Consider the following 72,089-nt stretch of genomic DNA (forward strand, 5'->3'; position numbering starts at 1 on the left):
ATACCAAATCCCCTGAAGAAGCTCTTAGAGGCGAAACGCGTTGGGTACAGAATGTTTAATTGTTAATTCTCTCAGGGATTCTTTTTCTAGTTGACAGGTCAAAAGGAACCCCCTCTCCATGGAGCACAGCAGGGTTGACCTTCACTATGTTAAATTGTTATAAGACAATAATATTGTTTATTTGCACTTTCATGAAATAAGGAAAAAATGTTTTTTTAATACACTGCCAATTAGCTAATACCCTGGCTTTCCTTTCTTCTTTATTGCATTTACATTAAATTTTATTAGGGTATGTGGCCTAACACTATTAGGGATCCTTTATTAGCATCCTTTTGCTTTCTTTCATACCTCATTTTTATTTAGTGGAATCATCAGGGTTGAAGGTTGTGGTGTCCTTTTTTTTGTCTGTTTTTTACGTGCTAACCTAGTTACATAAAAAATTCAATTTTTTTTTATTGTAGATGAACATTCAAATGAACATTGTCAGTCAATAAAGGATAAAACATTCTTTTAATATTTGAATGTATCTTAGGAATTTTTGCTGTGATCCAAATCATAGAAGGAAAAGTCATTCATAGTTCATTCATAGTTCAGTCCTTTTTGTGTGCACTTAGACCTCATCTTTTTCAAACTCCTTTGTCTCTACCAGATAAAAATCATTAGTCAGTGAGCTTGTTCTTTTACAAGTCTATGATATACAGTATATCATATATTCATAGAAACGCTCTGAAATGACCCAAGAGAGAAGGACACAAAACTGCAGGATGTCTTTATAGGAACCAAAGACTTCAAAGTGAATTGTTGCATATCGGATACTTTGGAATATTCTAATAGCATTAATGTTTTTGTCATGCATCGTTTTATGTGTCTGTTTCATCTTTTAATAAGGTCAAGTGTAATTTAGTCTTCGGGCAGCCGGGATCCTTCAAAATCAAAAGAGCTGTCAGGCTGAAAGGAAAGCAATCTGGAAAACAGCTTAATTAGGAAGCATGTGAGCTTTGAAACATATGTCAGTGAAATGGAATGCTATGTAAACAGCTAACGTTGCGCTAATCAGTGTCAGCTAATATCTCTCGCTACATGCAATCAGAAGGTCAGTGGATACCCCAACAAACACATTCACAGGGAAAACAGTAATATCATAAAATGTATATGGAATGTGCTCATTTTTTCGAAATTCCAGCAGGAATAGTTTCTTCCAAACATAATAGTAACTATACCTTGCAGATAAACCATGCACCCCCATTCCATAAGACATGCGGCCTAAGGCAAATCTATTTCTTCTTCTGGGATACATTTAGTAAAACATAAAAGTTCAGGAATAGTGATTAAGAAAAAAATTGTACAAGCATTCTGATAGATAAATTACTAAATTCACACCTTTGTATCATTGCATGAATGACTCCCTTATCCCATTGACCTCAACCTCTTTCTCCATACAAAGATTTCCTTGTTTGGCATGGGTCGTATTTGATGTTCATTGTGCTTGTATAGATTATAAGTGTATTTTTTGTAAGAACACGTGTGAACTACTGTATGTACTCAAATATAAATTGATCTTAATATAAACCAAGAAACCAGAGCTAAATGCAGTTTAGGGCATGCCACTAAATGACACCAGAGTATAAACCATACTTTTTCTATTGGCAATTTGAGGACAAAAAAATATTTTATACATTGAGTATGTGTGGTAAGTGGGTCTTGAATCCTTGCCTGTTTTTAACATGTTTGTTGATGTATAAATTTGGATGCGTTAACTATGCTGTGCTCACCTTTAGCACCACTAAAACAATATCCAGTGAGTTAGTCATGAGTTGCAATACTAAAGTTTATTCTGCTAATATTTAGCATTCTTCAGTTCCTCCTTTTACCCTATAAACATGCTAAGTTTTGTTTAAAAAACTTTCTATTTTCATTACATTCCTTCTTTTAGACCTAAATCCTTTTTGTGTTATTTTATGCAAAGCAGACAGACAGGGGCTATAAAAGAGGCTATTGTATGTAACTGTTGTACATAACTTCCTGTAAACTTCACAATACTCTGTACTTCTCTTGTTAGCTTTAAAATGTGGTTTAAGATGAAGGCTGACTATTGGGATGACTTTACTTTTCTCTTTTTTCTCTTTGTTGCATACTAATTTCAGCTTCCACACATAGGTACGTGGGTTCCCCTGTAATGCAGAACTGCTGGCATACGTAACTGGATATCTTCAGTTTTTTTAAGTTTGGGTTTTACCCACAGGTAACCATCCCATTGGCTGAAGAGAAGAGAGACATGCTTATTTGGTTCATAAAACAGACATTCTGTTCACCATTTTGCTTTTTAACACAGTCTTAGTGGGACTGTAACTTTGATTTAGAGAAAAACCACACTTTTAAAATTTCTCTTGGAGCATTTTTCTACAAGTCCATCATCCTCCACTCACCCCCTACTAATTTTGGTGATAATACTGTGTTCAGGGCTTCATAATTATCCTAATTTTCATAGTGTGCAATGATATCAAAGAGCCAGAACAACTGTGCCAAACGGAAGGTAGGACAAGATTTCTGCTTTAGAGAGTTTAGATTGATCCATGTGGATATTGACACACATTTATAAAAATACTAAACATCTGAAGGATAGTGATTAACAGGATCATGACAAAGTGTCAAAATGGACAATGCCCCTGATTCATCAAGCAGAATCGGATTATCGGTCGCGCATTCGTATTAGCGATACGGAATCGTACGCGGTCGCGCTATTCAGCAACGGAAAAAGCTCGCGCACGGAGCCGCGCTTATCCGACAGCTTTTTACTGGCGATCATGCATTAAAAGTCACTGTTCCCCTAAAAAATCATTCTCCGGCTGGTAGTGAGGCGAGTGTACGCGCATACTCGAGTCCGGACCGCGGTAATCCGCGATCGATGGCCGCGCGTACGTTCGCGCTTCCAGCGAGCGCGGATTTCATTGATGAATCAGGGGCAATGTAGGGACAAATTTAAATTTAATGAGCAATGTAAGGTTTAAACCCAAGCCAGGAGAATAGCATTAGCCAATAAAAAGAGTATTGTAAGGTATACCAGAAGGAGGGGCGCTTTAGAAGTCTAATTCAAGTAACTTTGTAACTCCTGTTCATGTAAAAAAATAACTTTCTAAAAAAGTAATACAATTTCCTCTCATTCCACAGATTTTTTTAGGTTGTCCAAAGAATCGTCTGAATTTTACACTTCACAGCAGTATTGGATGCATAAAATGTTGTTATGAGCCATATCTAAAGATCTGAGAACTAATCACGGGGCAAGTGAATGTTCTTAATTTTCTGAGCACTTTTTTATTTTTAGAAACAGTGACAGGTTTAGTTTAACTAAACTAAATGTTATGGGGCAGCTACTAAAGCAAACAAAATCTTGGGCTGCAAAAAATCTGATAAAATACATGATACTAATGTAGTATTGCTTTTTAATATTTGTATTGCACATATAAACTATGAGGTTCAATTTCAGGGACCTCGCCCTTAAAACGGGTTTTGGCTAGGACCAAAGGCAGTCATTTACTAAATACAAGGAATGAAAATTCTTACATATTATAGAAGATTGAAAAAAATAGGCTTAGTCAATTTGGATAAAAAAGTTTTAGACAGAATAAAATTACTGTGTTGGCATTTATGCAATATGAACTTAAGAATTTATTATGTACAAAAGACATGGGAACATGACAAAAGATATAAAGAGCAATTTTTAATTCAGTGAATTAAGAAAACTAACCTTGGGGAACTGTTTCTTGATGTTTAGCAAAGCACCTACATTTGTACATGAAGTTTTACTTTGTCTTTTTCTAAACCAAAGTTGTGGAAACTTCAAGGGCCTGAACTTAATAGAAATCAGTCAATCCATTATTACTTTGATCAATTCATTTTATCACTACAGTGCACTGGCTGGAGCAAATGAAAGCAAATAGAAACCGGTTCCTTTTTATGGGTGATTTCATCATTCAAAATATCAAATGATACATTGAATCAAAAAGTTCTACTAAAAAAAAAAATATGAATAATTACATAAATGATTCTATTATATTCTATTCTAAAACAAATATATTCTATTTTTTTGTATAATCCCTTTAAAAAAACATTCACAACAACTGCAACAACTATGTTTATAATTAATTAGAAGTTTCTTGAAGAGGTCTGCAATAGCAATATCTAATATCTAATATATGAGCTTTAGCTTTGCTATGAATTCAAGGCAGGATTTTAATTCAAGGGAATAGGCACATTCACCTGGGCAAATTAAGAACCACCCACAAACTGTTTTTATAATTTTTCAGTAAAAGCCTATTAAGCAAAATGCAGTCTTCAATAAACTCTGCTGAGGCAATGAGACAATTCTGTATGATCCAGAGTTAGACTAAAAACCTACACATTCTTCATTAAGAACCACCAACATTTACAATATTATCCACAAATACAACATATACTAAACATTTTTTTTTTGCAACTTGGCCAAGTTGTGCTATTCTTGCTTTTTCTTCAAAAGTGGGTTGCAGAATATGTGATTTTGTGGCATAAATCTACTAATGCCATTAGCTGTATTGTTGAGCCTGCATAGGCTGCAGCACTTACTCACGGATTGCTACCTACTTATACTTAAATGTATTATCTATGTAGTAATCCTATTTCCATATTGGGAATAAATGGTATTACATAGTGATTATGATGAACATGTTATAATATCAGCCCAGCAATTCACTTAAATAGGTATTGGAATTACTACTGAATTAATGTTTATTATCTCTAATTTGTAATGTTCCTTTTTTTGGCAATTGTAGACTCCCCCATGGCAGTGCCCGGGTATCAATAGGTTGTCTTTGCAATAGAAAAAAATTCATGAAGCTAAACTAATGATTTACAAAGAAATACTTCCCCTGCCTAAACCAATCACCAGCTCATAGATTGGCTACTAAAACCTTGTCACACCATGTAAAAAAATGAAAATTTTAGAATGGTGGATATTTCAGAGGATACATCACAGAAATGGGGGCACAAAAGGGTACAAAGTAGGGCAAAACACAGCCTGACTGCTAGGCAACACATTTCTACAAAAGCATTGGTAACGTTAAACTAACAGTTACTTTTTTTGCAAAAAAAAAATACTGTACTGTACAATAGGAGGTAGGGGAGAGAAAAAAAAGGACATGAATAAAACATTAAATAAAAAACAAAAAATAAAAGTAATATTGTAAATATATTGAAATTGGGCCCCGGTAAATTTTAGTCTTTATACTAAAGACCTTGAAATAATAATGTTAACATTTTTGCTGATGACCTAATTTATTTTGAATTAATAAATCCTGTTGAAAAATTAGAAAAAAAAACCACAAATAGAAAATGTAGCAAAAGGAAAATTAATAAACTGTACTGGAAGTAAATTTTTCCTGTATATAATATATTAGGTGACATATCGAATACTTAGTATAGTTTTAGGTGTATACATAGACCAATGTATCCTTTTTAGTTAGCTCTTAGACACGTCGTTAAAATACAATACTTATTCTATTGAAAATACACCAATTACTAAAACGTATTTTTTGTTAAGGACATCCGACATACAGACGCCTCCTACATACGAATGGGGCAGAGGCTGGGGGGGGGGGGCAGTTTGCATGACTTGCAGAAGAAATCTTTTGTTAACACAGCTGAAGTTGTGGGTGATCTTAAGGGGTGAGCTTTTCTGTAACCTTTTGTAACTCTTTAATGGTCAAGACAAACTCTGCAGTTGTTTCTTTTTGCATATCAAAGCACAGCTTGCTTCAGAAGTTAATGAATGTCTAGGCTCCATAAAGTTTTTTTTTTTCCTGCTTTGTTTGTGATTAGCTCATAGTGAGGACTTTATACAGTATTCGACACCACGCTGCCTATTAATTTGTTGAGACAAACATCTGTCCTAATTACATTTATTAAAATAATTTACCGGTTCCGACTTACATACAAATTCAACTTAAGAACAAACCTACAGTCCCTATCTTGTATGTAACCCGGGGACTACCTATAATGGCTTTATCTGAACTACGCTAGTCATGTATTTTATGGAGAAGACTCTGGCATTTGTTTAGACTACACAGTGCACTATCAAACTAAATATTATCAGGTAGGTTTTAAATCTACTATGTACTATATATAAGTTGTATGCTCATAACTTGGAGCGTGCAGTATTAAATCTCTCAACTATTAGTTAGGCTGCTTAAAGTGGAGGTGTATGAAAGGAATCCAGTTCAAGGGCAATATAGGATATTCTTTGTTTTTTTCTGTGATAGATGTAATAATAAGGAATCAAGGAAAGAGATAGTATATATATTATTTTTTAATGTACAAACCCTATTACAAATTTTGTTAATGTATGTTGAATACGTCGTTTGTGCCGAAAAACCCTGCCTAAATCTCTGTCTTTGTTGTTTTTTGATCTATTGAATGATAAGGGTAGGCACGTTATTGTTCTATTTACAGTCACTGTGATATACCACTACCATTACCATATCTCTATTATATATATATATATATATATATATATGTATATATATATATATATTTATTTATTTATTTTTAATCATAGTATGGTCTCTCCTTACACTTCTTTAGTGAGCAGAAAGCCCTCTGCTTCTCCAAGGGGCACACATCTGACTGTTACAGTTCTTTCAACTTAAGGAACAGTGGAGAGACAGTATCCTGCACACTGGACAGATGTAAAAGGCGATAGAGAAAGGTTCCAGCATGCTGTCTTTAAAGGCAGAACAAAGCAAAGCAAGATCAGAGAGAGCAAAGGGAACGTTGTGACACTAAGACAATTAATTACTCCTGGATGTGACGACGAGAGCTGCACTGTATGCTGGAAGAAACAGCAAGGGGTACTTGGATATAGAGCAGAGAAAAGAAGAATAGCTTATCATCTTACTGAACTTCTCAGCAGGTTTGCTATTTGAAGAACAGCCCTCTGAAAAAAAAACTAATACTAGTAATGTGTTTAAAAGGTTAAAATGATAGTTAAAACATTTCTTAGTAAGTAATTTCAAATCATGATACGCATGGACAATCCTTAGACTTCTGTTGTAGAACTGATAATTGCCACAATTTTTTTTAAAATTAGTTCTAGTAACCATTTTTGTGGAATGGTTACTAGATTTCCTAAGACCCTCCCAGGTATTCAGCTCTGTCCAATCTGTGTGGAAATATATAGTGCTGACAACTGTATGTATTACTGTATTACATACTGTACTGTACTGTGAACTGTACTGAAAAAGACAAACTGTTTCATTAGATCTGCCTTTTTTATTTTTATTTTTTGGACACCATTGGCTTAGATAGGGCAACATATTGTGATTTCTATTATTCTTGGCTGTGAACTGAGACTTCAGATGTAAATCAGGAAAATGCTTTCGGATATCTGCTGACCTTATACCCATTTCCCCTTATTTTTTCAAATTTCACTTCATGTTTTCAACATGTACCAACAGCTAAAAGGAGCACCTTCTAGTAAAACAACAAGCCACATTGTTATTATTTCACAGGCAGACATGACATTAGGTCTTGCCCACTGGGAAAAAAAAATACAGAAAATACACCTTCATCAGTGAAGACGATTTTGAAGAAATCCATTCCCAAACCAAACCCATTGAGGATCTTGGTCATTTAGTAAGACCAGAAAATATTTAGTCATTTGTCCTTATGTCCTATAATATTAATTCACAACATGGTGCATTGGTGTTTGCTAAAAAAAAGGATAGGTTGCATTTTTTTGTACAGTGAAAAGAAATGAACCAGACCTTCCATAGTATCATAGTTCCACTGCTTTGCCACTCTGCCACCTCTATTGTGCAAATTATAAAATAACATATTACTTAGGCTACGTACACACTTGCAATGGTTCTCATCTGATAATCGGCTCAGGGCCAATATCGGATGAGAATCTTGTGCGTGTACAGCACCTGTCGTCAATCGTCCGAACTATTGTACTGGCGGATCCATGGACGATGGAGGACAAATGATCCTAGTGGAATTTAAGAGGGAGAGCGCCTTCATTCTCCCCCTTCCCTCTCCATGGAGCAGAGCAGTAGTTTGTCATTGGAAAGGATCGTGAAAGATCCTTTCCAATGACAATTATTGCACTTGTGTATGCAGCCTTACATTAAGTCAGGGTGACATCATTGACTGTGACATGGGTGACATTTTTACAGGTGTTAGGATTGTTTTTTTCATGTTCAGGTACCTATTTGGTACACAGATAGGATTGCCTGTATTTGAAGAGCCTTATAGCCCACACCTTACTTTTTATTTCCACCCAACCACCCTGATGCTGTAGTAATGCAACTTAGAGAGGATAGATTACAATTAGGAGAACATTTGTCCAACAACACAGTGGTAAATGGTACTTTGACACCCTATAATATTCTTACATATACTTTATTTGTCGTTGATTTATTGAATATACAAATACTTTATTTGAAGATTTGAATGCTATACCAGTATTTTAAAAGGGCAATTGCAAATATTGTAATAATTATTCCCAGTGGTAAAATGTTAGCTTGGGAATTAACTGTGGCCATTATTTCCCCCAAGCAGTTACATTCCTCTTCCATTTTGAAATAAATTGTTATCACAAACCCCACCACTGTTTTATATTGATTTGGAGTTCTTTAATATTAAGAGTATTTGATTTTAAACCTCTCACAAGTGAATAAACATACATCCTATCCTCAAATCTTGTCATTCACTTGTGCCACCAAGATTTAATTGTTTGCTTATCCTATAGTAAAGATATAATAAAAACAGCATGTACATGTTTAAGGTAGTCAGCTGTGTCAAACTAATTTCTCTGGGGCGGCTTGGATATGTATTTCAGTCTTTAAGATTGAAAAATGTATTCTAATCTCTAACAAAAATGCTGGAAATATGCAAGGGATCATTCAGAATTTTCATGGTTATCGTCTGGTTAAGCCCCTTTATTTACAGCCTTTGGCAAATGTAATGGTGCTGCAATGGTACATATTAAATGAAACACAATTGTCACATGTATACTTGCTTGTCTGATATATGACTTATATGACTGATATGTCACTGAGTGAAGTAAAGCAATAAAGTATTGTTTATTCTACAAACATATTTTAAATGGGCTGGACACATTTTGATGCCTTAGAAAAGATCATAAATAATTGGATTCATTCTTTTAACTATTTTTTTTCTTTGATTAGTGTCTTAAATCATGCACTCAGTATTTCAGGATATTTAAATTGAGAAATATGGTCACTTTGCTGTTTGCTATAATATTTTCTCCCACAGTTTGCATGTACCATGTCTGAGACCATAAAATTATTATAGATAAGCAAGGTAAAAGAAAAGGCTATAAGACATTTCTAAAGCAACTTGATTCTCCTGTGACAACGGTTGCATATATTATTATGATGTTTTATGTCTAGTCAGCCTATCTAGATGTGACTGTAGGAAGAGAATCAGCCCAAGAATGGGAAAAAGGATAGTAAGAATGGTAGCCAAAAAGCCAAGGACTTCCAAGGGTATACACACTAACAGTATTTAATTATAATATCCATTATGTTTTTAGTGATAGCGAGCTCACTGTAGGAAGACCCAGGAAGACTCCACTGTTCACAGGAACAAAAGCATAAAAAAGGTAAAATGGAATTTAATCAATAAATATTGACAAGTGGCAATGCGTCTGGGAGACATAATTGGAGTTTACTGACAAGTCACATCTGCTGTATGTACACGGATGAAAAAAATGATCCTTGAAATGAAAACACCATACAGACTGTGAGACATGGAGAAGACTTGGTTGGGCTGCTTTGCTGCATCTGTCACAGGGTACCTTTAGTATGTGCAGTGAACAATTTTTTAGGACTATCAAGAGATTCCGGCAGAGAAATCTACTGTGCAGTGTCAGAGGACTCAGTCGCAGGTCATACATACTCCAACAAAATAATGTTCCAACACACACAAGTAAAAGCATTCAAGAATAAAAAGAACAAAACGTACTATTCTGAAGTGGCCATCCTTGGGCTCTGAAATGAATCCTTTTAAACATCTAGGGAAAGAAGTGAACCATGTAGTCTGGAGAAGACACACTTAAAAGCTGACTCAGCTGGAGTAGTTTGCCCATAAGGAGTGTGCCAAACTACTTTTTGACAGGGACATATGCCTCATGTGGAGCTACAATTCAATATCCTTGTGTTTTTAATGATAATAATTGATTGTCCAACAGGGAATGTTTCAGTGAATGTCAGATTCACTACTTTATAAATAAACCTCTGAAACCTTATTTTTGTTAAATAAAGAAAAAATTACCACGGTGCCAATTATTTTTTCTGTTTTACATTATTTCAACAACTGCAGGTTATTCTTTCTTTTCATACAGGTGTACCATTTCTCAAAGATTAAATTCCTTACACCACTTTAAAAAATATGTTTTCCTAAATATGCTCATATTTTTTTCCTGGGTACGAGTATCTATAGCTCCCCTGCCCACCAATTTCGACCATACTGTTTTCAAGAGTTTTGCTATTAACCCAAAAAACTTAAAACATAAACTTAAAATCATGTTTCCCCATCTATATTTTACTTTAAAATTTTATTATCATTTCATTTTTATTACCTTTTATTTTACCTGAAATACTACATGCTTTTTAAAAACAATTAATTTAAAACAAAACAATTTTTTTTTCACAAGCCCCCTTCACTTCCATGGCAATTTTGGTTTCACTATTGTGTTATTTGCACTTAACTAGAAAAGTTAAGCTGTATGTTTGGAGGCTCAGCATCACACATGGGCTTGCAATTCCCCAAAATAACCGCACCCAAGTTCTCCAGGAAGTAGTCCAAATATGGAGGAGTTGCAGCTTTGATGCTTACTGAACAACCGAGTCCTAATTTTGTCAACATATTTTCAGTTATGGCCTCAATGTTTGGGTTCAAATGGTTACCAAGGAATATGGTGACAACTTTCAAAATGAAAGCTAAGCCTGTCTAACTCCTAGTGCAAAGGTGTTTCCTCTGTTTGCTTTGCTGTATACCGGACCTTGTTTACTTACCCTTGGACTTTGCCTGTTTGCCGCCTGACCCTGATCTCGGATTACGTTTTTGGACTTTGTCTGATTGCCATCACCCTCTTGGCCACGCAAGCCCCTCGGTGCTTGCACCGAGTACCCTGACCCCTCTGGTCAGCTGCCACTGACCTGGTGGTTGCTCTGGAGTGGCACCTGGCAGCTACCCTGCGGCCCAAGACTATCCTCACCATCAGAGGCCCTAGTGAAGACCAGGTAGCGTCTTAGTTACGCCCATCCGGAGCATACCCAGTCATTGGCACAGTGGGTCCACACCCGCCTGCATTACAATCACTCAGCTTCACTAATAAAAGTGTATACTCTCCAGCCTTGGAGAGCTTTAATAAATCAGGGCCAATGCTGGGAACTTTTTTCCTAGATATTCGAAACACCCTCCTACTCCTGACAGAGCCTTCAGAAACTGCTTCATGATCCCAAGTTTGATGTAGAGTGGTGGCAGAAGTACTTTCTTTGGGTCCATGAGATGTGCCTGCACAATGTTTTTACTTCACGTTCCAATGGCACTCACCTTGGCAAAGTCTCTTCTTGCCCAGAGCTGGCTCCTGTCTCAACTGTCCCACTCACATAAGAAACAGAGACACTTGCTGTCTGAAATACTTAGGCAGAATAGAATAGCATTCTTGTACTGCTCTTCAAAGTGTACTGAATGGCCAAGCCTTTAGGCATCGTTTTGAGGAGTCAGTGAACATTACCTTCATTCCTTCCCATCCTAATCCAAGTTGAACATTTTTTTATCATCCCAGGAACATGGTTGCAGTACACCAATCTTTGGAAAAATATGGAAAAGGATCTTCCTCTTGGTTCCTGTACCATGAGAATGAGGTACCTAGTGCCAACAATTGTTTTTCCTTCAGCCATGAGCCTAGCAATTTTTCTGACTCTCTAGGAAGATCTAAATCTCTGACGAGATCATTTATTTCAGGCTGTGTGAACAGTAGAGGATTGTTGGTATCAGCACTGTACCTGCCAAAATCACAGTCTTTATGATCATCAGTAATGGAAACATCCTCTAAGTATCTTGGTTGGGTTGGTACAGGAATACCAGGACCTGCTGGTTGAAAAAGAAAAATATTCTGTTTTGTTATAAAAGTTCTAAATACTTTGTGTGAATAAAGTACAGAGTGTCTTGAAATATGGCAATTTGTTGTAAAGTGTTACATAATAGGAAAAAATGGATGCCATTTTCAGATTCAGTGCCCCAAAAACATGAGATGAGTTGCCATTAATGTAAGTTTTACTGTTACCCCAAAATACATAGGCTAGAACATCAAAAGAAAGTTTATTCACAATCCATAAATGATACCGTACAAAATCATTGGCCATAGTTTCAGACTGCTTGAATATGTTATCCACAAGTCTTAAGTTTTGTGGACACAGACTTCAGTGTGTATAAGTACAGTGGGCCCAGTAAACTTTTACACAGCATTTTCAAAGCTTTAGCAAACTGAGCAGCAATGTTTGAATTTTTAACTGTTGCCTAATGTGTGTTAAAAATCCTATAACTAGAGCATGATTACAATACATATATATCTGTAAAAAAAATATGCAGATTTAAATGATTTTATGTTAAATCTAAATCTCTTCAATCTGTAGCACTGGTCATGGAGCATTAGGTGATAGTTTAAAATGCTTGAAAAAAACATTGGACTGAATAGGTCAGTACAGTAGTGGCAGGAGACAGCAGCATATCCATGTGGTTTTCTGAATGCTCAATGCAGCATCCTGGTGGTTTGCCACCTTTGTCACCTGATAGACTTGAATAGGAAGTGTTTTAAAAACACCTAAAGAGAGGCCTCAATAGGCATTTGCAACTGCACACACTGGAGTTTTTAGGAGTTTTATTCATGCCCAGTGTCATTTTTTTTTACTAGGCTTTAAAAAACATCTAAAAACACGTATACAGGCAATTGCAAATGCTTAATGCATAATAGGCATCCAGTAGTGGTAAAGCCTTTGTGTTTTTCCTAAATATGTGAATGGCAAACAAATCTGCTAGCTGGTGTGAGGAAGCTTTAAACACTTAAACCCAAAAGGTTGTCACAATGTTTTTGGAGTGTAAAATAGTTAAGTTTGAAAGTTTTTTGTTAAGAACTTTTTTTTGTGTAAAAGAACCAAAACATTTTAAAACACTTACCTGCTTGTATTAAAAAGAATAAAGAGTGAATTTATTAAAACAGTAGACTAGAAGGACCTTTCCCCAGGAATGGTGCAGTAAGTTCATGTTTTTGAGGAGTGCCTGCCATAACCCCAACCCCCCCGAAAATTCTCTTCTCAGTCTTTTAATATCAGACTTCTGATGATATTAGACTATGACTAATGAGCATTGGATAGTGGGGTCGTTACAAGTAAGCTCTTGGTTATCTATACATCAGAACATGGGTGGTTGGAGAAACTTTCAGAACTGGTTTTGCCAGACATGAAATCTGTTGATTTGCTACTGATACCACTGAAGAGCTAGCTGCACTAGGGATGACTGCACCCAATGCATCAACCTGGTAGGCCACATGTGTCACGAATACCAGGGAGGGGAGGGAAACAGAAAGGTTTTACTCACTACTTGGCCTCCAGTGGCTAGGGGAAAGGGAACGGTCACCCCTTGCAGACACCCTAACCTAGCCCTAACTCCTAACAGTATGAGTATCCCCTGAGGGTGGGAATACTCATACACCAGAACCTAGGCACTACTAGCCCTGTATAGCCCTAGCAGTAGTGTCTGGCTTGAGACTACTGGTTCCTTCCCCTATGAAGGACCCAGTGTCTCCCTGAGGCCTAGTAAACAGCTAAATAACCACAAAACACCAAAAGTAAAGCAACTTATCTTATTAGCAGATATAAACAGGAACGCAGGACAGCACAACACACCAGCTCTTCACAACCCAGCAGTGAATATCAACCACACAGCATGAAGTGTGAGGCCAGACTAAATGGAGGAGCAGTAATGACCACCAGCTGCACCTGATACAAGGGGAGTGGTCATTACAAACAACAACACAGAAACAAGTAAAAACAATGAGACTGTCAGATAATCTCACATGCAGCTTGTCTGACGGATCCTCAAACTTCCGCCACGGAAGGGACCGTGACAACATGGTGCCTGCATAGCGTATGTGTGAGCTTCATGGCCGGTTAGTTCCACACATCAAGGACAAGGACAATATCTCAAGGTATTTTGCTTCTGGGCCTTCTCACTGGCTCATGTTATTAAATGTTCTAAAATGTATTTGTTTTGTCCATTAAACCAATGCACGCTTAAGTTGCAAAATTTAGTCTGGGCATCTCGGCTTAAATAACATCTGGTCATAGAAGGGTTAAATCCTTTGGATGTATGATAATAAACCTTGTAATGCAACATACCTCCCTTTTAAAGTCATGACTGCTATCTCTTCTGAGACTAGGTATGTGATATATAACCATAAATCTTAACCAAGACACAGAATGTGTTGTGTGAAGTCATGGGCTATGTATATATCAAGCTGTTTGCTGCAGATTTATGTGGCACTATCCTGTCTTTGATTTTTTTTTTCATTCCGTACCCTCTTTGTAATTTAGTCCACAAGGAATTTAAAAATATACATTACCTTGACATGTATGATATGCCTCTATGAAGAATAGATGTCCCATGTGAGGATAACTAAATGTAAATCCTCAAATTATGTTTGAACATTGCATACATCTCAAACATGTGAAAGAAAGACTTTGATATACAGGGACCTACATAGGCTGCAGGTTTATAGGAGGTATGTAATCTCATCTAAATAATCTGTAATAGATGGTGCCCCCCATCCTCCAATGGTATTATTGACATTGACATATACCAATCTTTAGGAAAACAGGTTTAAAAAGGTATTTAATAAACATTTCACCTACCTATGTGAAAAATCTGACTATGTAACCTACATGTGTAAAGTAGCTATTTAAAATTGATTTAGAGCACCTTCACACCTATTCAATCCTTTTGCACTACAATAATGAATATGGATTAAGGGTCCTTGAAATAAGTCAGCCAAGCTGTTATAGTAGGCTGCAATTCACCACTATAGTTGGAACAAATCTAACATGCACATTTTTTTGTAATACTAACTGGACATTGTAGTGTGCTGCAATGTAGCTGTGCATTTTAAGTTTGTTGGAGTTATAGTTAAAAAAAAATAGCACCCCTAATAGTGACCTTTATGAGACCTTAATTCCATTAGTAGAGTACAATATGTTAAAGCGAACCAAAAGTTTTACATTATATAAAAGGGTAGATCTTATACCTGCACAATTCAAGACTGGGTGACGAAGGCAGAAGAAGACAAAAGAAGATGGTGGAGCCCAGGGCTTCCTCCATGCCAAGATGGAGGAGGATTCACGGATGGTGCAGGACCAACTTAAGACCAAGTGTGGAGGGATCAGGAGCTCTGCAGAAGTAAAGGTAAAGTGTTTTTTTTATTTTTTTTCTGACAGTGCTGCTTTAAATTGCACTAATTGCTTCTGGGCAGTCTACTTATTGAGTAGGACAGTGCTAATACTTTATGTTTAAATTAAACCCTGGCATTCAAAAAGGTCACCAACCTTATATTGTTTGAACAATTACATTTCAAACCTGTAATAGAATTCAGTTTGTAATCAAACTGAAGTAGGAAGTTTATGCCCCTCATACAACAAATACTTAATCAATAATTCTATGTTTTGCATAACATTGTTTTTTAGAAAGCAAATCCCTGTACACAAAATTCTGCGTAGACATTTCCATTAATGTTTTGCAATAACTTATTTTATAGATACCTTTCTAAACCGATGGTAATATTCTTTCCTTGCCATAGTTTTGTTCCTGTCTGTTTGAAAACTTTTGCCTACTGTCCACCTTTGCATGGTCTAGCACAGCGGTCGCCAATCGGTGGCCCGAGACCACTGGGGTCGGCAAGAAAATTTTGGTGGGTTGTGTCTCTGGAGTTAGGAGAGTGGGTGGGTTCTTGCATCATGACATCAGTATGGGGAAAGTTTCTTCCCCTTTGAATGACACCCGGCTTCCTGTGCATGTGTGGTTCAGAGCCAGTAAAGTTAGTGGTCCGTGGATCCGAAAAGGTGGGTTACCACTGCTCTAGCACCCTTTGGTACATTTACAATAATACACTCGCTGGGATCAGCAAATCAGCCAATCACAGGGCAGTAACTTAATGCATATTGAGTATTTCAGGAACTGCTGATCTGCTGAGATGTTCATTTACAACCATTACTAGGGTTTACTAAAAATGGTAAAAAGGGAAAATATCCAATGACTGGATGTTTACTGGGTGAACATGTCTTGTTGATGCCAGAGGTCAGAGAATAGCCAGTCTGCTATGAGCTAATAGGAAACTAACATTAACTCACATATCTACTCGTTACAACAAAGGTATACAGAAAAGTATCCCTGAGGACACAACATGTTAATTCTTGATGAGCTCCAGCAGCAGGAGACCACACCAGCAGTCCCACCTGTAAACTAAGACCAGACACCTAAGGCTGTATTTCACACAGGCTCACCAAAATCTTCAATAGATTATTAGGAAAAAATTGCCTGGTCTGATGAATCCTAATATTTGCCACAACATTTGTACGGTAGGGTCAGAATCTGATGCCAAAAACATGAAATGCTACCCTGCTATCAATGCTTCCGGCTGGTAGCGGTGAATTGATGTTGAAAATAATTTATTCACATTTTGGACCCCTAAGTTCTAAAAAAATAAAATTTATGACCATAGCGTACCCATCTTCCGTTGGCTACTTCTAGCAGGATAATCAGTGGCGTTGGCTGCGGCTCTGGCTGTAGAAGGAACCCGCTTTGGGGGGTGCAGACCAGGGCTCTGGCATGCATCACAGGCTCACGGTGGTGGGTGAATTGTGTCTCTGGAGAGTGGGTGGGTTCTGGCATTATGACATCACTCTGGGGGAAGTTTCTTCCCCTTTGAGTGACACACGGCTCCTGCACATGCGCGGTCCGGAGTCTGTGCATTTAGTGGTCCACGAGCTCTAGAAGGTTGGGGACCACTGCTATATTCAATGAAAATAGAAGGCACATTTTCAATCTACAGTAGCAGAATTCTTTCTAAATATTGACATTTTAAGTAAAATAGCAAGGTTGAAGTGTAAAGCACAATAGACAGTACCAGATTTCAGTTAACCAAAGTCTGATCAAGATACTACGAACACTGATTAGGTGTGTGGGTCACGGCTCTATGCTTTTTGTCTTACTGAAAAGGCCTTCTATATCTGCAGAATATTCCACATTACTTTTACAAGCTTTAACATACCATATTCCTTTTTTTTTCCGTACCAAACCAGTCTGACTGGAGCTCCAAAATAGACGATGGATGAAAGACGATGCAACACACAGAGTAAAATGCTAGACGTGTTATTTTATCTTTTCTTATTGGGCAGATTCCCGCCGTTTGCTTTTCTGCCGTATGTTATGGCATCTTTCAATCAACCAACAAAGAGAACCTTTTGAACACAGCATGTGGTCAGATTGTAACGCTCTTCAAAGTTAGGGGAAAATCAGAAATATTGGCCTATAGGTATTGTCTTTTTCTATACCTGTGGTCTTCATTATGTTTGTAGCTCTAACTGTATAGAAAAGGAAACCAAACTTTCAAAGCATACCGAACAGTATGGTTTATTAGAAGGCAAATCTTTTTATTTTATTCCAGAGCAGATTTCTAAGGAGATGAAACTGCTTTGATGTCTGATTTTTTTTCTTCCTCACTGTTGTCCATGTTTATGAATCAAACCCTTCTTGGAAATGTCAGTTAAGAATACATTAATTTGCTTTTAGAACACATTTTGCTATTAAATCACCAGGGGTGCATATTTAGAAAAGGTCTTTCCAGTGGTGAAGCCACCATTAAAAATGAAGCCATTCCAAAGCTATCATATAGAAAAAGATATAGTTGTGTTGTGACAACCTTTTGTAAAGTTTTTATTGTACATTTTCTTTCTGTTTTTTCAGTATCCAGCTTCTAATTTTAACCAGAGCTGCCAACCCAATTTCTAAATTTCTATAGACAAGAGGCCAAAAGATCACTGACACTATATGATGTGTGATTAAAATGTGGGTACACACTTTTCATTACTCACTGGGAAGCCAGGTAGTAGGGCAGCACAAACAATACAAGGCCAACAGTCTTTGGGAGTATTCTATGCCATTATGTTTATTATTAATTATGTGTGGCCCTTTAGTGATGTCTGGAGCTACCTCTTCCTATTGAACAATAGCAGACTACCACTGCACATAGCAGACATCCTCTTAGTGGTAGTGTAGCAGTGATCAATATGCATACAATATCAGACAGAACCATCATTATTTCAATATGTAACAGTACTTGTGCATTTTGAAAATGACCAATGAAAACAGTTCCACTATTACAATAATACTGTCCATTACGATTAAAAAAAAAATGGTACCCAACATATCCACAAAGAGATACAAGTTCCCCATGTCTGCAGATTATAACAAGTTGAACAAGCATATCCCATGATCATGCATTGCTCTGACTAAGCTAAAACATATATAGGAATCAATCATATAATAAGGTCATATAATATATACACATAAATACATATGCAAACATAATTACATAGTAAGTCAGGTTGAAAAAAGACAAGTCCATCAAGTTCAACCACTAGGGAAATAAACATATATATATATATATACAATGCTGTACATACTTGCACATCACAGCAAAAGGCTCTTGGGGGTCTTCTGGTTTAGTTCCACTTTAACAAGCTTTCAGCAGCTTTCCTAAAGCCCTGAGTAGCATTAGGCCTCCTGCTAACTTAAGCTAATTTACAGCTCCCCTGCTGGTTCATCTTCAATATAATATGTAGAACAGTCAGCAAGTTACGTAACAGCATGACCATCCCACTGGCACCACACCATAGCTGTAAATGAAGGTTACTGGCCACTGCCAAAGGCTAATATTAAAACAGAGTTAACTAATCAATGGCTCCGCCCGCATTTAGAAATATTGGCAGTAACTCTTTTTCTCACAAACAATGGCTCTGATTTAAAGATGTTAAACAGTAAAGCTCCCAACACTGAACCCTGGGGTACACCACTAATACCCTTAGATCATTCAGAGAATGAATAATTAATCACTACTCTCTGGATGTGATCTTTAAGCCAGTTCTCTATCCATTTACAGATTGACTTTTCTATACCTATTGACCCTAACTTGCATACTAACCATCTGTGGGATACAGTGTCAAATGCTTTAGCAAAGTCCAAGTACACTATATCAACTGCTACTCCACTGTCTACCTGTTTACTTACTTCCTCAAAAAAAGAGAGTAAATTTGTTTGACAACTTCAGTCTTTCTTGAAGCCATACTGACTATCACTTATAATGTTTTTCTAATATTTTTTCTAGCAGAAACTCCTCTATGTGGTTCTTTATCAAACTCTCTAGGACCTTTCTAACTATGGATGTTAGACGAACAAGTCTGTAGTTACCTGGTAATGACTTTGCTCCCTTTTTGAAGATAGGAACCACATTGGCCTTACACCAATCCAATACTTGCAATGTGTTTTTTTTAGGGTTAAAGTGGGACTATACAGGGAATGACTAGGTGGCATATAAACATCTAGAGGTGTCTGCTAATGATTTAATTTTCCAATAATGCACACAGGGTCAATGAACTTTTGGGGAATTGAGCATTGGTGTTGGAGAAAAACGGCAAGATCACCAGGATTTATATAATCAGTACTTTTGTGGACAATCCCCCCCACTTCTATCCAAAAGGGCTGCATAACAGGGCAGAACCAAACCAGGGGACCAGATTTGCTATTAAAAGTCAGCAGTCCAGTTAAAGGAATTGAAAGGCTCTGCAAATATTGGGCTGATACAATTGATGAAAATGCCAGCCCTCAACACCTGGCACAAATGAGGTTTGCCAAGTACTGGGAATATTCAGGTATGGTGGTGGGATGACCCTTAAATGTGGACATGTGAGAGGAGGAAAGCCTTTGGTATTATGGGTAGCGCCAAGTGACAAAAAGTTTGCTAACGCAATACCCACTGTTTACACTCAGAATGCCAACACCAATTCACAACAGTCAGTGTAGAACAACAGTTTCCAGTTCAGTCGTGAAAAAGAAAAGAATGTACAGTTTTAAATTTGGAGCTACCAGATGAGTAAAACTGAAAAAGGCAGAGAAATGTCACTAGCACATTCATTTTCACCACCTGGATCATCCCAAACCATGAAAAGGTATCCATCGTTGTAAGTCTAAATTAAGCTTCTTGAGTAGTGGAACAAAAGTCATCTGGAACACATGTGTCAGCATAACTAGTTTTGGCAAGGCATTTCCTACTATTTCTTTCCCGGTTGCACCAGTACGTTTCTATTGACTTTCCTCTGTGTTTCACTCATTTTTCATTCCTGGCCCTTGCTATGAGCCAACTGCAATAGGTGCTCAGAGAAAAAACTAAATGTGTCTTGTAATAATTTTTAATACTATGTTTCCTGGTCATCATTACCTATTTCAAATATTCCATCAGTCTGCACGGGTATTTGTTTAGGAGATTTCTGGAAAGTTGACAAGTAGATTCTCATTCCATGTTAGTCATAAGACTGCTGGTTTAATTTTCCTTCTTGTGTTTTGATTCATATTCTAAAACCTTATGCTGCCTTGTACCTGCCTTAAACCACTGAGATATTTATATTTATTGCAATATAAACCTTATTTGAAAGATCAAAAGGCAATGGTAAATATTGTACCATTACATGGTGATCTACATTAACAATAATAAACAACTGACATTACATTTGTTCAGGCTGAATCTGGCTGCCTGTTTTCCATCTGGATCTCACTGCCTTGCTTGTTATTGGCATGTGTTTTAAATGGCCACCTGCCAAAGCTGAATTCTTCAATCAACTCAGCCATACAATGATTTGTTGTTAGTTATATTCTTTTTAATGATAAGTTGTTTGTTTTTTCCTTTTGATGTTAATCATAGGCGAAAATATGCATTACAACATACAGTTTTATTTATGCATTGCGTATTCACTTGTTAATATTTGTATTTTCCAAATGTAAATTATGAATTGTTTTCCTATTTTGTTGCTTAGATTATATGGGTATATGTGTATATTATTTTTGATAAAGTTTTAGTGCCAACTCATAAATTTACCAGATTCCCTACATTATCTGTACTATAAAACTTTTTTTAGCTTGATCTCCTGCCCCAACTTTCAGATCTCTTTATTGATTTTATGAAGGCTAAACCAATCCTCCCCTTTATGTTAAACTCCCATATAACAGTGATCCCCAAGCCTGGCAAAGATCCAATGGAGTGCACGAATTACAGACCCATTGCGCTACTGAACTCGAATCTGAAGATCCTTACAAAGATTCTGGCTAACTGCCTTGCTAGGCTTCTTCCATCATTCGTCCAGGGGGATCATTCGGGCTTCATACCATATTGCCATGCAAGTGACAACACTAGGAGGTTGACTGATAATATTTAGATTTTTAACAAATGCAAGACTACTTCTCTGGTCCTCAGTCTGGATGCTGAGAAGGTTTTTGACTGTCTTAGGTGGCCCCTTATGTTCTCTACACTCTGTTGTTTGGGTCTCTCTAGGCCGTTCTTTCAAGCATGTTACTCTATTTACTCCTTCTATCAGGAACCAGGCAGGGTTGTCTCTTCTCCTCCCTAATATTTGCCCTTTCTATAGCTTACATCTGGAGTAATCCAGTCATCCAGGGAGTGCTTTTATGGGGTAAACCCTTTAAAATATCACTTTATACAGACAACACTCTCCTCACCCTAGCACAACCACTCACAACCCTTCCCAATCTTTGGAGAGAACCCCAGGCCTATGGAGTTATCAAGCTTTAAAATTAATTCTCAGAAGACAGAGGCACTGCCTCTAAATACGCCCTCCAGGCTGCTTTCCTCCTTACAGAGTACGTACCCCTTTGTGTAGAAAAAACACAAACAACATGGATTCTGTAAAAAAATTTCTGTACAAAATCATCTTTAGATGGTACCACACACTAGATGTCATTTACCGTTTGTTTCTGGGTACTAGCCCTGTCTGCTGTTGTTCCCATAGAGGTACCCTTGAGCATATTTTCTGGTACTGCTTCCTTATTTAAAACTATTGGGCCTGAGTTAATCGACACTACATGCCATGAGATAATGCTGGAGCCTTTACCTAAACTTAACTACAAATTTATTTTCCCACGTTCCACTTGCTGCAGCCTGCACACTTATCTCCGCCAAACGGAAGTCCACCTTTTCTCCTACCATTGAAGATCTTCATAAATGCATTCAGGATGTACACCTAGTATGGAGTATCTCACTGCACTGTTAAACGATAAACTTGACAACTTTGATATTTTGATATTGTACTTAGGGAGTATGCTCTACATCCACATCCCCTCTCCAATCCTGTCTGTAATCCCCTTCATCTCTTGTTTTTTTATAATAATATATAATTATAATACAGGTTTAGGGTATACATAACTTAAGGATTGTTTTAAACATGAATGGAAAGGAGGAAGGCAGGTTTGTGGAAAGTCTAGAATTAGGTACAGCTTAGGATGGGGTGGTTATTAGGGGTGGTTATTAGGGGTGTACCAATGCCAAAGGTTTGAGAATTCTATAAGAAAAAATGAAGGTGCAGTTACAACATCAGAAATTACTTTAAACTTGGGTAATAGTAAAAAAAAAAAAAAACATTTGCTCTTTCATGCTCATGGACAGTCATTTGATAATACATAGAACAGTGGAAGGCAAAAAAAGGGTCACATAGGGTCTACTAGATCACACAGTGTCTATGCTACAGAAATAGTTTATTCACTGAACTGAATCAAAAACATGTTTTAGGTGGATTTAATTATTGAGGGCTAGTTTGTACCCAGAAAACCATATGGTTTTTTATAAAAAATCAATCAACCAAAAAGAGTATATCATACATTTTTAGCTACTAAATACTCTTGCATGTAGAACTTGCTTAACAATTTGTCACGCTTGGGGAGACAGGGCCTCTAGGGGGTGCTTTTGTCAGACAACACCAGGAACTTTGCATCCAAGGCTCGTGTAAAAGTGGGGAGTGGGGAGGGAGCCTGAGGGTGTGGGAGGGCAGTTTGAGGTGAGCAGTGCTGGTCGGCCAAGTCAGTTCAGCCTCAGGGTCAGGGTTCAATTCCCAAAATACCTTTTTACAGATTAGCAGTTCTTTTTCTTGTGCAGCACTACATTCTCCTATGACAGATGACCTGTAGCTTTCCTGTCACTATAGTCTTGTAGTGCAATGTCTGTGCAATGTTCTGTCATTCAATGTCTCATTAGCTTCAGTCACTTCAGTCACAATAAATATTTGTTTAGCATTTTTATTGTTGTTAGATCATTTTGACTTGGTCATTTTAAAAGTAGCTCGCAAGCCAAAAAAGTGTGGGCACCCCTGGTCTAAGCAGTGACTAGGTTTTCTCCAGAGGCTCTAGTGGTTAGGATGTTATGCTGCTGTTTACTGCCGGGTTGTCCCTTGGCACACCAGGGTGGGCATGATGACTCACGGTACCAAATCACTAGGCAGGAGAATTGTCAAGGAAGGCCAGGGTCGAGGTACCTCACTGCAGACACAGATGAACACTGGAACAGCACAAGAAACAGGTAGAGAAACACCAGACTGGGCAATAAGGGGTTAACACAAAAGCTGGACAGGAAGAGCACTGAATTAAACAGCAAGTGTAGAGGAAATGATCAGCAGAGCATTTGTGGAGACACATTGCATGAATGCTGAGTGCTGTGTCCGAGCTAGCTAAATAGCCAGGGGAAATTAGGAGGCTATTTCCTGACTGGTCAGGGAGATGGGCAAAACTGATGCAACTTGGAAGGACAGGCATGTCAAGTGTCAGAACTGATTATTGGTCAGTACTTGTATTAATTAAGTCAAATGAATTGACCATTGATAGAGCTAAAGTTACTTTGTCTGCGACTAGCTTTAATTTTTGCTCCATACAAATATGCCTAAGTTCAAGGAAATTTTTTTTCCACAATAAGGAGCCGGTTCTATGTAAATAGTCTTGTACTGTATATTGTTCTGAGTATTGACTTTCAAATTAGCCTTCTTTTCAAAACAGCTCACATCAAAAATGTAGTTAAATGTAAATGTAGAGTAAATGGTTCTATAATAAATGCCTCATTCAACATTTATTTTTCCTTAAATCATCTTTTTAAGCTCTTTCATTCTAATGCCTGGAAGATGTGATATTAAAAACGATTGCTTTGACATAGCTAAGGGGCTCCAGGATTAACTAAAAGAAAAAGGACATAATAAAACATTCAGAAGACCTATTTCAGAGGAATTATGCCTTGCTTTGAAACTTGTCCAAGGTTGGAGTGCATTTAAACTTGTTGGCATACATGCAAATGAACAGCTTGGAAACTACTGTGCAGAATTGAAGTTAAGTGAAAATAACACAAAGAGAGTTAAAACAAGTTGCCAAACACACTACCTGGCAATGAGGTGATGTAACTTTGAGCCTTTTTGAATAATAATGTCTTAGCAAAGAGTCAGGAAGTTAAGGGAACTCTAGCAAAAGTAAAGATAAAAAATTAAAAGTAACTTTTCATAATGAAGGGCTATATCCCTCATCACATTTTTAACTCTGACAAAACATAAATTAGCACCATCCTTAGCAGAAGCTGCTGGTTTACATACTTTACCAGCATACCAGTAGTATTCCTCCCATGAGTTGACCTGACAGGACACTGATACAAATAATAAAAGGTAAGTTCCCTTAGAGCTCTCTAACTCTTGTCCTCACAAAAGGAAACTCCTGGAACAACTAAATGGCAAAAAGTCCAGCTTAATATGATGGCAAAAGGCCACTTGTCACTGTATCATCAGGTGTCCTTAGAGTTGTAGTTTCTCCTGTTGGCTAGACTAGATGAAGATGAATTCAGGATAGGCTACAAACCTTTCACCCCTGAAGTTCTCTTTGGATAGGCTGGCACACATCCTTCCTGCAGGAAACTGTTTTTGCTCTGGAATCCATGGTCTCTGGTAGGTAATAACATGCTGGCCTCAGGGGGGTTTGGTGGGGAAAGATGCAATGTCCTGGCCTTGTCTCACGTTTGCCTTCTCCCTTGTAGGCCATTGGATTCAGATCCCTAAGTGGCAGCCAACTCTTTTCGTATTGTATGTTCCTTCCTTCTTTATTCACTAGCTGGGTTTCCTTGCTTCCCATTGGGCAAGGGCAGGGTCAAATTAACAAATTCACAGTTGTAGTTGCTCTAAAAGAACGAGTATGGTAAACCAAAAAAGCCCTTCACTAAACCAGTCCATATTTTATGTCATTGCAGTCCTAGGATTTACACATTTTTACCCCACAGAACAGGTCTGTCTAAAATGGGAGGGTACCTGAATTTATTTTGATTTGTTTTCTCTTACTGGTCTCTACCCCACCAACACCCTGTGATTGGGCAGCAAAGCAGCATACTGATATGCCAATCTTTCTCACTCTCCCTGCCTATCGGCATGTTCTTGATTGGTAGCTTGTGCTTCTTCCCCCCTCTAAGCTATGCTGTACAGTAAATTTGGTTTTCAAGTCAAATTAAGGTATTTACAATGATTCCATGTATTAAAAAAATCAGTTGATTGATGTGGCTTTTTGTTTGTGCCTTTTCTATCTGTTTTGGATTCAGCTTTGGACAGAATGGCTTTCCTGACTTCTATCACAAATCCAAACAAAAAATAAGTTTATTTTTCTTTTTAGTGTGCAGAGCATACTTACGATCAGGCTAGTAGTATCCGGAAGCAATGAACCCTCCATGACAGTCTTCCCAATTCGTTGTTCAGGGTGTAAATAAAGTAAAATATAGTTTAAAACTAAAACTAAGATATGTATTTTAAAAACATAGTAATGTAAATTTGAATTGCCAAAGTAAAAAAAACATAAAAATAATAGACACATCACATGGGGACATACAACATACCTATATTGAATTTAGCTTTGCAAATAAATGAACAAAACTAAAACTCTGTTGCCCAATCTCCATATGGCTTCTAATTAGAATAATTTGCTGCTAAATATACCTCATTTGCATTTAATGACTCTCGAAAAACGTAGCCCCTTAATTATCAAAGCTCTTTGTGTTGTGACTAGGCTCCAAGTATGTGCCAGAAGAGTCTTGGAATGCTTTCAAAGTAACTGCAGAACATTCTGCATTGACTAGCAAATGAAAAAAACAAATTCTGTACAGCCTTGATGTGGAATTAATGGTTCAAAATTATTGTGTGTTTTAACTTAAAGGATAGAGAAAGAGTTAAGTAAGATTCAATATATTCAACAAATTGCAAGGGTGTGTGGAAAAATACATTTTGAATGATGTATATCAAAGTCTCACAGCTGGAAAAAAAATCTGTTGATCTTGCTTTACAAAGAATTTTGGAAAGAGATCTTATCCCTAATGTTTAAGGCGCTTTCAGAATTGCAATTTAGCCATTTTAAGGGGCATAGAAATCTGCTGCTATGCACACAGGAACAGAAAACCTCATTGCGGGAGTTTGCATTAGTTGCCCTTGCATTTGTGGTAGCAATGCAGTTTTTCCTTTATAGGTGAAAAAGCAACCAGCAAAACCAAACCAATCAATTTGCTATCATTCCGGAGAAATTGGAGTGCAACGATGAGAAGCAGACAGTTATATGAGACAGGGTATTACATTATGATGGGGATTTTTTTATGTTCTGATAATGCCATAGTAATGAAATGTTAGTGGGTGCTAGCCACACGTGTCCCCCAATAGCAACCTAAATTTAGTTTTTGTACACCTCCCCGTTCCACAGAAATTGAAGTTCAAGTGTTGGAAGTGGACAGTTATATGGAGTAGGACGGTTCAGTTTGATGGGCAGAGTTTGTTATGATCCAATGATGCCATAGTGATGAAATTTTAGGGATAATTAGCCACAAATGTTTCCGACTTACACCTAAAATGTACCTGCACTTCCCCATTCCAGAGCAATAAAAAGTTCAAAGTGAGGGAATGGACTGGGTAGCATAGTATGACAGTTATAGTTTTGTGAAAGGTAGGTATAAATTTAAGGGTCTCACCCCAATGCTCCCAGTTATGTAAGTGGCCCCGGGGCCCTAGATGCACTTGCTTTTGAAACAGCACCCCAATGTTGTATTTTTTACAACATTGAAACATCATTTTTTGTTTTTAAACTTGCGACCCCATATTTTGAAATTCTCTAAAGCTGGAAGGGGGGGGGGGGGGATTTTGCACATGCTGCACTACAATATGTCTGCCTCCTGTAGTTTACAGGAAGTCTGAAAGTGTTAGTGCATTTCTCGTCAACAACTTGGTGCAGTGTTTCCATCCAAAAAAAGCACAACTGTTTACAGTGCAACATTATTTTTGTTTTGTATTAAATCAGGTGGGGAAAACATAGAATCTCTGTCAATGTCCCTGTTGGGGTGGACTCTATCCTTCTCTCTCTATCCCAGCAATAAGTTATCTCTATATTTCACATTGCCTAATATTATTTAAAAAAAAAAGTAGAAAGAAGGTAATTTTGGTAAGTTACAAAATCATGCAGGTCATGGAAACCATTTGACTACTTGTGTTAATGATTATGCCATTTCTTTTTGTGTTCTGCACTGCAGTGACATTTTTTATCACCTTTCAGGCTGGTCGTTGACAGCCAGGTCTTTATAAACACTAAACAGCCTCTGCCAGTCTTTGAAACAACTGATCTTAACCAGATAGTGTTCCTGTAGTAGTTACAGTCTTTTATGTACTTTACAGTAAACTCTTGTTTTAATACTTATTGAGATGAAATAAATTAAAGAGCCCAATAAAGCTAGAAAAGGTGAAATCCTAGATGGGCAGGGAGTGTCACAAATTTTGGTTTTAGTGGTGGACACAGGCTGTAGAAGGGCCCTTTATGCTTATAAATATTCTTTTACATAAATTACACAAGCAACAAAGTTTCTGCTTTATTGTAATTGTGTTCTTTTGCCAAAGTCTGTTTTCACCAAGAGCACACAAGGTGCTAATAATATTCACTCTTGTTTACCAATATGTACTTTCACTAAAACCATTTTATTAAAAGCTTCACTCTAGACTAATCTAATCCATAAAAACATAATTGATTTCCCCCCACTACAGGACATGAAAAATATAGTGTTAGCCTTAGCTACCATAGAGTATTACTTTTCATAACCCAAAGCTGCTCTTCTTGCTTCTCTTTGACTGCCCGTCTCAGAGATTTCATACCATACAATGTAAACCAGCAACAATTGCTGCCCCTGCATTGTAAATGATAATATTTGTGAGTTCCTTTGAGGGACAGCTAGTGATATGACTTCAGATATAATTACAAGCTATTGTTAAAAAAGCATCACAATGTTTATTTTTAACATTTTAAAAACATGAGAACAAAGTTACATTGCTGTATAATCCCAATTCATATTCAACGCGTTTCACAAATGGTATCTGCTCCTTCAGGAAATTACTTGTTATATATGTGCAACCAAAGTTGTTAACATATAAACAACCTCCTCAATATATGGAACCAGGAAGTGCTATAGAGCAACAGATTTGACTGTTAAACCATCTCATCAAACATGGAAATACACACTGTGCAAATATCTGACACGTGTCAAATCCAATTATAAACCACCAACATAACCACAAAAAGTGATGGTCTTCTTTAGTAATGTGGCCAAACGCTAGTAAGCTTCCACATTCCTAAAAAGCCTATCCTACCTATCCTATCCTAAAAGAAGACTATTTCCTTAGTTTATATTTTTTTTTACTTTTTAATTAATAGGAATTCTTGTTTTATAATACCATGCAAACAGACCACCAGTGCCTAAAGCAACCCCCAAAACATCAGTGAACCTCCTCCATGTTTGATTGTATGGACCGTGTTCTTTTCTTTGAAGGCTTTTTTTTTTGTTTTCTGTAAACAGTTGAATGATGTGCATTACCGAGTTGTATTTTTTGTCTCATCTGTCCAGAGGAAAAGTATTGTGGCTTCCACAGTTAAGTTTTAGCAAATTCCAATCTGGCTTGTTTATGTCTCTGTGCCAGCAGTGGGGTCCTCCTGGGTCTCCTGCCATAGAGTCCCTTTTCATTCAGATGGCGATGGATAATGGGAGCTGACACTGTTGTACCCTGTGCCTGCAGGTCAGCTTTAACTTGTTTGAAAGTTGTTCAAGGTTTTCTATCCACCATTCTAACAATTCTTTGTTGTAACAAATCATCAATCTTCCTCTTTCGTTCACATCCAAAGAGATTAGCTACAGTGCCATGGGCTGTAAATGTCTTTACAAGGTTGTGCACAGTGGACACAGGAACATTGGGATTTCTAAAGATGGACTTGTATTTTTGGGATTGTCCATGCTTTTTTATAATTTTGGTTCTCAAGTCCTATTCTTTGCTCTTTTTCTACATTCTCAGTGTGTTACACACAGACCTTCAAATCTGAGAGACCTGGAGCAGCTGGCAAAGGAAGAGTGGTCCAAAGATCCAGTAGATAGATGTAAAAGACTCATCAATTGTTACAGAAGGCAATTAACATCAGTTATTTCTTCCAAAGGGTGGAAGAGGGATACCAGAGGGATACCAAGCATTAAATTATAGGGTGTCAATTTTGGTGCATTTTCTGACATGTACAAATGTAAGGATGCCAATATTTTTGCCCATGTCTATATATATTTATAAATATAAATATATATATATATATATATAACCATTTTGATGTCATTCTTGCATTCTTGTTGTACGCTAATATAGTACTTATAGATTACCATAGGGAAACCATATTTGCACAATGCAGAAATGCACATCCAAAAGTTATAGCACTCTTTATGAGGATGGAAAGGGGCAGGACGACTGCAAACTAACTGTTTATTATCTGTATAAGAAATCTGCAAATATTTGTATTTAATACAACAATATATTATTCGTTCTAGCTGAAGTTCCTTGTATCTTCAGTCCAGGTGGAGGCCATGTTATCAACAGGAAAAAAAAGTCTTTTTTTGAAATGCAGACATTTTGACCTGTTGTTGTTTTTAATACAATTTTGATAGTCCCCTCTCCTTAAATCCCAACACAGCAGCTTTACTTGATTTTCACAGTATCTAAGAATAAAGTTGAATTACTTAAAATTTCCTGCAACATGATTTCTTATGCAATAAACAACCTCCTGGTTCCTGCATTTTATAACACCTCTATGATTTCCTAAGGTCTGATGATTTTTTTTATTTTATGGAGAATCCATATATGATGTGGAAGCAAAATATGGGATGTTTGAGAGTGGAAAAGAACCCCAGGATTGATTTAATTATGTTAAGCCAACTGCTCACCAGGTTCTTCTCAGTAACCGAGAATTTCCTTGCTTTTCTGCTGGCTGTTGTGTGAAATATAAGATGTTCTGTGGCATGGTGCCTTTGCTGCTTTTACTTGCTATTGTTGGACTGCATTGCAGGACTGACTGATTCCTGCTGCTTGATCATTTTGAACTGTTGAGCACATTTTTTATTTACTGTTTAATAAGCAAAGTTTGTAGCGTGCTGGAAAATCCCTTTGACCCAGCCAAAGCTCAGTCAGTTGTTCCACATTCCCTCCATGCATTAGTTCTTGATTGTGATGTTTGAAAAAGTAGCATCTATACGGGGATATCCATCCTATCCATACTATAGGATACTTGTTGTCTGTAATCTGACACATTGGCCCTGATTTATTAAAGCTCTCCAAGGTTGGAGAGGATACACTTTCATCAGTGAATTTGGGTGATCCAGCAAACCTGGAATGGATTACTTCAAAGTCATTTGCTACTTGTAAGCAAACGTTTTCAATCCTGGACCAGATCCATTCCAAGTTTGCTGGATCACCCAACTTCACTGTTGAAAGTGTATTCTCTCCAGCCTTGGCGAGCTTTAACAAATCAGGCCCAGTGTCCTTACATTATACAGGAATCCAGACTATAGGGGCTATAAGAAGGACGTACTTCCTACATTTTTTTTTTTGCGTAGCTCCTTAATGTAAAACCTTGAGCCCCTATTAAAAATGTGCTGTAGCAAATAATTATATTCATCTGTACTTATATTAAATACTGTATATTTCTCTTAGTCTCCCTGCAAAATTATAAAAATACTCGGTGTGTCTGCCACCAATGTTGCAGTGGAGCATTACTAAATCCCTTTAATATAAGACGGGTGTGTTGAAGATCTCTTCGGGATCCCTTTTTCTGGCACAGGATTTAGAGGATATGGTACTCTTTGGAATGGTTTCCCTTCTCCCTCCATTCACACCCAGTTACTGACATGATCATCTCCATCAACATTGTCTCTCCTGCACAATGTCTGGAGCTTGTCAATCCATATCTGGTCTCACCTACAGTAGTTATGCCCACTGCTTTTTGGATTGATAACACTCCTTCTGTTACAACTACCCTCTGTGAGCTGCAGTGTCTAAAAGTGGAACTGGTGAGCCACATATAAAGAATGATTTGGCTATTTTGGAGGAGAGAAAATAATATTTTCATTTTAATGATACGTTTTGTGCATCCCATAGAAAATAGATATGATACTTGCTTTGATTGTCATAGAGAAGCCTTGTGTTGTAGTTTTAGTTTCTAGGTGGGTTTCATTGGTGCACTCTAACTATGCCTGGGTAACTACTGGCCTAATTAGGAAGCAGGGTATGCATCTGTATACATCTTATGGTTTAGTTTGCAATTACCTGGAAATTGGCAACTTTTCCGTGGTGTAAAGATGCTCCATAAGTTATTTATTATTACTTTATTATTACTATTACCTGACCATGATAATATGAAGAATAAGGTGTGTTGGGGTATTCCCTTGAATCACCAATCCCCTCATAAATTCCAAAAGAAAAAGCATGTTAATGTCCTTTAAGTCTTGAGAACACCAGCCGATATGTCTGTTTTATTGTGCTAGTATTTAATTAAATTAGAAATAGGTAAAAATAATCCAGAGCATAGACCAATGGAAAACAGAATCACTAATAAGAAACCCTCCTTCATCTCTAGCCACCCATAGTTTTTCAAAAAGTGAAATATGCCCCTAGAGTTCATTCATCAAGTTCAACAACATTCAGTAATTGTCCACATAAATACATCATGTAATTCACCTGTAAAATTTTTACTGTTGAATTGGAACTACAGCCAATCTTTTATTTTTGGATAGAGTAGAAGAGTTTATAAATAGAGCAGGGCAACAACCGCCATCAGGTTTCTGCTCCTGTCCTCCTTTTGGTGAAGCTACATTTATTAATAAGGGATTAATGCTCAGGAAATAGAATAATAAATAAAACAAAGCATTACATGCCTCAAATTTGCAGGACCGATAACGACATGAAGACACCTATGACTTGTTTCTACCCCAACTGTGCCATAAAACACTATGCAACAGCGTCAGTACTTGCTGAAGTCTCCTGAAGACAGGGAGATAGCCATGTAAAAAATCCTTAAAGAATCATTGTGCATATTTGCCCAGGTTTTCATAAGGGGGATATTCAAGATTGAACAGTAAAATTGCTGCTATAAGACCCTCACATTTGTATTTATGCCACTTTGCCTCTTCAAATAAACACATTTTCCCTGAATTGTGAAATTTTATTTTTAAGGCTCCAGTTATTTTTCTGTGGAATCCCAGCCATCATCCTCCTCACTGTTGAGACAGCCCGAGCAGCTTCCTGGTTGTGACACTGCTTTATGTGCAGGTAGGAAAGGCAGAAATGTGATTTTGTGTCCATCTGCCTCTTCACTTTTATTTCAGTAACTGGTGCAGACACTCTCACTGTCTGTGATGAAATTTCACTTGACATACCTTTGATAAATAGATTTTCTACCATACTTCCATAATGCTTATCCCGATAAACAGATACATGAAACGTCGAAGGCTTAATAAATAGAGGCTTTTAATGTGAAGATTTTGTTCAATAAATTTAACATTTTAGGATATGGTCCAAATAACTAATACAACGTTAATAATATTTGCTCAATCTACCAATTCAGGATATGTGCAATACATTCCAACCTAATTAAGATAATAACAGAATTACCATTTCCCAGCATGTGTACACAGTTTACACATACTATTATATTCTATCTACAGCGCTCCCTTTCCACCGGAGGTGTAGTAGGGTGTGCCCTCACTTTTTTTCGGGAATGAGGCGTGTACATATTAATGATGCGCATGCGCACTTGCCATGGATAGAACCATGCCCCCTCTTCTTTTTATTTTTACAACTACACCCCAGCTTTCCACAAAGATCAAACAACTACAACAGGTGATATAAATATGATATTCAACAATCAAAAATGTGTCCATTACCGCTATCTTGTAGGGTATTTATTTTTTAAAGTGGACCTTTAGTTCTGCTTTAAAAAGATCTCACCTCCTGTTGTGTCTCTGGGACAGATAGAAAAAATTGTGGGACAAAAAAAAGTTATGCTTGGCTATGCGTTTATACTTTAACCATCAGGATTATTTGAAAATCAGAGAGTGAGTTTACTCACTGAGCCAGTGATCACTAAGTCACCTCACTGTGGAAGGGAAATTCATTAAGTGGTCATGTAGGAAAATCAACAAATGTTATCCCCCAGTGCCAAAAAAATCACAGCCTAATAATTTCTTCTGATCTTGCTTTATGGTAAAAAATAATTTTAGAATTCACATCCCACTACTCCTAACTTTTAGAAAGGCGGGCACATTTTTAGATAATAATAATTGCCAAATGTATTGCACAAGGAAGACTAGAATTTGATAAACTGTTCTGAATGGGTTTACATGATTTTAAAATAGAACCACCCTTTCTAAAATTCTTTATAGGGTAGGTGTAGAGTTCTTCTGAAGCAACATGGGTTAACACCAAAAACAAAACTCACATCTGATTCAAATTACACTATCCAAATAATGATTGTAAATCTTTTATGGTTGTTATCACAATGAAACTGCAAAGAACACACATGTGGCAAACATTAGCTGTGTCTAACTCTTTCTTTTTTTTTGCTAGATTAAAATAACAGTCTGTTTAAAATGGGGCTGCCCCAAAAATCTAAGGCAAAAACAGGAAAAGAATATCCCCAAAGTTCTTTACTGCAAAATAAATTAATCCAATTTTCTGTATGCTTTGGAACACAGAAACCACAAGTGAGTATGTTGTAGAATGTTGTTTTAAAAAATGTATTTATGCTCAATACTTTAAATAATGCCTTACAAAAAAAAACAGGAAACCGGAAAGAACAGGGAAGCAGGGAGAATTATTTCTTAATGGTAATCTTAGCAAAGTGTAGTATATAAGTATGACTAAATTGTCAAGAGGGAACCAACATTGGTAGTGTATCATTTTCACTGGGAACTTTCATTTCAGTTTTGTCTGCAGCACCATCTGGAGGTAAAACCTTATAAACCTTAACTCATTGAAAGGAAGTATTTAAGATTATAAAGGCAACTATTAGTTGACTGGCTGTCATATTTTTTCAGCATCTTTAATACTCAAGGTCAAAATTGATCGCCTCCATATTTCTTTCAGAAAAAAAACATAATTATCTGAAGATAATGCTCACTTGTAGGCACAAATATAACTCAACAGTAACAATCATATCAAAAATACTAATGAACATAACCAAGATTATCGTTGAGTTTATGGAGGTTTGAATATAAATAAGAACTGCAGTCAAAACTTTTGGGTAAAGAGTCAATTATATTCTCTCTCAGCGTTGTATTGCTGTTTGTGACCCTACTTCAATATTGGAATAAACAGTACACAGAGGGATTTGGTCCAAAGTGTCTAACCTATGGGGTTTTTATCCACCCAAGCAGTTGGAGTGATGATAGTTTCTGTGATTTCTGTGCACTCCGTAGGTCCTGCTGTTCTTCACTTTCCTCTTCACATACCTAATTGCAGTGAACAAAGCCTATTGTCCTAACAGGTCCAGCTCTCTTTTTTAATTTTTTTTTTATTCCAATCACACATATAATAAACAATCAAATATCTTACATAGAAAAACAAAACAGAAATTACATATTATGCACAGCACACAATCAAGCAATCGGTGTTATTTACTGAATAAAAAACAAATCAAAGACAAACGAAGAGTGCAAAGAAATATAAGTTATAGACATAAAGAAAAGAGGAAAGGGGAGAACAAAAAGATAGGGGGAGGCAAAAGTGGGGTGGATGACATAAACTAGTATGGGTTATATAGGCCAATACTCCAAAATCATACAACTTCAAAAATTGGCGAACATGTTAAATATTACATATCATGTTCCTCCTCGTTCAAACACTTAACCGAGAGATAAGTTTGGGTAGTAGTATATTTTATCCAATAAAACTATGTCTTATTAAACTTCTCTGATCCCCCATCTTGTGTTGTTATCAAATCCTCCATAGACATAATCTTGTTAACTCTTCTAAACCATTGAGACACTGTGGGAAAAGTTTGCTTCCAAAGCACAGGAATATAGGCTTTCGCTGCATTGAGGAGATGTTTGAGTAACAAATTATTATTATAGTGTTATTTTTTTTAGAGAATGTGGATAGGTGCAATAATACCAATTCCGGCCTATTCCAGATGTTTACATTTATAAATTCCAATATATTGTTTGCCACTTTTGATCAATAGGAAGCTAAGAGGGGACATTCCTAAAATATTTGGAATAAACTACCAACATCCGCCTTACATTTCCAACACAGAATATCTTCATGTGGATAGATTTTAGCTAGAACTGTCAGGACTCTGTACCATCAGTTAAGTAGCTTGTAGTTCAGTTCTTGATAAGCGTTACTGAGTGCAGCTTTATGACCAAAGTATAAGAGCTGTTTCAGAGAAAGTGGTTTTGAGATCTTGTTCCCACTTAGTAACAAAAGATAGGGTTGGTGGGGCAGATTCTGCTAATAGTAGCTGATATGCATATGACAAAGTCCCCCGTATCGGACCATCTCCAAGACAGAGGAACTCTAGATTCGAGAGTGTGCGATCAAATTGACCAGGTGCTGGTACAGAACTCGAAAGTTAATGATCCGACTGAAGGAAAGTTGCTGCTACCCACTCTGACCCATGCATAAAATGTTTGGCTTGAAAGATTCCATTCTCTCTCCAAAGGTGAAACCTAGGGTCTGAAATGCCAGGTTGAAACCATGGGTGACCTAGAATAGGAGATAAAGGCGATTGATAGGTACTTAAACTCACCACTTTGAAATGTCAATGTACAATGTGTAACATGGGTAAGTCCACTTGTAAGAGCGTCAGGAGGAGACCACATGACGCCGGCCAATGGGACCGAAGATTTTGCATCTTCCAATGCCACCCACGGTTTCTGCTTCCCATTTCCACACCACCAGCTCTCTTTTCATAATTTGATGCCATTCTAAGATCTGTACTTTTCGAAATACCTGGCACACAAGTATCCAAATATGAAGGACTCTGTTAAAGATCAGTTACCATTTTATTCAGAAACTTAGAGCTATCTTTATCATCACCTTCATCATCTGCCTAATAGCTATTACTCAGCCACGCTCATTTTTTTCTCAAATACAAACTAAAACCTTTAAAGATACACAAAGCATGGCAAACAGAGAGAATTTTACATATTTTCAAAATGGGAGTTTGCAACATAAAACACAATGTGGATTACTGAAAAATGGATTAATAGTGGATTAATTGAATAATTTAAAGCAGGGTATGTAGAATGCATTTGTTGGTGGTATGTCTTGTGCAGTACAACACACAAAGTGTCGAAGCTTAGAACATATGACGCACATCAAGAGAGCAGGTCAGCATGAAGTACGTCCAGCAAATTCAAAATAAGATATATATATATATATATATATATATATATATATATATATATATACCCCCCCCCCAGTTTTGGGGAAGAAAAAGTGCGTCTTATACGGCACAAAAAACGGTATATATACATATATACACACACACGCACACATACATATATATGCATACAAGTATATACACACACATTATATATATTGTGTATATGCAGTATGTAATATAGTATGCAATGGGAAGCATAGTATCTCAGAGGTGCTTTGCAGTACTGGGTCCCAGGTTTAAATCTCGGCCAGGACAATATCTGCCAGTTTGTAAGTTCTCTGTGTTTGCATGTGTTTCCTCTGGTTACCTCCCACATCCCAAAAACATGCAGTTAGGTTAACTGGCTTACCGCCCTAAAATTGACCTTAGACTATATTGAAGACATATGACTTTGGCAGGGACATTAGATTGTGAGCCCCGTTGAAGGACAGATAGTGACATAAATACTGTGTAATAATAATGTACAGAATGCATCAGTTTGGAGTGATAACACACAGGGTCTTATTTATTAAAGCCCCCCAAGACTGGAGAAGATAGACTATCATGGATTTCTTAAAAATCATTTGCTCTTAGATGGCAAATGCTTTAAATCCTAGACAGAATACAATCTAGCTTTGCTGCATCACTTAGGTTCACCCATAATAGTTTTTTATTTCCAGTCTTGAAGACAGCTTTAGGTACAACTAATCCAGTAAATACACCTTTTAGTAAAATTGTGTCAGTTTTGAAAGGCTTTATAATATTTTTTTTTAATAACAAAAGTCTGTGGAACATTTACTCCACTGTTACCCCAAACTAGATATAAACATTTATTTTACAACTGGTCATAAAAAACTTGCACAGTGCTAAGTATTTTCTCCCTCCCAAAGAGAAAGCACTCTGTTCTGGAATTGTCTTCTTGGAAACCATTTGCTCTGGGAGTTCTGGGAGGCAAAGAAAAAAGCTTTTATGTTTTATGGTCATATAATATATTATTGTGTTTGTTTGTTTTTTGCACTAATCAGGACAGATAGACTCTCTTATGCCAAAATAATTAATGATTAACTACAATGAAAAAAATATCTGATTAAAAAAAACATAATCACCAAGCACAAGTCATATTTCGCAATACTAAACAGCCTTGAGCACTACTGGTTATCTTGTAAACTAAAGAAGGCCCAAGACATTTCCAAGGGGCCACAAGATAGCAGTATTTTTGGGCCCTGCGGTACATTGCATCAAGTTACCTAAATAGTTTAGTTCTGCTGCATTTGTTGCAGCATACGTCATCACACTCTGAAAAGAAAGTTTAAGTAAACCCCATCATTAGAGTGTCAGTAACAGTGACCCACAGAACTAGTGTCAGCTGTTGCAATAAAAAAATCCTACTAATAGTGTCAGTGGCAGTAATAACAACTTGCCACATTGGTGTTAGTGGCCACAATATTAACTATTAGAACTAGTGTCAGATGGCATTGGCTACAATAAAAAACATAAAAAATAAGCAATTTACTGTAGTCATTGGCTGTAAAAAAAACTTCCAGCAATAGTAGCAAGACTGCTGGTATTGGCCACAAATATAAACCCCACATAATTCCCACCAGGAAAGCCCTGCAACTGGTGGTCAGTTATAGTTTATTTCACCCTTTGGTGAATGGTAGCAGTACATTTTTACCCCATTAGACTTACTGGATGAGGCACTTCTGTGCTGCTTTCGCTTCCTATAGAAGCCAAAACTTTACCTGTCCTGTTAGTGTAAGTCTCTAGTTTATTGTTAGATACTCAAATGCATAACACGCTTCAGCACCAGGAACCTAGCTACCTCCTTGCTGCCCCGCTGCCAAAAGTTGGCAGATCCAGCCCAGGACATGGCAGATTGCACACAAAAAGTTGATAAAAAAGCTGCACACAAATATACAGTACATAAAATGGCAGGAAAACCCTCATAGAGCTCCATGTCTAAAAAAGTAAACCACACTGCCCATTACAGTGGTCTACATGTACAGGAAAACAGCTAGGGCAATATGGAAGGAACACAAGATTTTCTATACTCCCATATGTTTTGGAAAGTAAAAAAAGATGAAAATGTTCTTTAAAATGTAGTTGTGTTTAATAATAAAAGGTGTGGTACACCTGGTACATAGCTTCCAACTGTTCCTCGTTTGGAAGAAAGTTTTGACTTGATAACTAAATTCCCTTTCTTTTCAGTTTTATCCCTTTTCATCTGATAAATATATTATTTAATATTGTAACACTTAACTATCAAAAGAATTGTGCTGCACTAAACCATATCACTGAAAGAATCAGTGGGTTTCTCAAACTTTTTTCCCTTCATAAGTTGCTGAACATGGGATTGTGCTAGGTGCATGTCCACGTGACCTCCTTTCTTAATGTGGAAGGTAACTCACATAATAGGAAACAAATAATGTACATTATGGGCCTTAATTGTTAAAGCTCTCCAAGGCTGGAGAGAATACACTTTCACCAGTGGAGCTGTGGGATCCAGCAAACCTCGAACGAATTTCTCAAATGTCATTTGCTGTTTTTTAGCAAATGTTTTCAATCGTGGATCAGATTTGTTCCAGGTTTGCTGGATCATCCAGCTTCATTGATGAAAGTGTACCTTCCCCAGCCTTGGAGAGCTTTAATAAATCAGGCCCTATGACAGTTAAAAACTTTATCTATATGTTCAAAATGTAATTAACCCTAACAATTTTACACATACATCAACAGGATCTGATCTTACTATTGAGCAGCCTTTCCTGGCCCTTTTAACATGAAGGAACCCTTGGTATAACTTTTAAGTCTTCAAGGAACCCCTGCTGTAATTAATATATACATAGCTCACAATACATTAGCTTGGTGGTCATTGGAAAGAATGTCACCTTTTACAGATAACCAAAAAGAACATTGGGGTTACCTCAGCTGACCCAAGAGGCACAAATTGCTTATTGCTCAAGGAACCCTAACAACCTTTAGAGGAACCCTAGTGTTCCACAGAACCATAGTGGAGAAGCATTGTTATAGAGTGATTAATAGTGATGAGGGAGAATGTCTCTGGCATTCTCATGAAAATTTCCTCGAACTTCCAATGGTTCCACAAAATTTTGGAAAGCCGATGAGGAAATTAAAACAGGAGGATTCCCAGAGCTGCATTCAGCCCTGGGAATCTCCCTGTTTGCAATCCCCGGGACACTACAGGTTAATTAACCTCCAGTGCCCCAGGGATCACACACTCTTATCAATGAAGGCAGCCACAGCTGCAATCATTGAGAAGATGCCCAGCAAAGAAGAATCTCCTGACATTGTAATATAAGTATCTCTTACAAATGATACTTTTGTTACAGATACAAATGTATCATTTGTAAAAGATACTTATATTACAATCTCAGGAGGTTCTCCTGTGCTGGGCATCTTCTCAATGACTGCAGCTGTGTGCGATCCCCTGGTCACTAGAGGTTAATTAACCTCTATTGCCCTGGGATTGCAGAGGATTTCCAGGGCTGCATGATGCAGCCCTGGAAATCCTCCGGTTCGTGCGATCCCTGGGCAATAGAGGTTAATTAACCTCTATTGCCCTGGGATTGCAGAGGATTTCCAGGGCTGCATGATGCAGCCCTGGAAATCCTCCGGTTCGGCCAAAGCTTGACCTCTCTGCGAATCAGAAGGACGTTCTCGCTTACATTTTTGATAAGCAAGAAAGGCCCGATTTACCGCGTGATTGAACTTATTATTCTCACTCGCTTATCCCTAGTAATCAAGAACCAGCATATTATTTTCATATTTATTGGCCCTAAACATATGCAGTGCATTTATACACATTTGGGAGCACTGATTGTACTTTACGATTTACAATTCACACTCCTAAGCAGTTACAAGAATTTAAAGCATTGGAAATTAATGGAAATACTTTAATACATTAAAATACTTTGCAAATTTATATTTACATATACAAACAATATATATGCAATCAAAACAGCTATTAAAACAAAACAGATATTATTTACCAAAGTATCTTTCCTGCTCAAGGGGTTGGAGGAAACGTATAGACTGTACTCCAATCAGCAACTGGAGATCAAAGAACAGTTACCACGCCTATCTAATAAGGAAAGAAACAGCATTCTCAATTCGTACAGGCAAGTTAAAACATTAAACACTTAAAACTGTGTGGGTTGTGAGTTGTAAATCCTAAAGTACAATTAGTGCTCTCAGATTTAATTTCTTTCCACTTAAAGACTAAACAGCTGAAGGTCCCACCCATTTACTTGTAGAGACTAGGGCCAGCAACTTTGCTTTAAAGATGATTTAGTCTGATATCTGAGATTCCATAACTGTCTTTTTTCTTGGAGTATAGTTGCTCACTGTGAGTATTGTCACAATTTTCCTTTTGATAATGGTAATGGTTTAATCAGTAAACCCTACTACTTTGTTCATATACAAAAAAAAAAAAACTTTTTATGACACAAAAGACATATTACAATACAGGATGTAGGGATAGTGCAAACATCCATATTTATGTATTATAGGATTTAGGAAAATCAATTGTTGACAGCATTTACAAAAGCCGTAAGAAGTGTAGGGTGTCAGTTGAAGGCTAAGAAAGGTTAGAACCTAGATGATGCAAAAGGTATCTCTCTAGAGTTCACCATTGTAATTCAGGGTGGGACATATGAAGCACATATGAAAATCATAGTATATATATGAAGATACAGATGTTGCCTTAACTGAGCATGGAGTATAAGTATCAGCCTGGTTTTCTCCAGAGCCTTTAGTAGTGAGGATTGTGCGCTACAGGCTGATACTCACTGAAAGCACTCAGATACTCAGATACGTACTCAGATCTGTACCAAGAGGTGAATTCAGTCAGATCCAGTGAGGTACCGAGGGGTAAGATGGGAGGCAAATTTAGGTATACAAAGCAAGGATAAACTATACACCATCTATATTTCTGGGGACTTTTTTGGTACCTCAAAATATTATCACATGATCCACAACCTAAAATTACAATATTTATTTAAATACATAGAATAAAACCATCATAAAAATGTTACTTGAACAATCGGTGCATGATCAATATTATAATAAATTTACAACAAACATTTTATCATAGTATGATCTATTTTTCTAGATGTATAATGTCCTTGACGTGTTTCGCCATTCAACTTCATCAGAAGTACTCTAGAATTATCCACACCTATCTTTGTTAGGGAAACATAACCATTCCAAACAAAAACCGGGGCTAGGAATATTAGACATAATAAGCTCCTAAGAGTCATATTGGGTCCATATAAAGAATACATTTTGTTTAGGAAAATAGTAATCTATATGTGTGTTGGAATTAAAATTTCTCAAATACCAAAATATCCCATTTAATATCTATTGAGTTTAAATATTAACTTGTATGAATTACTTAAATTGATTGAAGTTACAGAATATATCAATTGACTTATTTCAGTGTTGGCAAGTTTCAAGAGCCAGCACTGTACAGCAAAGAATTAATATATATATAATCAACATTAAAATCAAAATGCCATTGTATGTTATTTGTATATATATCTATATATATATATATATATATATATATATATATATATATGTATATATATATATATATTCTCTCTTTCTCTTTTTCTATTTTTCATGTGGTATGGTTATGTTTCCCTAACAAAGATAGGTGTGGATAATTCTAGGATCCTTCTGATGCTAAATGGTGAAATGCGTCAAGGACATATTACAATTAAAGTTACTAGAAAAATAGATCAAACTATGAATAAATGTTTGTAGTAAATTTATTATAATATTGATCATGCACCAATTGTTGAAGTAACATTTTTTTATGATGCTTTTATTCTAAGTGTTTAAATAAATATTGTAATTTTAGATTGTGGATCATGTGATAATATTTTGAGGTACAAAAAAAGTCCTCAGAAATATAGATGGTGTGTAGTTGTGCAATAATTGGGACATGGTATCATATGCATTTTCCCCATTCAATTAAATATGTAATTAAGGCAAGGATCAAGCAGGCACAGGTAAAATCTTGAATTTTACAAACCAATTAGCTCTCCACCATGGTTCCCTTTCTACCTGTAAATCATGTAAACTTAGAATGTTCCTGCTACTACCCCCCTAATATAAAATAAATTAAAAAGTCTAATACACAGTGAGGAACCCCCTTATAGGTCACTACAATTATGGAGACCTATTACCCGAAGTACAAAAGTCTATTTTTGTAATCATTACAAAAACTTTCAGTTGGTTTAGCCCTTCAGCATCTACCACTTTGTTATAAATTTTTGCTTGTGGGAACCTTTAAAACAAGTTGTTTATGAGTCATTTTGTATTTTGTAGTTTCACCAACATTAAAGCAGTATTGGCATGCTCAGCTGAAAAAAAAAGCTTTGCAAGGTGTGAGCGAGATCCCTATCCTGTTACAGTTATTATTTAAAAATGTTGCTATAAATATATATATATATATATAGCACAATTTTATACATATATGCCCCAATAAAGTCTCCTTTCCTTTCTAGTATGAAGCTACTAATACTGTAACTATTATGACTGCAAAATCTCCTGTACTTAGTCATCATATCAGTCTAGCAATTTTTCCATAACAACTTCATACATGACTTTTTAATATATAAAATAACTTGGCTTTATTTATGAATTGCAGGAAACCATATCACTGACATTCACAACCTCCATTGTCTGACATCCTTTCACACTACACTTGTCTTCTGGTCGCCTGCCATGGAATATTTATAAATAGGTGTTTTATGTTTTTTTTTCTCATGGTTCTCCCTATTGATGTAATACTGGTATATTCCAGACAAATAGGTACATAAAATAGTGTTGGAGTGCAGAAAAAAGTAATATTTGTTTGTCTTCAGCCTCACGTGTCTCACGTGAATCCCCTTGATCATGTTCAGGGCCGTTTAATCCCATATAAATCTATAATGGTAAAACTGGTGATTCATGACATGGGTCAAATTGAACTGATCTTCTGCAGGTGACTTTGAAAGTGTTTGCACATTTACAAGTGACTGGTTTGCCTCCCACAAGACTTTGCCTGGAGACACTTAAACCAGAGCTTTTTGAAATGACTAAAAACTGTTTCTTCTTTATTGTCTTTCAGAATTGTATTTTCTTCCTTTGCTTAGCAGACTCTGGGCAGTTTGCCATTTTTAAACATTGCCAAGAAAGACTTCTGCGGCTTTATTCAAACCTTTGAGTAATTTCCCGGCACACATAGGAAATATCCAGCGAAGGCCCAGTACACATCTGTGTGTGATGAGATGTTTGAAGATCTAGTTCACAATGTGTGGTTCCTTCCTCCTTAGACCACCAGTGGTCTGTGAAGATCAAAGTACTGTTTCTTATCTGCTATCAGATTGTGTTGTCTGGTGACTTTGTGCATTTATATTATATTACATTATTTATTTTGGCTTTGCTTTGTGTATTTAGGCACAGAAGTAAAACATATTTAATTGCTTCAATTACAAAAGCTTTCTGGTGGAACAATTGTGGGTCAGAAAACATTTTGCACAGTTTTAGCCTTGTTCTTGTGGTTTCGGGCCTTAAAGGACAACTATTGTGGAAATTAATGATTTATTAAAATTGTATAGTGTTCGGTATATTATTTTTCTGTCCTCATTATTAGGTGCATATAGCACATAGACATGAAGATAGAAATGCTCTTTATTGACTGTATTCTTTAAATTGCTATTACTTCTTTTTTTTTTTGTTGTTTGTTTTTTTACCACAATTTTACACAGATCTTAACTGCCTAGAAAAAAAGGACAGTGGCAGGATCAAAATTTATATGCCAGATGTGACAATAGAAATCATACTTTTAATCCCATGTTATTCTCCCTCATTTAAGACTTGAAACAATTGTGCAGCTTCAGCCAAGGGCAAATACTGTCTTTGCCTGTTCAGCAGGAACCACACAGCTTACAGCAGCCATTGCAGCATAAGCCAATATAGTGCTGCATAATGCCAAGAAAGAAGAGGTGGAGTATTTTGGGAATTGACCCTTATTTGATGGAGGAATCAGTGAAACACAGAAGAGGAAGGTATAGAGTGCAGGACAGAAAGTGTACTATGGACTGGGACTGTGAAATCTGGGATACTGTGCCCCACGAGTCAGGTTATCACATACCTGGCTGAAGACCAATGTGATAAGGGGGCATTGCACGTCTAGGCCCTGATTTATTAAAGTTCTCCAAGGCTGGAGAAAATATACTTTCATCAGGAAAGCTGAGTAGTTGAGCAAACCTGGAATGGATTTCCTAAAATCAAGCTATTTGTTAGCTATTTGTTAGCATATGTTTTCAATCCTGGGCCAGATCCATTCCAGGTTTGCTGGATCACCCAGGTTCACTGATGAAAGTGTATTCTCTCCAGCCTTGGAGAACTTTATTAAATCAGGGCCCTAGTCTGTATGTCTCTGGAATGGAGCCAGGGTAGTAGTGACAGGTATTGCAGAGTATGAATGATCTTGACTGGGGAAACTAAACTAGCTCAGCAACAGGTGAGCAGGAACAAACTATGGCCAGGAGAAAAGCCAGACTAGCAGGGGTTGGGCTGAAACTGGTTCAAATTGTTGTATTATCGGGCAATAACATCCATCACCATACATTTTAGGCATGGGCCTTAAATTGGCTCTCTGGAACCAGTTCTGAAAATAGCCATGCGTGTCTGTAGGGGTACTTTTTGCCTATATGCATACATGTTTGTGTATGGGTGTTCATATTTGTGCACACACAGCTTCACACAAGCCTAGGTCTTGCAGGTTTCTGTGCATTCCTGCTATTCATGTTAGGGCAGTAAACTAATGCAGGGTGCAGCAGGGCAGGGAGCACTGGAGAAAGAGTTGAACCCAGAAAGATATAGAAATCTGTAGATGGAAACAGAGCAGCAGGGCCAGCACACATAGAAAGCAATAGAAAAGTCTGTGGCCCATAAGCCTCCAGAGAAGAACCCTTGTTGCATCCAGAACTTCACATTCCTAGCAATCCAGTGTTGCTTTTTACTTTACCTTTATTTGTTACATATTCTACCTACACCTGTTTGGAACACAATCCCCACCTCCCTAGTGGCGGGACTTACCTTGTACCCTCTAGAAAAAGTTGTAAATTCCTCATTGAGTTTTAAGGCACAGGGTAGAAACTGAAACCAACCTTAAAAATATAGTCTGGAACTTTCCTTTGAGCATAGAAAAACAAAAAGGATATGAGGATTGGCAGAACTGTGAACCCTACTCTGGTAAATTTAATTTCAAATTGATTTGACCCTCTCAAGGGATACCTATCTAAAAAGAAGGAAGCAACACAAGAGCCATTATTTTTCTACTGCACAGGTAATCTTGGTACACTACAACTTTTGACATAATGTAAAAAAAATATCTCTGCAAAAACAAGAAAAGGCACAACATGCAAAAGCCAAGGGAAAAACAACCTGTGTCACACAGGCCTCCAGGTTGGAATCGTGATAATTGACCTAGACTCAATCTTCACAGAATTACTAGCTTAAAGAACCCCAATCCAAACATAGCAGACTAAGAAGACCATTACAGGGTATTGTTAACCAAACTGCTAACCTTCTCTACACATGGATAGCCTGCCATGAAATTGATTTTAACTCCCAACAACTGCAGTTGCAAGTCTGCCCTTCAAGTACTGTCTACCGTACACATGCTCACATTTAAACAAATATTACATAGAATTTATTAAATATTATTATTAAATATTATTATTATTAAATAGAATTAAAGAACAAAAACAATGCATTGATATTTACAGATACATTTTTAAAAAAGTAAAACAAACCATGGCCACCCGTATAAACCTAAATATTGAAGACAGTATTTGTCTGGGACGGGCCAGTCCAGATTGCAAAGTCTAAAAGTCCAGTTGTTGTTAACAGTTGGGGCAGGGCTTTCTGTGAGATGTGCAAATAGGGAGCTGGCTTTTGAAAATTTGAAGTGGCTAGGTCACTTGGGAATGACAGGTTTGGCATCTAAATAACAAGAAGAAAAATGGGGGCTAGCGGTGTGTGTTCACATGTTTCAGTGCATTATTGTTTCAAGAATGATAAGCCAACAAATTGTTGATAAACAAGAAACATGGAATCCAACAAGTCTAAATATAGTATACTGAAGACCTCTGTTCTTGGATTTCCTATGCCCTATAAGGATGTTTCCAATAGTCTGATTATGATGTGCTTGTCTAAACTGCATCTAAATTGTGATTAAAAAAACATACCTTCTGTCTGTATCCTCTGTTATGTTAAGTTCCACTAAACATTATCCCAAATAACAACGTTATCCATCCAAACAGAATTTTATGTGGGTGCCCCATTTACTGTGTGTCAGTGTTGTTGGAGTTCACTTGCTGGGAGGGTCAACATTTGTATGGCAGGAGAAAGAGAAATACAACAGCTCACAATCTACTGAATAGATGGACATATGGCTGAAGAGACAGAATATACAGGAAACTCCCAGTTATCTGGCATGCATAGCAATCATTAATATCATTAATGTAGTTTCTGGTTGACTGGGACTTTTAACTACTATATTTATATTAGTATAAAATACTATTAATATAAATAAACACATATGCAGAGAATGATCAGTACAAATGTACAAATCCATCAGATATACAATATATACCTATGTTGTATAATCAGAATGTCACACAAAAAGCACAGGGCAGTATAATGTCAGCAATAGAAAGAAAGTCCAAACCCAAATGTGACTAGCCAGGAAAGAAATAGAGGAGCTGTGGGAGTAATGCACAAACTGTTGGCACAGCGCACAAGTTAATTTTTTTTTGTCCAGGCTTGAGTTCCAAATAACATAAAACATAAAATTTACTGTATCTCATTAACAGTATGTGAACCTACAAAACTTTTATTGTTAACATTGAAGTTTAACTATACATTGAAAGCAAAATTACCCAAACAAAAGGAAAGACCAGTGGTGGTAATCTTCATGATTATCTCATACAGGTGTAGCCTAAAAAAATCCCCAACCATCTCAAGTTTCATAGGATTATTGTCTGTACCAATTTTGTTAGTGATACAAAATTGTTAGTGATACCTTGACATGTTTCATGTTGCATGTTATACTTTTCCTACAATAACAAGTGGTCAATGAAAGTCTTGAACCTGGAAATTCATGTGCAGTTTCTCATTTAAGAACATATTCTAAGCATGACCTACTGTAAGATAAATATAAGTTTTAATGTATGTTTAAATCATGCCTCTGCACTGTGTAACACTTATTCTTTTTAGTCACTGTGTAGTTTATTCTGTAATATTTAGAATAGAGTAATAATAATAATAATAATAATAATAAAAAAGTATTCCAACATTTAAGTATTTACACTTTAAAGCTGTACTGTAAAGTTTTAGATATTGCTGTTTAACTTCTCATACAACTATTTCCTCCCGTAACCTACAATTGGAAATTTATACTCATGGTTTGATTAGTCGATAAATATACTTTTATTCCCAGTCATACATAGCAACCATTGGATGTGTTTAGCTCCTGCTAAATGTTAACACTTGTTTTGTTTTTGAAGCAGTGGTTTGGAAACTTGGAAACTGGTACTCTCTTACAAAAGCCACAGTTTGTCAGTAATCTGTATTAATTATTAAATTAGAAATAAACTTTCTTTCTTTAGAAGGCATTAAATCTTGGATTGATGAAGTTGGCATGATGTACTGATCTAAGTGACAGCATAGGTAAATCATTTCTCTTTACACTTTGATGTTAAGCCAGTGATTCTTAGCCAATGACAGAATATTGGAGCAGAGAATCATAAAACACTACAATCAACTAAAATTGTTTCTTTGTTTCTAGAAATATACATATATTACATAGATAATTTATATTTTACATTATCACATGTCTAACAAAATAGTTCTGTGCTATCAACAAGTTTTTTGCAAGTCAATGTCAATACCGGTCAGTAGATTTTCAAAGTAAGTTCTGGTAAAGTGTATATATTTTTAAGGGTAAGATTACAGTTCAGATCCTACTTTCACTTGCCTGAATTAGCAGAGATTAAATATTTACTTATTATTTATATACAGAAAGTAAATTATGTAACAGAGCACCTCAAAGGCCATACTACAGAACCAAAGTCTTTAAGGTCCATTGGAATAGATAAAAAGGGTGGGAGAGATGAAAGAATGGTATTTAGTTAAAGCTCCATAGAAAGTTGTGAATTAGAAATCTTTAAATATCCCAGGCCAGAATTAGGTAATATGGTTGATGGAAGTAAGTTACTGTTCTAAAATAATCCAATGCATATACTTGCTAAGATTTAATGCAAGCAGGGAGCACAGGCATAGGTTTCTAGAGAAGATAGTCATTTAAATGACATTACAATGCTGGAAATATTACATTTTGCTAATGTGGATCTTATTGGATCTGTCTGACAACAATTTCAATAGCTGTAAAAATGTATGTCTATAATAAAGAAAACATCTTTAGGAATATGAGTCCAGACTCCCTTAATATTTTAAGATGATGGTACATATAAAGAAAACCATGGGCATGAGTTTAATTGAACTTCTTAAAGATATAGTCAGAGCTAGTGTTGGTGTTCGAATTTGGATTGTCCTTATATTTGACCCGAAAATGGTTGTTCAAATTCAGTTAGACCCGGCCCGAAAAAAAACAGAGATTCAACGGTTAAAATTCAGATTAAAACAAATGTAAAAAATGTGTTCATAAAAATTAAAATTAATGGTAAATTAATTTATTGTTTGTGTTTATTTAACTAATTTTTTTTTACAGGTTATCCTACAATGACATGATTTCTCTTACACACTTTCCGGCACAGAAATATTATAATACATTTGTTACATTTTTCTTTTATCCACTGTGACAAAAATGTAACAAATGTATCATATACCTGTGCCTGTTACAGAGTAAAAGATACTTGCCGGCCGGCATCTTCTCAATGATTGCAGCAGAGTCTGTGGTAGTGGAACTGCAGAGTTTATTTGCAGTTCAGTTCCCACGGTCACATGACCCTGGGAACTTTACGGTCACAGCTGTGACTGCAGGTAATCCCCGGGCACTAGAGGATTAGTAGGGACAAATTTCCCCATTCATCACATCTAGTGTCCTGTGTTCTTGGATAGAGAAACTCTATCCAAGAACACATAAGTAAAGGGCTGCAAGAGCAATCAGGATCGCTGCTGCAGCCCTGTAGTATGTGTTCCTGGATAGAGTTTCTCTATCCAAGAACTCAGGGCTCCCTATGTTCTTGGATGGAGAAACTCTATCTAAGAAAACATACAACTAGTAAAGGGCTGCAAGAGCAATCTGATTGCAGCCCTTAATAGTTCCTAAAAATAACCAGAATTCTCCCACTATTGACTTCAATGATGTTTGAATTCGGCATTTGATCACCCAAACAATATCTCACTGTTCGATCGAATAGCTGTCGAATCGAATAGTGAGATTTTTCAACCAACACTAGTCAGAGCTTCTTATTTTTAAAAAATAACATCATTTAAAAGACAGCCATACATGTTTAGCTGTGCAGGTGGCATCAAGTATGAAGTCTGATTGTTTGTAAGTGAGATTAAATGATTGGATTTTGGAAGAAAACATATTGCATATTTCTCTCAACAAAGTTTTTACCAAAACCACACACTTTTATGATTATGTTAAACATTTTCCTTTTTCATGTGTTATTCTAAACAATAAAATGTTATAAATTCTCTTTAATGAGATATCTGTAAAACATGAGAAATTGACTTCCTAGATTATTTGTGTCCAGTGTGATATTTGTTACAATATTGTGTCACTTTTACACATATTGCCTTTGAGGTGCAGAATCTTTTTAGAGACCTGAAGTACAGTACCTGAAGTACAGTAAGATGGAATATTGACAAGAACTACTCAAAGCATTACTGGAGAAGTTAATGTCCTCTATAAGAATTTGTGGGTAGAGGGAGGTCTTTAGGCAACAAATAACATAGAATAATGCAGTTTTTGATTGGGTTAGTACATAATGAGTAATATGATATTTATCTTTGGTGTGATATAGTGTCTAGATTTTGTTTTGTTCTTTTCAGAGTAGAAGAGCAAAGATAGACCATGTTGAAGACATCCATAATCTGCTCAGTCTTCTGAGAACCCTTGTAGAGCATCCAGAGAAAAGACCAGCATTAGAGCAGGTTCCGACCTGAAGCGGGACCAAGAGATCCAGCATGGATTTTAGGCAGATGGCACATTGCCAAAGAACCAGCGTTTACTGATTTGACAGTGGGCAGCCATGAGCAGTACTGAACCACTCACTGCCAAACTCATTCATTCTCAATTGGGCAACCACAGGTAGACACTACATGTAGAGTCTCCCCCCAGGCAGCGATTCATTGACAAGATGAAGTAATAAATGACCTGCAACCTAACTTCTGGTCAGAACATACCCTTTCAGCTTAACAAGTAATTCATTACAATACTAATATTTTACATTATTTTAAAGTAACAATACTTTATATTTTAACATTACAATATTGGAGTTGATGGAACCTTTTTAAAATAAATACCTATCTCCATACTGTTTTTACAGAGAAAAATAGGCAGGCTACCATGAATGACCTTCTGAGTGCTAGTTATTTCTGGTTTTAGTGGTTTCTGAATTCCAAGCACTATGTCATAAACCTAGGGGAAGAACGCAGTTAGTCAGCGAGTGAAGCCAGAACTTACTCGTTTCTGCCTACTTATTCTAGGTCAGTAATTTATAGGGTAACAAAGCTGTTGAAACTGCATGGCATCCGGGCAATTGGCATTTGCATAGGTATCAATAGAGAAGCAGCATTTTCACCCTAAGTGTCCTGTATTTCACTGAAGATTCACTGAAGAGGTTATGCCAAAGATTTTTCTTTTTAATGTTTTGACCTAAAATATTTAGGCAGCAAATAACATAAAACAATGCTGTTTTTGATGAAGTTAGTACAAAAGAATCAGGTAAAACACAAGTTTTTTTTATGTCCTTGAGGAAACTGTACTTAGACTGAAAAAGGAAAAATACATTGCCACCATATGTATAAGTTGGAAAGCTACAATTTTTTACTGTTCTTGTGTTTGAAAATACTTTATCTTCAGTAACACGCCAGCCTATTTCAGCAACCTATTTTTTAGGAGTATTAGATATTTAGGGATAAATCTGAGGTTTTGCTTCTATCTTTATGTTAGAAAGTGGGTAGCTGCCCTTTAGTGTTGAAGAAGAAATAAAATGACATAGAAAAGAAAAGAGGGGTTTGTGGCTAAAGAGCATCAATGTATTATAGTTATGTATTCAGTAAAACAGTTGTCATACAAATTTACCGAATATATATAAAGCACAACCATGGCCTATTGTGCAGTCCTGGGGTTTGGATGTTGGTACTATACATAAAGTTCCTAAATTAAATATTCCCAACCGTGTTTGTTTTTTGAAGTAATGTATCCGACGCATTTCACCTTGGTGGGCTTCCTCAGGGGTAATGCTTTGATACAGGTTTTGGTGATGGTATTTCTCAAAGGTTTAAAACATAGTGCAGAATAAACCTATTTGGCTGTGCAGGTATTTGTGACCAACAGGATACTTTATCTTGGACCCAACTATATGGTGATCTTTTGAAAGTTTTCGTCAGTTTTAGTCAGCTTTGGATAGTCCCTGCTTTCTCCCAGAGGAATTTGATATAGATAATAGGCAATGGAATTATAGAAGGAGGAAGTGAGCACTCACTCAAGCCCTTGTAAATAAGTCCTGCACGCATAGACAAAAGGATTATGTTCTGTGTAAGGCACACAGACACGAGGGTTGTGAATGCCACTGTTACAGCAAAAGGACTGGCTGTGTGATAGAACTCGCCATTTAAAAGCAGAATTGGCGGCATCCTTGTTGGACTTTTCTCCTAGTGCTGAGCTCCCCTTTCCTTTTGCCTCCTGGTCATCTCTCTTTGGGGCCCCTCTGCTTCTGTATCTCTGGGGGACAATTTAGAAGGTTCAGCTTTGGACAGATTCACAATACCAGCTCAAAACATTCAAATCTCCCCACTTCTCTCTCCCCAGGGAGCAGGAAGTCTAAGCCCTCCCAAGACTTTCTTTGACACTGAAAGCAAGTGCTAAACAGTTGATCCAGGATTCAGAGTCCTTGTAGAAATAATAAATACTCTACCTATATTTAATTACATAACTGTTAGTGCTTCTTAATACAATTACCCTAAACCATTACAGAAAAACTTTTAACATCCCTGACGGTCTGATTATATCAGTAGATTTGAATGTATAAGCGGTTTATTCTGTTCAAACTTCCCGCCCAAACCCACCCCCCCCAGCCCACTGTCCCCATATGCTCACACATCCCATTGATCACGCCGGGGGCACGAGGCCAGGGGACACAGATGGCAGGCAGACATCGCCAGGGAAAGCCGCTGGCTTGTTGGGACCAGGTAAGTCCTTTACAATGCCACCCCGAGGGTGGCTAGGGGTTACCACTTTTGGTACTAAAAATTAACCCCGAGCCACACTCGGGAAAACTGCCAGGGAGGTTAAACTCTATATTTTTTGAGAATTACACAGTTTAGCAACACAGGGCTTTCATTCACTTTCTGTTCACTGGCCAACTTACAGTTCTAAAGCTAGTAAACCTAGGCAAGATGGCCTGGCTGTACTGCTAAGACACTCAGCAGCTTTCACAGCAGCTACACAAATAATGCTGGTTGCATAAAGAAGGCAAGAAAGGGCTGTGCGTAGCAACAATCCCAAAAACTCTTGCTTATCACATATGACTTCACAGTGAGCCAGAGGTAGCCTCAGCTACTACCTCTGCAACCTAATGATATGGTACTGGATCAGAATTTTGGTTCCTTGTGCACATATTTTTATATTTAACTTGCCTTAACAGCCTCCCAGCTGGGGTCCCTTCCCACCTCCTGGCCCCATAGCAGTATATATATATCACCTATAGATACAGATCACCTCAGTGTCCCGTATGTTGCCACCATTTTTAGCCATATGAGACGTAAACCATTTACTTTCCATTTTTAAAAATGTTTCACTAGTAACTCTCACTATAGCTCTAACCTCTTCATAGCAGAATCTCTTGATACCTATCAACTAGTATTCCCAAAAGCTCATGTCTCATGTCTTGTCATAGAGTACAAGGTAAAGTTCGCAAATAAAAAGCATGATTAGCAGTAAAATGTTATGGTGGGTAAAAATAAAAAATGTAAAGAATGAAATGTTGGCCTTGGCTATACATTAGGCATCAGGCAGCTACAAAATCTTACAGGAATGATCACACTGCTCAAAATGTATCAAAATGCCCTTTACAGCTAGAACTCATAAAACACACTTTTATGTGTACACATTCTCTTTTGCAGTCGAAAAAAAACCATTCTATCATTTTCTGTAACCTTACTTCTACTTTCCAAAACTGAGCAGCTACATACCCCCCTTTAATGCCATCTCATGCAACAGATGGCCAACAAAAAAAAAACACAAGAAACTATTACTTTTTCCCACACGCAGCCAGTCAAACAGGAAAAAAAAACCTAACCTTGCCCAATCTTAGCTACAAAAATGAAGATTTTTAGGTCAAGTGTTAAAGGGTGTTTCGGTTGGATGTGGCAAAAATCAAACTATTTGACCAAATAATACACCTAACAAAAAGCCAGTACAGTTCACCATACAAAGAACACCAAGCCAACAGTAAAGCATGGAGGTGTTAGCATTCTGATGTGGGATTTTTTTTGTTCTCTGCAGCAGGAACTAAGAAGAAGTTTCCCTTCCAATATTACAATGATCCAAAGCACACAACAAAAATGACTACATTGTGACTAAAGAAGGAATGTCTTTGTGTGTCCTAGTCAGAGCCCAGACTGAAAGCTTATTGAAAATCTTCGGAATTACTTATTATAAGTTGCAGTCTAATAATAGTCACTATGCAATTAGAGCATAAACAGTTCGGTACAGAGTGGGCAAATACTGCACAGTCTGGATCTGCAAAGTTAGGACAGAAATATCTCAAAAGATTCAAGGCTGTAAATAAAAAAAGGTGGTTCCAAAAACCACTGACACAGGGAAGGGGGTAATCCTTGATCCCATTTATTTATATATCTTCCATTAGGATATTATAAGTTGAAAAAATGGCCTATTCCCCTCTTAATTGCAAGCTACAAAGCAACAAAATGGGAATCCTTATCTTTTTTATACCCACTGTACACAGGTACACACCAGCAACCCCCCCAACTACATAGTCTTCTTACTATTGGTTGTGCTAATAGTATTGAAAGCAATATTGGAAGCAACTGTTTCTGTTTTCCTAAAGCTATTACATATTTAGGGTAAGTAACATTCCACTGGGAAGGGAGCTGTGGTATGGTAACCCATGCATCATCAAATTTTACTAAGCAAATTTGCCCAGGGTAAGTTGTGGTTAAAGTGGATACACAATATCCAAATAACACAATGCAATAAGCCAAAACAGAATGTCTTTTCAAGTTATCATCTGTGATTATTGTATTAGTAATAGGAAACTGCCAACCACACATTCAGACAGATCCTACACCTAAGTTTCTCTGATGACAGCTTGTAGATCAGCAATTCCCAGATTTACCACACACAACATACACTAATGGTAGGAGTGTGAAAAAAATTAGAATCTATCATGAAATAGAAACTTCTCTCGGAAGATCTGCTTGATGCTGCGAAACTATCATTATTTCGGTCCCTGACTGTGCAGAATAATATCCACTGAGAGGAAGGAAGTTTTCTGTATTTGAATATTTCATTAGCTCCTATTGTCTTCCCAAACCTAAATTCTTTAGATTTATACATTCAATATCCAACAGTGACCTATATTATTATTATTTTTTTTTATTTTGCAAAATCCTAGACATTAAACATAAATAGAAAATAAAAGCTGTCTTCTGCCTTTGATGCTGGGAAAGAAAGACAATCATGTGTCAAAATAAGGCAAGAAAGGAAGAAAGAAGTTTTCCATCTGTAAATATATGGACTCATGCAAATGATTTATATAAACAATACGAGCAGAAAAAAACATTTATATTTTTAAATTGGATTTTAACTGTCCACAACTGTCAGACTGGTCCATTGCTTATGTGCTGAAAAATATAAATCAGAGAAATGCTAATAATTTAAATATATAAAATAAATATGTATTTGTGTAAAAGAATATATTTGGTAGTCTAGGAATGGAAGAACACCAACATCAGTGTTATTAGCAGGAACTTTTTTAGTTTGGAAAATTCTGAAAGACAACTTTCTTATGTACTTCAAGGGCACTGAACATTGTATTGTAATTGCATAAAAAGGTGCTAGTTCTAGTGGTAATGTAATATAAATAATGTTTTTTTTATAAAGGCAACACATTTTAATGAAGTTTTAAAGTGATTTTTGAATGAAGGCTAGAAAAATTGAAACTGGAAGGATCCAGAAAAAAAGAACATAGGAACAAATATTCATACTAAAAGGTAGGCTCTATTCAAAATGCATGTGAACAGCAGCTAGCTCTGAATAGAAACTAAATAATAGAGGCTATGCAAAATCCTACTAGATCTATTACTTTCTATATCATGAACAACCTTTCATATACGGTGTTCACTTGGGCTCCTCCTAAGAGCTCTAATTTATGCAAAACTAAGTAATTACCCAGAGCAATAATTCAGAATCTGCTTAATTGATAAATTGATAGATGCAGACAAATTACTATTTTTATGGGAAAAAACTTCCAGATTTGCTCCAGTACCCTTTAGTCATTTTTTTTTAAATCAGGCACATTTGCTGCTTGTGTATACTAAACAAAATATATTTTGATTACTTCATTATTTTACTGTTAATATTTCTGCCTGCACGAACAATCGAATATCACCAATTAGGCGTAAGAGTCAAGCTATTCTAAATGTTCTGTGGAAAAGTTAGAATAAAAAAAGCTAGAGCTACAAACCAATTACGCTACTTAAAGCAAATCTATGATAAGAGGAAAACACAAAGGCTGCCATTTCTTAGCTCTATGTATAAAAAACTTTGGTTTCCTGGTTATCATACTGACCTATTTACTTTTACACTATAACTAGCATGCAGATATAGACTTCCATGCTTCAGCACAACATGACTTTAGGAGAAAATAAACAGTGGGATCCCTCTATGACAGAATTTTTTTGAAGACACAATAACGTATAGTACTGGAGGGTCTATAGATCTATTTAATGTACATAAATTAAATATGGTGGGGAACATACCTCCCACCATCTAACTCTGGCTCAAGAGCAATAAGGATGGCATCTTTGGGAGCGTAGGGCCCATATGTGAGGTGTAAACCTTAATTGACACTTTGTAATAGATCAACCACCATGTTGCTAGCTATACTGAAATACATTCTACAGGTTTTAATTTACCCACCTGAGGTCCAGCAATTGAAGTAAACCAAGAAGATGTTTGCCCAATTTAGTATAGTATAGAGTATTTGTCCACCTGGTATTTTGCCCAAGTAGCCCCCAAGCCACTACTGTATATACTGTGTAAGGGTTTTTAAATATTCTCTACATTCTGTGCAGAAGCTACAAAAAAAATAAAGGGGAAAACATCCTTTTAATTTATTTTAATTGCTGGATTTCAGGTGGACATGCTGCATTCCTCACTCCGTCAGCCAGGAAGGAAGATGGTGTGTACACTCAGATGCCCATGCTTCCTTCAATACATCAGTTTAAAACACTGATTCTTATATACATCCCCTAGCATTGCATGACCAATAATTTAAAATAAATCATTACCAGGTTGCCATGTGTGGACCATGTCCCAAATATCTTTATATCCTATTTAGATAACTGTCACTGTCAAGTTGCCTCTAAAGTATTGGCTTTTAAATCTGTGTCTTTGCCCTGTCTTTGGCTCTTGCTCATATGTTGGTCCTGATATTTTTTTAATCCCACACTGCATGTTCGCTGTCTGCTCTAAATTCAATACAAAGCTCTGGTTACCACTACAAATTACTTCTGGCAATATGCCCCAACAATATTTATTTGATTCTCTGGTATCATGGTTACAATCACTTGTAATTTATTGACCACTCTATGTGAACTCTGCTTAGATTTGCTGTAATTTATAAAATGTTTGACATTTTAAATAGTTCTCCCTATCTGTCCAAATGACTGTGAACAGTTAAGACAGAATGTTGTAACCTGAAAAATCAAAGGCTTTTGCAACAATCTCTTTTGAAGCATTCAAAGGGTCATTGCTCCATGCAAATTTATTCAGAATACCCTGTATAGAAAATTGCTTTTAATTTCTCATTTACAGTGCTTGTCAAGACAGTGCTAAAAAAAGTTGTGCTCTAGCACAAAATAAAAAAGAATTGTTGCAATATTTGCAATGGTCATATTAATATTTAAAGTAAAATCATAGGTTTTCCAGGGTTAAAGGCACAATGCCTGGACTCCCATTAGCTGTTTTATATATTAGTTATGAATCCTGGACATACGAGGGGGTGCTGAGAAGTTCCTGGGTTTGCCCCCTTCCAGATAAAATAGAAAAATGAGTGTGGGGGCATATGACAGCCTATTTTCTTAGTATGTAACTGTGCAAATATTAGGTCTTTGCGATTCCTAAAACTGTTTTTTCTTTTAGTGAGAATCTGTGATGGCAGAGGCACAAGCAAGTTTAACGTTGTTGGAGTTACGGGCCATCATGAAGTTTTTGTTTCTCCAGGGAAAGTCAGCAACGGACATTCACACTGAGATGTCACAAACACTGGCAGATACGTGTCCTTCCTACAGCACTGTCAAAACCTGGATATCTTGTTTCAATACTGGGCATTTCACCATTGAAGATGAGCCCCGCAGTGGGCGCCCCCAACCTCAACTGACCCGGCAACCTGCGATGCTGTCAATGAGCTGATTATTGAGGACTGGCGAATATCCGCAAAAAAGATAGCCCAGATACTTGACATCTCACAGAGCGTGTTGGGTTTGTTATCACCACTATCCTGGACATGCGCAAGCTTTCAGCAAAGTGGGTGCCGAAATGTTTGAACAGTGATCAGAGGAAGGAACGAGTTGAAGCATCCAAAGCCGCTTTGACCCATTGACTTTGACTTTTTGGCTAGGTTAGTGACTGAGGATGAAACCTGGCTCCACATCAAAAATCAGCCAAAAAAGTCATGGAGTCCGTTTTCTGGGACAAAGACGGTATCCTGTTGGTGAACTACCTGCCTCAGGGCTCTAGTATCACATCACAGTATTATTTTTACCTGGATGCAACAAATAATATGTGGAGTATATTTCACTAGGAAACTGACCAATCCCAGGATTGTTTCTAGGTCTAACTGATTTTTCATGGCATGCATTGAAATATTTTTGTAATTTATATATTTTATATCATACAATTTGTAAAAACTGTTTTCTTTTTAAGGGCCACATAAAGAGGAAATATTTTAAAATGTTTACTGTGCTACTTACTCTCCACTCTAAATACTTGGATATCTATATATTGTTTTTCATTTTCACTTTAACAGGACCTTTGGACTTTTTAGGATGAAGTTGGTATGCTGTTTAAAGATGGTTTTTTAACATATTTTACATGTTGTGACAGTGCTTTCACAATAAAATAAGAATCAGGTACTTCTGAGTGCTGGTGATTTCATCACTTCTGTTTTCACACTTATGATAACACACTGGAGGGCAACGTGAGGGGTAGGTAGCACTAGACAACATGGATACCTGTAGAGGTGATTGATGGGGAGGACAACATCATATTGGACGTGTCTCCTCCATCTGTCTCTGCAACCCCTACTGCTTATATAAGCTGTTCTGGGCAGGGTTTTCTCCTGTGGTTATTTTCATTATACAAATGACAAAACAGAATGACAGGAAAATACTCTAATTACAATGGCAGTATTTCATTTTTTTATAACTGTTTTTATGATGTGATTTGTAAATAAAGAATAAAAAAACAATTAGTTACCTTTTGCCTAGATATCCCAGGATCAAAACCCTTCAACCCCCCACCCGAGGGTATGTTGGCCCAAATGTTGGGAATTTTTATACCTTTTGGCATTAACACTTTCTTGGGTATTTTGTACTTGTATTTTGCACTTTGATTGTGTATTATAAACCAACTGTGATTTCATTGTTTTACCTTTTTATACCTATTGGGTCTGATTTAATAAAGCTCTAAAAGACAAGTATATAAGAATTTATAGAGTATATAAACTGTCATGTGAGTACCTGGGGGATTTGATGAACCTTGAGAAAAGATTTCTCAAAAATATTTTGCTATTAGTTGGCAAATGTTTGCAATCCTGGACTAGATCCATTCCATGTTTCACCCAGGTTCTCTCATAGGGTCTAAGTTATTAAAGGTCTCCAATGCTGGAGAGAATACACTTTCATCAGTTAAGATGGGTGATCCAGCAAGCTTGGAATGGATCTGGTCCAGGATTCAAAGGTTTGCTGGATTCCCCAGCTTCACTGATTAAAGTATATCCTCTTTAGTCTTGGAGATATTTAATAAATCAGGTCCATTGTGTATTGGTAATCGTCTGTAGCTGTATTTATTTATTTATTCTTAAAAAGTACTATTAAATGACTGCGGTTTGCTATTCTTAACTACTTTTTCAGCATTCATAGTGTAGTGGCGTAATTATGTTTCACAATATAATGAAAGTTTGTCATTTGGGCGATTTTAAGCACCCTTGTAATTATGGTGTGCATAGGAAGATCCTATTTATTGAACAATAAGTGTTGACATGGTCCCTTATGGCTACCAAGAGAAGTACAAATAACAGGGTGACAAATCAGGAGAGCAATTGGGAGACAGTAACAGAGTACATGTATTATAGCTGGGGATTAAAAAATGTGTTTTAAATTATATTACCTTAAATATAATTTGAAGCTTTAGTCACTAGGTTTACATCTTCATCTCCCTATCTATAAAACTGATGGATCAGATTGTAAAATGTACTGATTGTTCTAAATGTTGTCTTTAAAGCAATGCAGCTACTTTTCTAAATGAAACAAAGTTGTGGTGTTAATGTGTAAAGAGTGAACGTTATCTGATTTGACCCATTTATATGGGAACACTTTGAAGATGTTTTATTTTTGTTCCTTTTATCCCAAGTGGATTACATGGCTTTGTTCAAAAGATTAAAGCCTATTTTTTGTTCAATGTATTGACCAATCAAATATGTTATTGATGTCATTTTATTGTCAAGTATTTCACACACTTTAGATCTGGTATTTGATAGGGATGACCTTACAATTATCTAACCCCTTCCCTACATGAACCGTATTATTTTGTATTTCGATTTTCAAGTTAAAGGCATGACACTAGATGGATTTATTATGACAAATGTACAAAAGCACTGATCCAAAACAGCAGGTGGTGCTCACTAAAAATGTTATGTTTTGGATAAAAAGTCAAGAAATGTTTACAAGGCTTCAATATAATAATGATACCAATAAGGATGATAAACAGAAGTTATCAGTGGAAAAATTAAAAGAAACAAACACAAAAGTAAATAAAACATGCAAGGCTAAGTAAAAAAGGTAAGATTTTTAAACAAACAGGAACTAAAAAAAATGGAAAATGCAAGATGGGGGAGAATAATAGAAATAATTAATTGAAAGTAGGAATACATATAAAGTGTTTTTCACATGAATATTAATTTAGTCTATTGGTAGCACCAATAGGAGCAGAATAAAAAGTATGCCGACAACATAAATAGAATGATGAAAGTGTACAGTAGTACACAATTCATCCACTACTACTTGAAGTGGTAGTACATATAAAAAATTTACTGTTCAAATAATTGTTTCAACAATACGGCAACACAAAATTAAAAGGAAACCAATAGGAATACAGGAGCAAAACATACAATCACACAATACAATAGTTGCAAACATAGAAAAGTGAAACATAGCCATTCAGTAAAATACAATAGTCATCAATATGGTGGTCATGAGAAAACAAAGGGTATATTATAAAATAATAAAGTACTACATGTCAAGAAGTAGCAAGAACATCATATCCCCACTGTTGAAATACTTGAAAATTTTGTGGAAGCCCTGCTCAAAGAATCCAGGGTTTTGTGTGTCATATTTGGGAGAAAGAAGGCTTACCAGGCACCATGTTTACCCAATTCACTAAAAAGTGTGATAACTTTAACTTTTGTGTTTTTAGAAAAGTCGAAGCAAAACTCCTCCTTCCATTTATGGAAACACAAGTCGAAGAATAATGGTGTGGAAATTGGCAGCAAATGGGTATAACAGACCAGATCTACATCAGCAGACAAATCTTGGAGATGTTCTTTGAGTAATATAACATGTTACTTAATCAGTAATTCATCAATTTCAAACAAACATATTAGAAATTATATACAGAATTCTTTATTAAACGGGTAACATGCTGGAAGGAGTATGTATACAAGAATAGTTTAATCAGGGGTTTAACAAACATGCAAAATGGCCCACCTACTAGCTTTTGTAGACAATATAGTTATGACAGTAAGATTAGTAAGGGCGAGATTAGTTTTTTAAGAGCAGGCAATAAAGCAGATTTGAAAGTCCAGAAACCTTACAAGGAAAGCATGGGCAACCTATGGAGGCTCCCATAAAAGTCTCCTACAATTGGATGGAATTGGATTGCAATTGACCATCCTATTTATACTGTTTTTGGTAGAAGTATTCACAAAGACTCTAAAACGCCTTGTTAAAGTTAAAACCCACTGACTGCTCAACCTGCCAGTTTAAACTATAAACTTTTATATCTACAACTGCCAAACAGAACAAAGACAAACTTGGAGGTCTACCACTCGAACAAAAATATACTGGTACCTATTTAGTGAAACACAGTGATACTGAATGACTCCATGTTCAAACTTCAAAAAGTCTGGATCTCCCAAACAAGCACTACATCCCATCCTCTCTTATCCATTCTTTTGTTTCCTATCTTACCCCACTTATACTACAGGTAGTAGTTAAGAACATTCAACATACGAACAATTCCTAGATATGAGGCTTGATTGAGGGAAGGGAGTGGTTCATGAACTGTTGCTGTTCTGCAAGCTCTTGTAACTCTTTAATGACGAAGACAAACTCTGCAGTTGATTCTTTTTGCATATCAAAGCACAGCTTGCTCCAAACGTTAATAATTGTCTAGACATAAAGATTTTTTTTTTTTTTGCTTTGATTGTGAATATTTTATACAATAACTGACACCACACTGCCTAAAAATATGTGGAGACAAACATCTGTCCTAATTGCATTTGTTAAAATAATGTTCCTGTTCCGACTTACATACAAATTTAACTTAAGAACAAGCCTACAGTCCCTATCTCTTATGAAACCCAGGGACTACCAGTACACTCTTCTTACTTTCATCTCACACATTTTTTAATCTATCTGCAACACTCTGTGTTGTGTTACTCTTTCATCACTGTAAAATTAGGTCAGGAAGCCTTGGCACGGGTTTTTATTAACCAGGTTGAAGAAGTATGGGCAGCATAGTTGGCTCAGTGGGTAGCATTCTTGCCTTTCCAGCACTAGGTCACAGGTTCATGTTCCAGCCAGGAGGCTATCAGCAAGGAGTTTGTATTTCTCCCGGTGTCTGGGTGGGTTTCCTCCCACATGCCAAAAACATATGCAGTTAGGTTAATTGGCTTTCCCTGAAATAAAACAAAGCACATTGTCTTTAGACAACGTTAATGACACATTACCATGACATTAGATTGTGAGCCCCTTTAAGGGACAGTTAGTGATATGACAACAGACTTTGTAAAGCGCTGTGTATTATGTTAGCTTTATTTATAGCCTTTTTTTGCAAGAGTGGGAAGGAAAGGAACCCCCATGGATTTTTTTATCGCTCTCCAAAGGTGATATGTATTCTCGGTTAGTTATGGTGGCATTATCCATGGGACAAAAATGCCTAAAATATCCATAATTTTACAGTTGCTCCTGGGATTGGGGAAGGGAGAATCTCCCAATGGTAAAATCTGTTGTACATCTCTAGGATAAGAAAAAAAGGAAAATTTTTGATGAAACAAAATGCAGAAATAAAAAACAGGGGGATTTAATTTTTTTTTGACTGGAGCAATAAATTAAGAATTTATTCTTTGAGTATGGCCTTTTACCTAAAAATATATATAATAAAATTCTATTTACTACTCCCCTTGTTAACACAACAGCAATGCTGTTTTAATTATTGTTTGTTCTCTGAACCAATCATTATATTTATATGCAGCAAAGAAAGAAAAGAAAATCTATTTTCCATCTGGTTTAAACATTTCTCATGAAGACGACTTTTGCATTTTTTGTATTAGCATGTTTTAAATTCTGGACTTCTCAAAAAATCAAGGATCAAAGAACAGATCGTTATTCACTCAGATGTTTAACATAAACTGGCTTGCAGCAATCTGTTTTTTTTTTTTTGTTTTTTTTTAACAAACCAGAGTAACACCTGCATAGGAGACTGATCATTGCATGGCCTTTGTGAGAGGAGCATATTAGGTAAGAAAAACTAGAAAGATTTATTAATGGCTACAGTCTACATTATCACCTAATACAATAAAGAACACAACAAGTTAGTTGTGCTTATAACACGGTATTCACACCCAGTGGGTACTATACCATACAATGCCAGCTACATTGCACCTATTTCCTGAGTCTACAACATCCTGAATCCAGAACTTCAATGTGCACAAGGTGGAAAGGGCTCTTTCCATATAACTTATTTCGTTATCCAGATAAAACACAGTTTTAGCACAATGGTCGCCAACCAGCGGTCCGCAAGAACCAGGTGGTGGTCCACAGCCCTGGAGGGTGCGCCCCCACCGGAGTCAGGAGAAAGACCCCACTGGGGGGGGCGCACCAGCCGGAGCCACAGACCATGTCCCCGCATAGACACAACCCATCCACTCTCCCATCACAAGCTCAGGGCGGTGGGTGGGTTCTGGCATAATGACGTCACTCTGGGGGGAAGTTTCTTCCTCTTTGAGTGACACACAGCTTCCTGCGCATGCACGGCCCAGAGTCCAAGGATTTAGTAGTCTGTTAGGTCCAAAAGGTTGGCAACCACTGTCTAAGCAGATCTGTTTATAAAGCAGGTAATCTGACATTCACTGACACATTCCCTGGTGGTTGCTTTTTAAACAGAACCCTTTGTAATATACTAAAGGAATTGCTTGCCAGGATTCAATGTCCACAAGGACAAGGAGGGCTGTGTATCAAAGTCTCAGTACCATAATTCATTATATGGAATTGGTATGAAACACAGAAGATGCAACTGTTATTGACACCCATGTAGCTTAGGCGGTATGCCTATAACAGTCAGTAGAGTTTTTAGGTGGCTGGGCATTGCATGGATGGGAAGTGCACCTGCTGCGATGCCCTCCAAAAATGATGTGTTCTATAGTGGGGTAGGGGGGAAAATTGAAGAGCAGAACAGTTTTCCACCAGGCACCAGAGACTGAATCAGATGATACATATACAGCTGAGGCCTAAATTCTGTTGTTTGGCATATATACTCAAAAGCAATCAAAATTGTGAGGTACACTTGTAGGCCAAAAATTTAAAGACAGGATCATGATGTTAATTGTGTTTTCCTTATTCCTTTGTTCGAATGGCTGAGATATGTAGCCTCCATGTACTATGTAATATAGATTAGCTACCAGTGGAAAAATAAAAAGCAGTTCTTAACTGTTTCTACTGTACAGCGACTTGCCAGGGATAGACATTGACCCTGGTCCACACAGGGCACAGGAAATGAAAGGTTGTAATGCCTGTAGAACATGGAAACTCAGTCAGTGTTCAAACAGTTCTTGATGGATAAATCCCCCACCCAAGTGTGCCTACATTGTTCCAGTATCTACATCATTCAGCAGAGCTTCCAATTTTATCAAGTATATCACCTCTAAAGCTACGTACACACTTCCAATTATTATCGTTGTTAAACGAACGACGAACGATCCTGCACGATATCTACGAACGATCGTATAGCACCGATCCTGCACATACAGATAACGACACAACGATTTTTGCCCAATCGATCGTTCGTCGTTCGTTCGTCGTTCATTTTGAACGATAAAAATTGGAAGTGTGTACGCAGCTTTACACCAATGATCTATTTAGCTGAGCTGACCTCAAATCAATAGAAATACTTACAACTAATTATTAACATATGGATGCACGTTGCAGATAAGCCAGTCCAAAACTTTGATCCTAGACATTACAAGTATAACTAGTGTTACAATACGCTCAATGTTCAGGAGTGGTTTGGCACAAGAATAATACAAGCGCTCTAGTAATTCCAAGATATATACCTGTCTAAAGGGATTTAAGTTGTCTCTAATCGACAAAAAATACTGCAGATAGTTTTCCAGGTCTTCATGTCACATTGAGACTCCAAAATAACAAAAAATTTTTTTTTCAAATTCACAACGATATTTTTAGTAAATTGTACACCACTATTTGAAAAAATGACCTAAATCAATAGGCAAACTGCAGAATACAGAAGTACCAAAATAAATTTGTCCCAAATATAGTTAACATTCATTTTTTTGAAAGCAATGTCACAGCCTCATTGCCAAAGAATGACAACACCTGTGTCTTCCACCATTTGTACAAAATTTAATCTTACATTATGCATTTCAACACTAACAAAGTTAGCTTCAGGCAATTTTAAATAATGAATCTTAAAAACAAGTTTTTGCAACTGCCTGATTTGCATCTTTTTGCATGTGTGAAGCAGTATGTCTGTAGCTAAAATCAAAAGCATTTTTTAAAAATATATTATCCATGGAGGAATTATTTTTAAATGCTGATGGTAGCTGTGATCCAAGCAAAAAAACAAAAAGCATTGATACCTTGATAGCAAAACCAGTCTGCCGTGACATTATTATATCTGCATCTTGAAAAATATTATGGTAAAGCACAGCACACTGTATATGGGTGTTACATTGACATTGACATTGCATTGTCATTTATTGTTAATTGTACACAACATATATATATATATATATATATATATATATATATATATAATGTGCTCCACCACACCTCTACTATATTGCAATACAAAACATGGATGTTGGTGTTCTAACACAGAGAAGGACTTTTTTTTTGTGCAGGTGTATTGACAGCCAATTTAAAATTACTTGTTTTAATACGCATTTACTAAAACTGGCACTAATAAATCAGAATAAACGTTCACTACTTAGAAACACTGATACAAAACATTCCTTTAAAATGATCTAGTGCTTTGCAACCTAGATCTTATATAGTGTTTCCTCTTTGCATCCAAATGGCTAAACAGAGCTGCAAGGATGTAAAAGAAATGTGAGTGTTGCCAAGTAGGGATTTTTGCACAGGTTCACATTTATTATAGTTTATAGTTCATTCCTTAAATTCAAGAAAATATCTTAAATTTAAGATAATTTCCTTGAATTCAAGAAAAAAAATATTTTATCACACTTCCTGCTCATATAGGGTGGGCTGAAAATGTTGTAATTGTTAATAGTGCTCATTTTTTACATATCTGCACTTGTTTTTCTAATTTAATTTAATTCATGACAGAGTATCTGGCAATAAAGACTCCCCACAAAAATACAATTATTTAGAAAGCTGTAGGACAATCCTTTTCTATATGGAATATTTTTTAGGCATTAGGTTGTCAAGTAGTACATAATTTGTATTCAGAATTGCTGTTTAGCTCAATTTAAACCATACCTAAACTCAGAATTTTACTTTACATGGAATGATGGACAACCCTTTTATTTAAAGTAAAACTGTTTGTTAAAAAAAAAGGGTGCAGCACCGCCCGTTAATTTGTGATCGTCTAAACAATCAAGAATGAATGGGAGCGCAGAGCCGCCCGGGATACCTCTGTCACGCATTCCTGGAAGGCTCTTGGCTGCTCCTTCTTTGTATTCCCAAGCATCTTGGGCATGCGCAGAAGGAGCCCTTTTATAAATAGGGAAAAAAATTGGCAATCTCACGCATGCACAGTGTGATCGGCAAGTTTTTTCCCTTCTAATTGAAATATCAGACACAGGAGGGAAATAGTTTGCAGGATATGAATGTGCTTTGACACTTTCTTTTGTGTGTACAAATTGTAACTTTAACTTTAAACTCTGTAAACAACTGTTTAGAGTTTGCAAAACATGCAAAAGAGACTAGAGCTCCATTTGCAGTCCTGAAATAAAAATACTAAATGTTCATTTGCAAAATTGTATATTTATGTCAATAAAGTAAAGGGAAATGTTGCAGTTAGGGCAGGTTGGCACCTGCCAGATTATTGGTCGATTTTGTACGGCTCCCCAAGGCTGGCACCTTGGCAGGCGCTGGAGGACTCTGCACATTTGACAGCGGGAGGGTGTGAGTGGTACTCCCCCTAGGCTGGGGGGAATACAGCACTTCATAGTTGTCACTGTAATGTTTGTCTCCTCTAGAAAATATAACCTTACTGTGTACATTTGTTTCATCGGACAAATACCAAGCTGAACTGAAGTCTGTAGCCTTTTGTATTTTATTCTCTTAATCTGGAGACATGAATTGTGATTAATGCTAATAATGTGAAGCATCCACCTATCTGCATAATGCAGATTACTTGAATTGTTCTTTAAAATGTTTAAATCAGTGGGCCTCATTTATCAAAGCTCTCCAAGACTGGAGAAGAAAGACTATCATGGGTGAACTTGGGTGATCCAGCAAACCTGGACTCCATGTAGTCCAGGATTGAAAATATTTGCCAAATAATAGCAAATGGTTTGAGGAAATCCATTCCAGGTTTGGTAAATGTTGAACTTTACTTTAAAAACACTCCTTATGGTCGCAAAAAAAAAATAAATAAATAAATAAAAACAACATTTATATTCCAACATAAATCTATAGGCCTGATTATTAAAGTGCTTTAAGGCTGGACAGGATACACTTTCATTTGTGAAGCTGGGTTATCCAGAAAACCTGGAAATGATTTTTCAAAGTTATCAGCTATTTGCTAGCAAATGTTTTGAATCCTGGACCAGAACTATCCCAAGTAAGATACACTATACATTAAAGAAACCTTATCAAAAAAATTGCAGGTAAAGGCACAAAAAATGTAATGGTTACTTTATGGCATTTAAACCCTTGGCAGATTATTGTATCAAGTAGAAGACATAAGGTTTCCTTCATGAACATTTCTTACTCATTGATTATATGCCTAATGTATTATATAATTTATTTGGTTTTTAATATGAAAATTCTAAATCCTTATCTAAATATTTATTTAAAAAAATATTTTGATACTTTGTAGAAATCAGAGAACTCCTATTGTTGCACCATTTATAGGATCCCCTGAATGTCCTATTATACTGTCGGCTTGGGTAAGAGTATAGCAGTCAAAATAACTCACTTCATAAATCAGACCTTTGTTGCTACATTTTAGATTAGTTTGTAGATAGCTCCATACCCAGAGATTACTAAAAAGTTGTATACCCCTATGGACCTAAAAGGTATTATTGGGTTTCCTTATATTTCCTTTTTACATTAGCTAGGTCTTGTAGTAATTGCATCTTTCTAGTACCTGGCAAAACTCTTTTAGAAGATAGTGTACGCTGCTTGAAAAAGTAATCCTGTGAAGTCCTAACAAGATGGCTTTTATCAATCCATGAAGGTTTATATAGACTTCCTCTCTCCAAAGAGATGGCTTGTGTATGCTGTGATTGTGTGCATCCGAAACCATGTCAGGATTGTTTTTGGTGTTTTGGTCAACTTCTCTACCTGCTTGTCATTTATCTGTTTAATACCTGCCTTGGCCTTCTGTATGTTATTTTTGTTTTTCTGCTGTGTCTCTTTCAGCCTCCTGTCTGTTACAAATAGACACTGCCTGTCTTAAACCTTTGCCTGTTAAATGGCTCTGCAAAATCACTTAATAACTCTAAGGCCCTGGTCCAGCAACAGTACCCACCATATGCCAATCCCCCAGTCTAACTTTGCACACTTAACCTATAGCAAACCCCTGCTCAACCTCGGGATACTAGTGGCACCATTCCAGCACACAGTTGCTCCCACAACGTCTTTGCAAAAGAGATGGTGTCTAGTGAAGGACACCACCGATAATGCAGTACTAAGATTCCAGAATACAGAGCAAGAGGTCATTACAGGTAATCCGTCCACCAGATGAGGTATTTAAGGGTAAGACAAAAGTAGAGTGGGGGACATAGGCAAAAGGTCAGTCCAGGCAGTGTTTGTTTATTGACAATACTACATGTCATTTCCATTTTCTGTCTCTTGTGTTTTGTCCTACAGGGAAAACCTGAGGGCTACTGCCTAGGGGTGGCAAATGGCCAATCTTGGATCTCCTTGCCAGACTCACTTTATATCGCAAGGCACTCTTCATATCTTGCCTTGTCCTATCCAGTTATGGTGACACAAAAAGTGTACTACATTTTGTCAGCATCTCAAGACCTAGAGGTCTCCAATCTCCCAGTCCACTACCAACCATTTTATACTGCTCATGACCGCCTTGAAATTAAATATAGTATGCAATGGCTTTATAATATTTTCATTATCTTCACTCTTCTCTTCAATTCTTTATTTGTCATTCATCTTGCTAATGTGGTTATTACAATTGTGTTTGAGTTATCAAGAGGTAACTTATTATAAGTAATGTTTTCCACCCAAATAGTTTTCAGTGATGAATTCATCATATTTGTAGCCAAGTTAAACTTGTAGCAAAGTTTAATTTTCATCTCATACAAGTTGTGAGGTCATAAACTAGACATCTGCTTTAGTAGACAGTTCTGTCTCCACTTATCAGTTTTATCAGGAATCTACATAAAATTGTAACTTTTTGATATTGTCTGTTCTTTATTGCATCTGTATACTGTGACCTTGGGCAAGTCATTTTGTTATCCAAAACTTTTATGTGAGTTATGCAGAGCAAGTTCCATTTTAATGCATATCACTGCCTGCATTATCGGTTGCTTGATAAAAAAACAGAATATTATGAAAGGGATTTTAAGTAAACTTTGAAATCAGGATGAAATCTTTTTCTAAAAGAAACCGTTCTTTAGAAAGTTTGAGTGTTCATTTGAAGTTTGTCTTTGAAAAGCAAAACACAGCAAAGGTTTGTCAGCAGATTGGCTTTGCAAAGAAGAGAGAAACTCACAACAGGAGAGTAGCAAAAGTTGCCCCAAGGCTTTTGTGTCTTTTGTTGTCTGTGTGGACGATGAAAAAAAACATGCAATAAAGCAATTTGTTTTAACCTCATCTGTCAAAGCTCTCATGTACCAGAAACACAGCTTGGAAGAAGAAGACACAAGTGGAGACAGTGCAATGCAAAAAAAAACAAGAAAATGTATGAATATCATTATTTTACGAGCAAGATTAGGACAATATCTACAAATGCTCAATAACAGCACACCGAAAGCTTAATGAAAACCTATTTTAAATACTTCTGTTGACTGATAATCATAAAATAAGCTCCAACTCTGTTGCACTGTTGAAAAATTAGAAGTTGTCCTATATTTTGAATAAGTCAGTTATAGAAGCATCCTGGGAGTCTGCTTATATAGAAATAGCAGTGTCAGGATCTGACTACATGCAAAGGAAATTGTACGCCACAAAGACCCCCGGTTCCCCCCAACAAACTGGGATACCCTTTATTATTATTATTTTTTTTTATTAATATTAATAATAAACAATATTAATATTAAAATAATAATAATAATAATTAATATCTTAATTAATATCGCCAACATATTACACAGCGATGTACATTAAATAGGGGTACACTTAACTCTTTAAAAAACATGACACTTAGCCAATAAGTCTCAAGAGTAATTCTTAAGCAACCAATAGTACATATCATTCATACATAACCAAAGTGGGTGACATTACCCCACAAAGGAGATTGTGACAAAAAAGGGGAGAGGGGAGGAAACCTTCAGCAGAATTTTTGGCTGGTAATGTGTCCTAAAGAAAGATGTGTGAGCCAGTGACAACTGAATATAAAGATAATAGTTACTTCTCACTGGACAGCTGCTTTCCCTCCAAATATTGGCTGCCAATCAATGATTATTAAATCTCATAGCCACAGCTGCTTTTAATTGCTTTTCTATTAGTTAACACTGACAGCCAATTACCTGTTGGAA

At 36.6% G+C, this 72,089-nt stretch overlaps 1 long non-coding RNA gene across 1 annotated transcript; it reads left to right on the plus strand.

Moving 5' to 3' along the window:
* The first annotated feature begins 14,149 nt into the window (after positions 1–14,149).
* On the plus strand, positions 14,150–44,534 carry LOC140337993 (uncharacterized). The gene is made up of 4 exons (XR_011922165.1): positions 14,150–14,266; positions 32,736–32,831; positions 34,128–34,264; positions 44,063–44,534. It is a non-coding gene; the product is annotated as an uncharacterized lncRNA (long non-coding RNA).
* Positions 44,535–72,089: the final 27,555 nt, after the last annotated feature.

The sequence above is a fragment of the Pyxicephalus adspersus genome, chromosome 9, assembly GCF_032062135.1.
Source record: "Pyxicephalus adspersus chromosome 9, UCB_Pads_2.0, whole genome shotgun sequence".
NCBI classification, from domain to species: domain Eukaryota; kingdom Metazoa; phylum Chordata; class Amphibia; order Anura; family Pyxicephalidae; genus Pyxicephalus; species Pyxicephalus adspersus.